The sequence below is a fragment of the Heteronotia binoei genome, chromosome 8 (assembly GCF_032191835.1).
Source record: "Heteronotia binoei isolate CCM8104 ecotype False Entrance Well chromosome 8, APGP_CSIRO_Hbin_v1, whole genome shotgun sequence".
In the NCBI taxonomy this organism is placed as follows: domain Eukaryota; kingdom Metazoa; phylum Chordata; class Lepidosauria; order Squamata; family Gekkonidae; genus Heteronotia; species Heteronotia binoei.
In genome coordinates this window covers 18,113,582-18,185,670 of record NC_083230.1, presented here as the reverse complement: position 1 = coordinate 18,185,670, position 72,089 = coordinate 18,113,582, and positions in this window count along the sequence as shown.

The window sequence follows — 72,089 nt, the reverse complement described above, 5'->3', positions numbered from 1 at the left end:
TTGGACAGACATTAAACATCTGGAGTACTATACCAGGATTGCATAGAATGAGATGGGACGTTTTACCATAGGATGAAAAGAAAGACTCTTGGTGCTCTTGCTTCCTTTTCTATTAAGGACTAAAAGTTATGGTTGTTTTGTAATTTATGACCGTGAAATTTGTATATGAGTGTGTTTATTTTTATCGACCTTGTATAATTTAATAATAGAAGCTGATTTTCACGGTGGGTTACGTACCTTTGATTTTTTTGTCCTTTTGCCGTGTTACTCTCTGTGTGTTGTATAATCCTCAGTTGGGGGCAGGGGATCCCTCAGTTTGGAGACCCTCCCCCTGCTTCAGGGTCATCAGAAAACAGTGTGGGGGGGAAGGGAAATGTCTGCTGGACACTCCATTATTCCCTATCAAGATGAATTCCCATAAGGTATAATGGTGAATTGATCTGTGGGTATCTGGAGCTCTGGAGGGGCTGGTTTTTGAGGTAGAGGCACCAAATTTTCAGCATAGCATCTTGTGCCTCTCTTCAAAACACCACCCAAGTTTCAAAAACATTTGAACCAGGGGATCCAATTCTATGAGCACACGATATGTATATTTGCAGATCTTAAAGTGACTATTCTAAAAGTGAATTTCAAAACCAGGACATAGCAAGAGACCTCTGAGATACCACTATAACCACTGGCCGACTCCCACCTTTTCCTGGGTTTTGCCCGGTCCATGGGCATTGTTGGGGGGGAGGTGCTCCCTAAATTTATGGGGAGGGAGCTTCTCCATAAATTCATAGGTAGTGATAATGGAGGCCCTTCCCTGTGATGTCACTGGCTCCTCCCTATGATGTCACTGTATCAAATGCCTCTGGCTGGGCCCCAGTTCCACCTCCCCCCCAGGAAATTGAAAAGTCTATGCTTCTGGCATAGAGTAGAGATTATACTGAACAGAGAATTCATTTTCCTAGTGAAGTTCAATTTTTGTTAATGAATATTTGTTGGCAAATAAGAATATGAAGGAGGACTGTAAGTGGCTTAAAATTGTCTTGTATTTTATTTCAGCATCTTTTGCATAAAGACAATAACATAACGTAAGGACAAGTTTGGACTTGGAAAAAAGTCTTGGGGTGCAAGAAAGCTAAAGGATAGGGAACTTAGAGACAAGGATGAAAAAGGAAGGTACACAGTTAAGAAGGAGCAGACTGAGAAACAAGGATCGATAGGAATGATAATTTGCTTGAAGAACAGGGTAGAAAAAATAGTGAATTGGGGCAAGAACAGACTAATCAGAGAACATGAAGGAACTTCACTGTGTTAGATCAGGAGGGCCTTTGCTAGGGAAGGTGATGAATGGATACAGGAATACTTGGGAAGTTGGTAAGGAGATAGGGTAGCTAAAGAAGTGGTTGCTATTCTAGTTCCTAGTAGAGAATTTTTCCAGTTATGGCTTCAGCCATCGATATTTGCAAATCTAAGGGGCTAATGAAGATTAAAAAGCAGTGGGGACAGGATATGGAGTTTCTGTCTGTCACCTGTCTGCTGCCTGCCTATCCATTTCCCCCTCTTTCCCCGAAGTTTTTTTTCTCAAACGAACAGAAATCTCATCCTCTTTGTTTCCCAATATAGGATCCCCCATCACTGAGTGAATGCTTTAGCCCTTCCCTCAAATATGAGATATATATTTTTTAATGTCCTCAGATCCAGTCAGGGAGAATACAGGTGCTGCTCTGCTGTAGATGTTGGAATGGCAGCTGCTTGGATAATGCGTACTTTGGATGAATCAATCAATTCTTTGGTTCCAGGATTCTAGTTATTATATATATATATAATTTCAATAATGTACAATGTCTAATTTTAATTGTTTCATGCCATTCTTTGACTCCCATAAACTCTTTCAACTTTCTCATCAACATAATTTCCCAAATCATTTTACTGTGGCGGTAGTGGCGGGGGGAACAATATCCAAGGACTGACCCTTTGTTATATAGCACAACCTCTTTGGCCACGGTTCGCCTCTTTTTAGCTTTCAATCAAGATGGAAAGGGGTTTTTTTTGGACATCTTTATCTTCTTTCCTGCAAAACCTGGAATGGGTAGCCACGAACACCCCTTTTTGGGCAGCTCCTGGGACATTTTAAAGAATGCACAGAACATTATATTTGTCTCTGAGTCCAATTAATATTAAAAGTACTTAATGGCCTGAAACCTAAAGATTTGAGGTGCCTCCTCTCTTGGTATGAGCCATCTCTGGTAAGCTTCCAGAAAAAAAAAATGCCTTTGAACATGCTTTTGTTTTGATTGCTTACATTTTTTTTTATTTTTAATGTTTATAGTTTTATTTGTATATTTGGTAGGAAAGTGCTATATGAACATTTTGACTAAAACCAAAGAATTGTTTATTTATTTTGCACTACCTTTTGCGCTGGACAGAGTCTACCTAGAGTTGTAGGCAGGTAGGGTTCTGTGCTCTAGGCTTCCCAACATTGCTTTGCCAAATGCCAGGAAATTTGGGAGTCAGAACTGGGGAAGGATGTGGTCACACATTTCCTGCCCCCCTTGCAGGACATCACCTTCCACTATTGCATTGTCAGGCTATGGAGACTCAAGGCCGTATTCATTGAAAACAATGTATACTTTATTGGAAACTCATGGCAAGAGACAAAAGTTGAGACTAATACCTGAGGCTAGGAGTCTCTGGGTCTTATGGAATTCTACATCAAAGCATTTCTAAACAAAGTCTTTATTCTCATAACAAAGGGGCCGAAGGTGCAAACTTTCACATGAGAGCTCCCCCTTATCTCTCTGCCTTGGGGAGGATGCTGGCCGGACGTAGTGTCTATTAACGGCCGCATTCCTTCTCTCTTTTCACACTGTAGACAAGGTTAACACTTCAAACAGTCCCCCCTTTGATATGCATGTTAGTTGCAGTAGAACAAAAGGATTGGGGTTAGTATGGAGAGTCCATTTGGTTAGCATTTTATAATTTTTAGCATATAAGAGTCACAGAGCCTGACATGCATACCATCTGCGTTGGGACACTACAAAGGCCTCAGAACAGGAGGGAAGGGGAGGGGGTTTGGCTCACCGAAGTCCTCCTTGCCCTAAATGGGGTGTCCTTTGCCACAGCCTTGGATCCGACTCACAGTTTCCTCCCCAGCGTCTTCCTTGAAGCCTTTTCTTATGGTTCCATCTGTCTGGAGCCCTGCTCCCTCCTTCTCCCCAAGAAAGTCAGCCCTTGCCTGTCAGGGATGCCCAGGCTCAACTCTGCAAATTGGGGGGTCCCACCCTCCTTTGCCTCTCCCTCCATGTAGGGTGTGCTTGCCCTGCATCCAGCCGCCTCTCAACTGGGGTGGGGCAGTGTCTTACCACATCTGCTTCTGAGGGGTTGCAGTGTGGCAGGGCGGCCTTCTCCCCTTGAGCTTCCTTGCGTTGGCTCTAGCTCCACCCTGCAGGAGCTGGCTAGGCTATGGGTGATTGTGTCTCAGCTGGCTGCCTCTTCACCCTGTTGCCCAGTGAGCCTCCTAGGCTGGCCAGAAGTGCCAGGGATCTTACTGCTGGCTCCGTCCTCCTCACCTCCTGATGGGTTACTTGCATCTTCTCTTTCTCTCACTCCTTGTCCTGAACCATCATCTGTATTGCCAGCTGTATCATCTCCTGCAGCTGTCTGACTTTGCTTTCTGTTTTGGCTCCCCCCTGGATAAGTTGGCTCAATCTTGGGTCAAGGATGTATGGCTGTAGCAGTGGTTGGTGCTGCCATAGTCCAGACATTGGGGAGGGGGGTCTTCAGCTGTGGCCCTGCCTCCAAACCTGGACACATGTGATTATACTTTCTGGGTGATGTGATATCACATCAAGGAATGGAAGATGTGATATAACTTATAGGATCTGATGTCACTTCCTGCCTCCCCCAGTCTCTATGGTCTTTGCAATAGAAACTAGAGGAAATCCCTAGAGCATACTATCTGGTTTCGTTTTTTTCTCCTGCTCCTTGGAGCTTGGGGTGTGGAATTCCTTACCCCAGGTGGGTAAATTGGAGGCCTACTAAGGATACTATTAGCTGAACTTGTGGAGGCTGAGTGTCTGATGATCTCCCTCCCTGCTTTGCCAGGCTGGTCTTCTCATCCCTATATGGCTGGTTGGGCCAAGGAGGAAGGGTCAGGAAAAGTGGCCCTCCAAGACTTTGGTCCATTGGGACTTTTCTCAGTGGCCATAAGATCCATTCTGCCTCTGGTAAGTGAAAGTCTGCTATCTCCATGGTCCATTAAATGTGTGAAAAGGGGCTGTAGTCTCTTGCAGATCTCATTAATTTTTTGACAAGCATCTAACATGTAGTAAGGGCATTTAAAATCACTGAAATGAAAGAGCTACATCTAACGTTGTGTTAGATGATGGAATTGTTTTTATTTGGATGAAAAGAAATGAACACTCCCTCTCTGCTCTCTTCACTGCCCACATCTGCTGTTTGCTGGAGACCTATATTGGCAGATGGCGTCACAGTGAGGGGTGTCTATGAGGGCCTTAGCCTACAAAACATTATGAATAGACTTTTTCCTGTTGGTTTTCTTAATGTTTTCTATTTACTTTATTGAAAGTCTGTGCACAGTCTTTGTTAGTTGAAAAGTATTTATACTTCCACCATCCAACTCATTAAGGTGCTGATAAAAAATGGATTTTTCTGCTAAATTAACTTTTCTCACTGTTAACCATGGGAGCTTAATGTAACTTTCATGTTCAGAATCCTCAGAGCACTGGAGGCTGAGAACAAAACTTGTCTTGAGTTTACTTGTAAGATAATGTTGGGCTCAGGCTATTGCATAGCTGAGAACTTGAGGTGGGGTTACAGCCATATTATTGCCTTGTAACTTGATAATATTGATGTCTCATCCTCCTTACAAAGAGCTCAGACTGATGCAAATGAAACCTTATCATTTTGTCTCAACACCTTGCTAGTAATATAGATTAGGCTGAACTGCAGCGATGGGCCAAAAGATACCTAGTAATACCTAGCAATGTGGATCCTGTGAATTTTTTTTGGGGGGGGGCATTTGTGAATTTCCTGCATTGTTCAGGGGGTTGGACTAGATGATCCCGGAGGTCCCTTCCAACTCTATGATTTTAAGTAGTGTAGTTGAAGATTTTGCCCCAATCAATATTCACCATTTTATATGGGATTTGATCAGTTCTGTCATGCATGTATAGCAACTTGCACAGCTGTGAAGGCAAGCTGTTTCTCCACTCTTGAAGATTATGGATTGTATTCTGCCATTTTGTTCTGGTAGTGCTTGAACATTCTTCTACAGTGCAGGCACTGTTCTACTGATGCAAGACACACTATTTTGTGCCAGAGGAACACGTTCCTGTGTCAGAGGAACATGTGGACACAAGCAGAATGAAATGGTAGGAACTAACCCTATCTTGTATAGGTGTTCCATGCAGATGTCTGATCAGGCCCACATAATAAGCCAGTTCAGATATATGGAGACAGCACTGCAGTTTTATTTATTGATCTGTATGTTCTCCTCAAAATAACTTACCACATCATTTCCCCTACTTTGTTTTATCCTCATAACACCAGTCCTATGAAGTATGCTAGGCTGAGTTTTGTAATTGGCTCAAGGTCACTGAGCAATATTCCATGGCAGAGTGGGGATTCCAATTTGGGGCTCCCAAATACAAGTAAGACATTCTAACAACTACATCATGATGGCTCTCTCATGGTTGATACATCCCATCTTCCATTAATGGAATGTTAGACATGGATGCTCCAGGCAAAATCCCATACCCAAAATAACTGGATTCATGTAATCATTCCCTTTAAAAAGGGAAATGGATCATCTGAGTTAGACCACATACACACCAGCATATATTGGAGTGGCTATAATATATGTTCAGTCATGTGTACAAAGAAGGGGTTAGGTGTCCACTATTTGAGTGACTGTATTGGCTCCGGCTCAGACTAGATGCTTCATGTATCATCACTGATCATCATGGAAACTTGGAGCCAGATCACCGCTGCAACTTCCCCATGGGATCTCAGTTCCAAAGTGCCTCAGGGGCCTGACTTGTATTGGGACTGTAGCAGGAGAAGGAGTGGCTTCGCCTTCTCCCCTCCATCATTTTCCCAACCTGAAATAGTCCTAGCTGGCATTATTTGCCCTGTCAAGCTACACCCCATGCACTGAATACTTCCGTGCAGAAGCTAATCCCCCCCCCCCCCAAAAAAAAACTTCCAATCCATTTTGGTCTAGGAAAATGTCATAGGGAGAAGGCTGATGCCCCTCCTTTCCTCAAGCTGTGGTCCTGATCTGATATCTGGGAGAACCGGGTTTGATTCCCCACTCCTCCACTTGCACCTGCTAGCATGGCCTTGGGTCAGCCATAGCCCTGGCAGAGGTTGTCCTTGAAAGGGCAGCTGCTGTGAGAGCCCTCTCCAGCCCCACCCACCTCACAGGGTGTCTGTTGTGGCGGAGGAAGGTAAAGGAGATTGTGAGCCGCTCTGAGACTCTTCGGAGTGGAGGGTGGGATATAAATCCAATATCTTCTTCTTCTTATCTTCTTCAATTCGGGTCTTGGTGAATATTTTAATTAGGCCACAGTCTCTTTTAGGGATAGGCACGAACCGAAGCAGGAAGCAAAATCTGTAATGAATTTTGTCCGGTTTGGGAACTGAAATCTATGATGGGTCTACCACCATGAATTTTCCATGAACAGTTCATTTGGTTCATGCTGGTTCTTGGCCAGAGCAGAAAGCATGGATTGAAAGTTCAGAGTATAGTTCCACCAGCAGAAAACCACAAAAACTACTGAACAGTTGGGGCTCCCCACAACTCAACAGTTTTGGGCCTTCTGGTGCAGTCCTTTTAAAGTTTAAACTGCTCCGTGCTGCTCAAATATTTAAAGGGGCTTTCTTCAACAGCAAACCCCTGGGGCTTGCTGCCTAAGAAATCCCCCTTAAACAGTGGAAAGGTATGGAGCAAATTGCTCCATGCCTCTCAGTTGTTTAAATAGGGTTTCTTTGGCACTCAACCCTTGGGCTCTTTACTCAAGAAAGCCCCTTTAAACACAAAGCAAACTGCGCACAGCTATTTAAACTCCTGGTGGAATAGCTCAGGACTTTTTAAACCTCTGCTTTTTGCTCCCTGTGGAAAGCAGGGATTTGGTTCACTAACCAGTCTTCCAGTTCATATCGGTCCCAGTTTTGATTCATGGTTCCAGCACAAGCCATGAACCAAGCTGCAAAATTTGGTTTGTGCCTTTCCGTAGTCTTTTTACTTTATAGAGCCTTACACAGATAGCAGTGAACTGGGACAGAGAATTCCCCCAGAGATTGCCTAGAGCATCAAATAAATCACCTATTTATTTGCCAAGTGTCTAAAGACAGAGATATATGAGAAGCTATAAAGGCCTAATTACTAATAGGTAGTCACTCTTATTAATGTCTATACCTCAGGAAGAAAAAGGGGAAAGAACCCAGTTTGAATCCAAGGTAAATGTAAAGGTGCTTTCACTAGCTTTAAATTCATTTCGTAGGGCTGCTTTTGTTAAAGATAGTACATTTGAGTAGGAAAATATTTCTCAGACTATTTATCTCTGTATATTTTATTCCCTATTAGTTGTGTAGGAATTATGGACAGATAGCTAAGTCTGGAACATGTGCAGAGAATATTAACATTTCAAAAGATTTCCCTCTCATCATTATGGGAAGCAGATACCTGCTTTTCAGAGTCCTTACGATTCAAACTCTGAAGCTTAGAATTCAGCTGGAAGCTTTTAGCTTTCCTCACAAGCTATGTTTATGATGTGCCATTGAAGAAGGTTAAATGCTTGCAACAGATTCTGCTAAGAAATAATATAATTGGTATAGCACAGTCATTTTCTTACTTCATTTCCCATAGAGTAACTGTTGGATGTTTTGTTGACTTCAAGATTAAATAACTTCTCTGACAGCTGCCCATACTTGGATTGTATTGCCATAACTGAAGCAGCTATTTTCATTTCCAGCAGTATCTAAGGCTTTATATAGTATAGTGTGCAGAGATCCTGATGAACTGGAGAACCAAGAGATTCCTCTTGACTGATAATGGGAAGAAGTCCCAATTCTGAGAACTAAAGTAATTAATTTGCTTACTTACTAGACTAATCCTAATTGAACATTGTTTGGAATAAATATAGAGTTCCGGGTTTAGGACAAATATGGAGTTTAGGTTAATTAAAGATTCCAGGGTTTAGAGAGTTGTGTGTTTTCACCTTTTTTTTATATCTTTCCTCAGCCTAATACTTGAAGATCATGTGTATTATTTTTATTTGTTGATTAAGCTGTCTTATATTTCAAATGCTTGGAACCTGTTCTCTGTAAACACACTATACCTATTCAGTTCCACTTTAAAAACAGTAGTAAAGGGAAGACAGTGGTTGAGCTCACCATCTCTAAAGTTAAAAAGGTGTTAAAATCAAATTGACTGTCACCGCTCTACCTAGTAGGAGTGAATCATGAGATGTAGGAACTAGGCAGAACCTTTAAAATATAGAGTGCAAGATGTACAAATCCATCTAGCAGGAGATATTGGCTGATTCTACATTCATGTTTGGGTCTGATTTTCTGAGCACTTAAATCGCCTTCTAGAAATCCAGAGTATATTTTTTCATCTACACGCAAAATTTTGCTTCTGGACTTCCCCACCACACTTGCTTGCTTTACTGCGTTTCTTGTCGTTAATTTATATAAGTTTCTGCAGAATATGCATGCCAATCTTAAAAGCTGCTTGAAACCATGGAGGGGGGGGGAGGGGGCAGGTTTAAGAGTTCCTTTGTTCTTTCTTGAGAAGGTCCGGCCCCTCCCCAGCCAAGCCGGCTTGCCGGCGCTTAGGCTGGGGGCCGTCTTTGCCTCCTTGGAAGGAGGAAGGGGCGACATCACCCAACATACGGGTGCTTGTTTCGGCGCGGAGCCGGGGCTATATAAGCCCTGGCTCCCGCCCCTCTCCACGCAGTTTGTTTTGGCTCTCTGCCCGCCCACCCTCCCTTTTGGCAGTACAGGCATATGCCAGTCGCCTTATTAGGGGCCAGGTAGGAATTTTTTCACTTCCACACAATTGGCGCATGTGGGGGTGTTTTTCGCCTACCTTGTACTGCCTAGTAGGTTAGGTTTTGTTAGTGGTATTTGCTATGGTCGCAGGCTGGAGGAGGTTTGGCCACAGGGTTTTCCAGGGGAGCACCTATGGCCTAGCACCGTTGGTGCGGTGGTCTGCAGGAACCGTAGATGGGCTAAACGGCTCAGTGCGGGGAATGCAGATCACAGGGAGCCTCACCTGGGTGGATCTTTCCATGGGGATTGATGCCAGCCCAGATGGTGATGGCTGAAGGCCTGGCCGCTCAGCTACAACCCGAATACGGTGGGCTTGTGCTGGGGGCAGGGTGGCTCGCCCTTTGGACAAGGCGGGGTCCAGGTGTTGACCCCAGGGCTTGTCTGGTTCAGGTTTTCACCCCCCTGCCAGTTACAGTTGCTAATAGTTTAATAAAGCGGCCCGGTTTAAAACCCAACACTTGTGTCTGCCTCTTCATTCCAACTAGGGGGGCAAATTAGTTTATTGCCCTGTTTCCCAGGAAAGATATCATCTTTATGGTCCTGTGAAATGCGCTTGCAATTTCTCTAGCCAGGGTGAGAGTAAAAACAAATGCTTTCCTTTAAAAGAAACTACTTTGCCTAAGCATTCTATCCTATATTATCTTCTACTTTAGCCATATGCACTACTATTTATAACTACTTATAACAATTTTATTAATACAAATCAATTGTCATAGCTGATCTGTAGGTCTGAGAAACATCATAGGTACCAACAGCCAGTAGCAAGCGATGTTCAAAAGGACATCTGCTGTTGTTAACCAAACAATGTGCCAACAGAAGTATAACATTTACACTTATCCAAAGCTTCCTGGGAAACCCTCATTCAAAAGTAGTCTTGGAAAGTCAGCAGCAACTCAGTGGTGGAAACGTTTTCAGAGCCAATTCGGGGTTTTAAATGTAGATGAACACCGGAGTGAAACAGAAGTGAAGGCTTATTGTAATGTAGATGGTCATTTTCAGAAGCGCAGCATTACTGGATCTTTTGCCCAGTGTAAAATCAGCCACTCTTTCAGATATGTTGGTGGCAGTGGTTACTACCTAGAAATGTGCTAATAACCCCTGAGAGTAATGGGAAAAGTTGCTTTGCCGGACAAAGACCTGGGACTGAATCAGGGGCTTTTTTGAGCTCCCAAAACCCAAGCGGATGAGGCTTGTAAAACCCTTCACGACCCCCTCACCCCCCAAATACTGATAAAAATGTTGAACTTAGTGTGCACTGTAATGTACAGTACATTTCCGTCTAACCATAGTGTCATGTTTTCTGTTTGGCAAAGTATGCAAGTATCTCAGGCAATATTAGAACAGTCAATAAAAGCAGCAGTTGTTCTTGCTTTTGGAATGACGTTTTAAGAACTTACCTAGCAATCTGAGATTTATCTGGAATGGGCAACACTTGGCTACAATTGCCGGCGATGTAACCGGCCTGCTAAGATTGGCATTTAAGTTGTTTGAAGAAGCTAAACTTAAAATAAAGAATTAATATAAAGATTGGCTGTTAAAAAATCTGATAATCTGTGCCAAATCTAGTCACATCCTCAATTAACATACATTGACAAAGGGATTCGCTTAGCTGCACAGTTACTATGGTTAACAGTCACGTTGTTGCAAATAAACCCTAATATGTTGGTTTAGTGGTGAACTGTAGGCAAAGTAATTAAGTGGAATTAAAACATTTGTGTTCTCTATCACAATACCTCTCTTCAGATCTGAAACAAGTATTCCTTTGACACGTTTAGAAATCTGAATTAGCTATCACCGGCTACTATTAATTTCAAGGTTTTTTTCAGTTGAATGGTATTTGCATGTCACATATTTAGTAGTGTTTCAAACATTCTTGGGACAAGATTATTTTACACAGAGTACAGGTTTTTTTTTTTTATATGTTGCAATGCTGCTTTGTTCATATCAAGAAGAATTACATTGTACAAAACCTCACAAGAAACATGCAATAATATTCATTGGTGTGATAAACGGCAGAAGCATTTCTTTATTAAAAAGAAATGGGGAAGAATTCAGTGGCAGAGCACCAATTTTGCCTGTAGGAAGCCTTGAATTCAAAGGATCTCAGCATCTAGGTACCTGACTGGACCTTTGACTGTGTGGCTGAACAACAACAAATGTGTTTTGGGACACTAAATGCAGCCGAGGCAGTGGGGCGCTATTGCATACACATGGTACTTCTCAGTTAAAAATGGTACCTCTGGCTGTTTTTCTCCTTTATAGGAAGAAGAAACTGTTATAATATGGGGCTGCATACCGTTGCCAAGTCTGTGTTGGAAAATACCTGGAGACTTTGAGGGCAGATCCAGGAGGGCAGGGTTTGGGGAGGGGAAGGTCCTCAGCATGGTGCAATGTCATCGTGTCCAAAGTAGCCATTTTCTTCAGGGGAGCTGAAGAATCCTTTTCCCCCAATGCCCCCCCTCCCCCAATCCTTATTGCTTTCACTGTGGCTGCATTTTAAGGCAAATCTTCCTCTTTGTGAGTTCCATTCATGGAACTTCAAGATAGCTTGTCGTCTGAAGCAGGTTTAATTAAATTAAATTAAATTTTTGGATTTATATCTCGCCTTATCCCGCAAGCGGGGCTCAGGGCAGCTTACAACAATAAAACAACCGAGTTAAAATAATACAATAAAAGCAGACATTACAAGACAGGAGCAGCACAGCAAACAATCTTACAAACGTAGGCGGTAAACAGCATGTGGCTGATGGCTAACAGCATAACATAACGCCGTAATGGTGAAATGCCGCGGGAAGCGATGACTTTTTAAAGCTATGTTCTCAGACACTTTCTTAAAAACTCACTGTTGTTCTTTGAATAAGGTAATTAATTTTAAGTAGTAAAACTCTGTATCGTTCCACAGCATACAGCAGGTTGCATTTTTAACATTCCCTCCCCACAACACTCTCCCTGATGTGTTGGTTTACCAAACACAGCCAGAACTTTTATATGGGGAATAGCGTTCACGATGCTGCCTCAGTAAATACTGGAAGATTTGTGGGGTGGTGCCCGGAAAGGGTGTCGTTTGGGGAGGATGTAATGTCACTTCTGAGTGACGCTCTAGTCTTCCTCCCCTAGTCCGCATGGTCTTTACGGCAGAGACTACCGAAATTTCTAGTGCCACTACATGGAGGCCAGTTTTCCCTCCCACTCCTCAGTTTCTTGGGGACAGGGCTGGTAGTTCCTGTGCCAGGCGGGTAAAAGGGAAGCATTCAGAACAATGATGTCTCCACCCACAGTCTGAAGTGGTACAGTTCCTAATGTTACCATCTCAGTAGACCGCATATCAGCACAAATTTAATGTTACAGGAAATAGTTTCTGCACGTTCAGCGATGTTTTTTTTAAAAATGTCCTTTTCCTCCTGCTGTGTACCAGGAACGATTCATACAAGAAATATAGCATGCAAAATTATCTTTACCCAAGACCTCAGCTCATAAACGGCTTTAGTTTCTTTGATGCAGTTTAAAGAAACAAGGATGTATTGTGCTGGGGAAAGATATGCCACAATTAGTAATCATTCTGCTATTATGTTATTGTAAATGGTAAGCTTGCTCTAACTGTACTATTAGCGTTCCATTCCAATCAGCATCCTAAAGGCGTCTCGTCATTTTGACGAGTGTTTGTGCATAGATTTGTGGCTGAGGAGAAACTGTTGGAATAATAGTTGTCACCAAAAAGGGGGGAAGGGACAGGGGGGAGAACACTACTGCTTGAACTGTTCTTAGGAGGCCTTTCCAAGGCTCCAAAAAGCAGCCTGATACAGGAATGTTTCCTCCAAGGTGGTTGTTGTTGTTGTTGGTGGTGATTACTTAAGCAAAGGAAAACATTCTCAGTCAATCATCGACATAATTAAGTTTCCACAAAGAGGTTCTAAGCTAGTTAACTAGAAGTCACTCAGTGCAGGCCCCTTGAGATCATTGACCAATGTGGTGTAGTGCTTAGAGTGTCAGACCAGGATATGGGAAACTCAAGTTTGAGCCCCTGCTCTGACATGGAAGCTAGCTGGATAACTGTGATGGATAGGCAGAAGTCCTGCCCCGTTCTGTCAATCACCAACCCCTTGTATGCCTGCATGATGTGTGTGTGCAGATCAGCCAACCACCAGTCAAAGCCCATGGATGACTGGGGAAACTATATGAGAGGGGGAAGTGAGAGGAAAAAAAAGACTTATGCTGTCAGTTCAGGGCAGGAAGGGTCTGAACCTTCAGAGAAAAAGACTGGAAGGATCCTGTCTCAGTGTTTGACATGTGTGTCAGCAGGCTAAACCAGTTTGTGTGCGGCGATATGTTTGTGTCTCCAGAGTTTTATGCAAGAGAGAACCTGTCTATATATGTCTCAGCATCTGACTTCTGTAGAAAACCAGGCTAGTATAGTGAATGCTTTGGCAACAAACCGAAGTTGTTTCAGAACCAAGTTTCTGAAGGAAACTGCTCAATGATTTGTTGTTTCTGATTTACCCTATCAGAATCCCAGAAGTGAGGGAAGGCCGTTCTTTACCTCAAGAATAAAACTTGGATGTTAACTATTCTGTGCATCCAATAGTTAATATCTGAAACATTGCAAGTTAATGTGTCCCCCAAAAGCAGTGTGCTATCTCCCCCCAGTAATTTTCCAGACTGGCCACGCTTCACCTACTCTCCCATTAGCAGAGCTGCCTGTTGCTCAATCTCAATGGAGAGCAGCCCCCACCCTCCAGTCCTAGGACAAACAAGGATTGAGACACTGCTCCACAGAGGACAGAAATAAAACCTTCCCTCAATTGGCTGAGGGAGGAAGGAGGAGGGAAAGAGTCAGAGAAAGCCTTTCCTTGATAGGCTGAGGGCTCCTCCATCTCCTCTGAAAGGGAAACAGACAGAAACTGGGGGGGGGGGGGATGGTGTCCCATGGCAGCAGACCAGATACAGAGGGGAGAGGGAGGGAGTGGGAGGGAGGGAAAGCAAGAGAGAAAGAGAGAGAATGAAGTTCTGTATTTAAGACCAACAAATTTATCAGACAGGCAGTGTTGGTCTGAAAGGTATCACTAAAGGCCTTTGAGGGAGAATTCATTGGGGCTGGTCCTGATTAAGGATGCCAGTTCCAGGTTGGTGGGAAATTCCTGGAGATTTTGTGGTGGAGTTTGAGGAGGGCAGGGCTTGGGGAGGGGAGAGGTCTCAGCTGAATATAATGCCATAGAGTCCATACTCCAAGCAGTTATTTTCTCCAGGGAGAGAGAGATTTGCTGTCTGGAGTTCAGTTGTGATACCATACTTCATACTCCGAAGCAGTTATTTTATCCAGGGGGAGAGAGATCTGCTGTCTGGAGTTCAGTCGTGATACCAGATCTTCAGGCTCCAGGTTGGCTACCCTATGCCTGGCTGCTTGCTCCTGTTCAGCAGCAGCCCTCCCCCCTAAGACAGCCAGTGTGATGTTGCAGTTAGTGCTTCATAGCAGGGTCTGCCAGACCCAGGCTCTTGCTGTGGAAACTGTGATTTTGGACAAGTCACAAACTTTCAACCTAACCTCCCTCACAGGGTTGTTGTGTAGGTCAAATGGGGGAGAGGGGAATGATATAAGCTGCTTTGGTCCTTGCTGCGGAGAAAGACTACTTTTCCTAGGTTGAGACCTGAGGGAGGGGGAGGAGATGGAAAGCTGAAGTCAGAGGGGCAGATAAAGGTAGGTTGATGGTTGGCTGGGAAGGGAAGAGGGTTGCCAACTCAAGATTGGGAAATTCCTGAAGATTTGAGGGGTGGAGCCTGGAGAGGGTGGGGTTTGAGGAGGGTTAGAAGACAGGTACAATGTCATAGACTCCACCCTTCAAACCATCCATTTCCTCCTTGGTAACCACTGTTGCCAATCTCCAGGTGAGGGCTGGAGATCACTCAGAATTACAGCTGCTGTCTAGATAGCAAGAATCACTTCCCCTGGAGAAAATGGCTATTTTGCATAGTGGACTCTGTGTCATTATACCTTGCTGAGGTTGCTTCCCTCCTGCTTTGGCTCATTCTGTGATTTCAGACCAGTCACAGACTTTCATCCTAACCCACCTCACAGGGTTGTTCTGCAGATCAAAAGGGAGAGAGGAGAATGATGTAAGCTGTTTTGGTACACACTGTGGAGAAAGACTATATTTTTCCTAGGGAGAGGCTGCAGGGAGAGGGGAGGAGATGCAAAGCTGAAGTCAGTTCAGTTCTCCTACAGAAAATGGGTGCCTTGGGTGGGTGGGAAGACCGCAAGGGGGGCGCTCACCCAGAGCCTCTTTCTAGAGTCCATTGTGTTTTTTCCACAGTGGGCCTTATTCCTAGTCTGTAAATATTTTGAATCCCCATTACCATGCCTCTTTATTTCTCCTGTTCTGTGTTAACCTGTGTTATTTCCAGGCAAAACTTGTGTTGTGAGAGGGATCTTTTAAATCTTACTTTGGAATAACACCCCATCACTGCTTTTGTGGCCCTGTGGCTCAGGGAAAGCTGGTAAGGTAGCCATATGGCTGGGGATTGGTGGGTTTCATGGCCAGTCAGGGGGCTTGGGTTTCTAGTGGTGAGAGCTGGCATCCCTGGTAAGATCATGTCAGGTGGGTTGAGGAGGGGGTAGGCATCCTGGGAGTTTTACCTGTCCATCCATCCCCTAATTATTGAAGTTCTGTTTGATGCTTCACCCACAGATCACTGCAGCATTCATTTGGACAGCCTGTAGCACTCAGAGCTCCCCTATCCTCCATGCAGTGAGGAAAGCAGGTAGGGTCTGAGTTGAAGCCTTCCCCAGTCAACAAGGCTGTGTTCTGATTACCTCTGGCCATCACTAAAATTAGCTTCCAAAATAACTAAAACAAACTCAGGAACAGCTGGTGGCGGTGGGAAGCAGTGCTGACAGCTCCGGGCAGAGCGGACAGATCATGGCAGCAATTGTCAGGCACAGAGCAGCAGAAACAAGGTACTGGATAGGAGGGTTTTGACAGGGGGCTCTATACAAGATGGTTTGCCGGTCAGTGGCCTTTGGGGACTTGAGATCACCCCCCCTTTTCCTTTTGGAGTGATAGAAGTTGACTCCTTGAAGAAATCCCTTGAAATCCCTTGGTACCTGTTGCATTAACCATCACCAGTGGTCTGACCTAGCCTCAGATCGCAAAGCATGGAGGCACACCATCCACCAGGGTGTCTCTTCCTTTGAGAACGCACACATAGCTCGTCTTGAGGACAAAAGGAGGTTGAGGAAGAATCGCACTGCTACAGCACCAACCCCAAATCAGACTTTTCCCTGCAGCCACTGTGGCCGGACCTGCCTGTCCCGCATTGGTCTTGTCAGCCACCAGCGAGCCTGCAGCAGACGTGGACTACTGCACCTTTCTTAAATCTTCGTTCGCGAAGTCAAGCTGAGAGAGAGAGATAGAAGTCATGGCTTAGTTTCCAGCTCTTTCCCCCTCGCTTCTCATGGGCTTATTGGGTTTAAAGGGCCACTCCAGCTGGTTAGCGGGTCACATGGTTGCATGGCTCAGCTGTTTAGCAGCTAGCAGGCTAACACTGTGGAGAGGTCCCCACTCTCTTTTGTCAGCGGCCATGGGCAGGAGGGCTTTGGCATGAGCTCTATATGAGATGATTTCTCAGCCAGGGGGGCCTTGGGAACCTAAGACCCCCCCTTTTTTTCTCTTCCAGAGTGAAGGAAGTTGGGGCATGGTTTCCAGCCCTTTCCCCCTCCCTTGTCTCATGAGCTCATGGGGTTTAAGAGGTTGCTCCTACTGGTCGGCAGGCCATATACTTTCCCAGATCAGCTGTTGAGTGGCTAGCCAGCTAACTCTGAGGGAAGTTTCCCCCTTTTTTGTCAGCAGCCATGGGCAGTAAGACTTGGGTTCACTCCAGCTGATCTGGGCCACGCGCTTGCCTAGTTCAGCTGTTTAGTGGTGGTCCTGCAAACCTGGTGGAGAGATTTCCCCTTCATAGGTATGCAGTCATGACCAGTTTGTCTATGGATTGTCCATAGAACATTAGACTTTAGGATCAGATGGGTGTGTGTGAAGGGGTCTCTTTTCAGCATGGGGCCAGAATTCCATCTGCCCCCTGTTTGAACCCATGTGGCTGCTTTCAAAGAAAGCCATGCTGCACTCAACTCTTCTGGTTTCTTGTCATCTTGGAGTCTTTGAGTTTCATGGTTTATGTGCAAAACATGTTATATGGTTTGTGGGAAGGATGCCATTATGCCTGGGCACCGTTTGATAAGGGGAAGGGCACTTGGATAGGTAGACCTTGCTTTGGTTGGCTCCTTTGAGAGTTGTGACTGCCGCATCAGGCCATGCTGGCTTGGAGCAGCCAAAGGTCTGATTCAGTATAAGACAGCTTTGGGTTGTCATTACACACCATGGGTAAACTTTATCCTGGGCATATGGTGGTGGTGGTGGTGGGTCTCCTGCATCTCCATTATGGGAGGTTGGAGGAGGAGGCTCCTTGTGCCTCCAAGCTAGATAGGTTTATTAATTATCTATGGTGTTGCTTTGTAAGAAAGTGGGTATCAATGTTCCATGCCCTCCAAGAAGTCTGCATTGGAAAAAAAGCAGGCATCTAAGGCTGGCCCCTTGTGTGTTCTGGGTGCTGCATTTGCAGTAAGGCTGCCCCCATGCAACCCATTGGGCAACCAGTCTGGGGCCCTGCCCATAGTGCATCATATGAAATCCAGAGCCATTCTAGCTAGGGTCAGGCGGCGAGTGACACAACCCTCACCTCAGCACCATGCAGTGGGTGCCTCCACTGCCGCTGGCCCCAGTCGTGGGATCCCCCCACCACACAGGCCCGGGATTACACAGTAGTTCTACAGGGGATTGCTCAGGCCATCACCTTCTCTCAGGACGTTTCAACCAACATGGCGCCACCCCACCACCTATAGAGGTGCCAGCTGAATTCTGTCCTTGAGGTAAGAGAAGGCAGCATTTATCAGCAGGGTCTGACAAGTCCAGTGCTTCAAGGGGCAGCACTCTAGAGAGGCCACCTCCCCCCCAAGAAAGCCTGTCCAAATGTAAAATGTCACACAGAGCTCTGGGGGTGCAGGACACTTCCAGCAGTGACATCACTTTGAATGAGTTATCCCCAGAGGAGGATTCAGCACATGCAGCTTGTAATGAATGACCGGCCTGCTGACATAGATCCTTAGACAGTTTGGGGGGGGGGGGGGGAGTGGAACAACCTGGGCCTGGAGCCATATGGGGAACTGACTGGACCATCAGGATGCAAATCCCACCAAGGTATGTAAATAGCAAACACCCATTGGGCATCCACTTGGTATCATATCATATCAGTTTTATTTATATCCCGCCCTCTCCGCCGAAGCAGGCTCAGGGCGGCTAACAACACAAATCAATACATTAATTTTAGAAAATATTTAAACAAAAACTAATTAACAATTTAATTAAAATTCTACTAAAACTCTAAAATCAATAAAATTAATATGGTGGTGCTATTATACAGATGGTGAATTTCATTAGCAGTTTCCCCCTTAGTCGGTGAAGGCCAATCGAAAAAGGATGGTCTTGCAGGCCCTGCGGAACTGTTCAAATTCCCGCAGGGCCCGTATTTCCTCCGGAAGCTGGTTCCATAGGCGTGGGGCCATAACAGAGAAAGCCCGATCACGGGTGCTCTGAAGCTTTACCTCTTTCGGCCCGGGGATAGTCAGCAAGTTCTTCCCAGCTGACCTCAGTGCTCTCTGGGGTTCGTATGGGGAAAGACAGTCCCTAAGGTAGGCAGGTCCTCGGCCATATAGGGCTTTAAAGGTAATAACCAGCACTTTGTAACGAATCCGATATATAACTGGCAGCCAGTGCAGTTCACGCAGCCCCGGCTGTATGTGTTCCCACTTTGGGAGCCCCAACAGAAAGTCCACAAACAAATTTTGGAAGGCTACTACATGGACAAGAACATACTCTTGAAACTGGAGGGAGAAACTAGCAAGGTGGGACCATGTCCCAACACAAAAGGTTCTGGAAAAGGGGCTGTGGACTGCTCTTTCCCTAACTGACTGTCTGGGTCAATATTCCTGTAGAGTCTTGTGAACAAAAATTCTACTTGGTGAGCTACTAGCAACATAGTTGTGAGTGAGCCTACCTTTGACTGTCATGTAAATTAGTCATGATTCACGAGTAGGTGATGTGAAGGACCTTTGCCTGAGACTCTGGAGAACCACTGCCGGTCAGAGTAGACACAGCTGACTTAAGCAGACCAAGTGCTTGCCGCCCCCCCCCCAAGTGACCCTTGTGCAATTGCATGAAATATATTGAATCAACCTTCAGGGTGCAGGGGAGAAGAGGGGTTAAATCAGAGTCCCAAAGCTAAAGATGGGACTAAAAGCCACCTCCCCTCAACCAGAAATATTCAGTCTGTATTAGTGCATTGAGGCGCTTTAGGAGAATTGCAAGTGCAGCAGACCTCTACACTGTGGTTGAACCGATGCTTCAGTGGGAGAGATCCACCTTGGGGTTTTGGTGCATGTTTCTCTCTTTATTTTCTCCCATACCTCACTTAGCAATTTACGTATCAAGTGGTTTTTAAAAATATTTATATCCCTGGGTCTTATACCACATATTGGATGGCCACCCAGATGTTGGCCTGCACAGTTTGGCCATGGGTTGGGTAGTTATAACAGAGTAGACTGAAGTTGAATACAGGTTCTGTGATGGAGGCTTTGTGGCTGGAGGGGGACTTTGGGACTGGGGCATAGATTGCCAGCTCTTGATGGAGCACCACTGACACAGCACAATCTGTCAAAACTATGGGAGTGATCCTGGACCCCTCCCTGACTATAGAAGAAGAAGAAGATTGGATTTATATCCCGCCCTCCACTCTGAAGAGACTCAGAGCGGCTCACAATCTCCTTTACCTTCTTCCCCCACAACAGACACCCTGTGAGGTAGATGAAGATATTGGATTTATATCCTGCCCTCCACTCTGAAGAGACTCAGAGCGGCTCACAATCTCCTTTACCTTCTTCCCCCACAACAGACACCCTGTGAGGTAGATGAAGATATTGGATTAATATCCCACCCTCCACTCCGAAGAGTCTCAGAGCGGCTCACAATCTCCTTTACCTTCCTCCCCCACAACAGACACCCTGTGAGGTGGGTGGGGCTGGAGAGGGCTCTCACAGCAGCTGCCCTTTTAAGGACAGAGTCTCAGAGCGGCTCACAATCTTCCTTTCCCTTCCTCCCTCACAACAGACTCCCTGTGATGTGGGTGGGGCTGGAGAGGGCTCTCCCAGCAGCTGCCCTTTCAAGGACAACCTCTGCCAGAGCTATGGCTGACCCAAGGCCATTCCAGCAGGTGCAAGTGGAGGAGTGGGGAATCAAACCCGGTTCTCCCAGATAAGAGTCCGCACACTTAGCCACTACACCAAACTGGCTCCCCGCAGAGCTCACACATATTGCTGAGCGGACATTCTTTCATCTACACCAAGCTCAGCAATTTGCTCCTTACCTCTTGCACCCCAACCTGGCCATGATAATCTATGCAACAGTCACCTCTAGGTTAGACTACTGTATCTTGCACTGTGTTGGCCTGCCCTTAAGTCTGACCTGGAAGCTTCAACTGGTCCAGAATGTGGTGGTGTGTGTCCTGATAGGAACATCAAGGATGGCACATATACATTCTGTGCTGCGCCAGCTACACTGGCTCCCAGTGGAATACCGAGTCAAGTTCAAGGTTTTGGTATTGACCTATAAGGTCTTGAGTGGTCAGGGACCAATATACACATGGGACTGTCTCCTCCATTAGGTCCCTCGGAGAGTGTTGTGCTCCTTAGACAACAACTTGCTAGTGGTCCCTGATCCTAAAGACATCTGGCTGTCCTCAACCAGGGCTAGGGCCTTTTCAGTCTTGGCCCCAACTTGGTGGAACTCTGCCAATTCGGGCCTTGTGGGATCTGATGCAATTCTGCAGGGCCTGCAAAGCAGAGATGTTCTGCCAGACTTGAGGACAGCAACAGTTTCCATCTGGCTGGCACCCTCCTCTACTAATTAAATCTATTTTGCCCTCCTGCCCCCTGCCAGTGAATGTAGCCTGGCAGTGGGACTATTTATCACCGTTGGATTGTTAAAATGTTCTGTAAATTGATTCTAATCGGTTCTATTCTGTTGTGGTTTTGTATATGTTGTACATTGCCCAGAGCCCTGCAATACCAGGGATTGGACAATTTATAAATACAATTAACAACAACAACAACAACTTAATCCCACCCCCAACCCCAAGCCTTCGGAGCTCTACCAGTCACGAAATGTATAAAATGGAGGATGGACCCTGTCACAAAATGGGGGCTTGTACAACAATTACTGTGTTTCAGACCAGATCTGCTGGGCTTTGGTGGGGAAAACTTTCCTCTGCTGTTTTCCCAAAGCAACCCCCCCCCCCCCTCTCAAATAGTGACATATCCTGCTGGGGAACAATATACAGTTAACTCTGTGTTTCCCTAGAAGAGGCAAATGGCAACTTTGATGCAGGGGGAAAAAGTCAAAAGTACAATTCTATCCTGTCAAGAATAAATGTATGTCAGGAGGAGGAGAGGCAGATAGGAAAGGGTGCTGGTGCTATTATTTTTCCATGCAGAGGAAAGGAGTGCATGTACTTCCTTCATTGCACAAAAAATAAAGAAAAGAGAAGCTTCTGTAGCAGTTTTAAAGAGAAGGACCGATTTTGCACTCACCCTTACACCTCTGTCACGTCCGTCCTTTTAGTGCGGTGTCCTCCCGATTTCCCACTATTTGCGCTGTGGCTGCAGCAAACATTGCGGTTTTCACACAGAAAACTGAAACCACTAAAAAACGGTTTCCATTTGCTGCACGAAAACCATGATGTTTGCTGCAGCCCCAATGCAAATAGTGGGAAATCGGGAGGACACCGCGCTGCATGAGAGTGGTGTAAGGTGAGTGCAAAAGTGGCCAAGGATAAGGAAATGATTCCAGAAGCACTGGTTGAAGGATGGAGAGCTGTATTTAATGCTATTAGGGTAACTGGTCACTCTTGAAAGACTTTCTGCCCACCTATGAAATACTGTACAACAGAGGCAAAATGCTCCTGTAATCAGACAACATTAGTAACCCTTAGAGAAATACATCTGGCTCCCTTGAGGAGTGAAGACACTTTTCACTTTGACTTTTCTCATTCTCTGCCCCATTCATCAAGTCTTCAGGTGAGCAACACAGGTTGATGTCACATGTAAAATGGAATTGCTTCTTGACTTCTCTGCTGGGGTGATGTTACAACACAACAGAAGGGGAATCAGCTGCCTCATCATCTGCTGAAGTTGCTAAGGCAACCAATATGTTGCTAGAAGTATCATGACACGAAGGAATCCTGTGAGGACTTGGGTATTCATGGCATGAGAGAAGGGTGGGGAGCAGACAAGGAGGTTATATTCCAACTCTTTCTTGAAAGATGAGGGAAAGAGCTGTGTGGAGAGGAGAGAAAGGGTATGAGGGACTTGAGTTGCATTGAGTAATGCATTGAGTTGCATTGAGCCCTCTATGGTCAGGGACCTGCCTATCTACGGGACCGCCTTTCCCCATATATCCCCCAGAGAGCACAGCGATCAGGGACAAAAAATCTGTTGTCTGCCCCTGGCCCAAAAGAAGCCAGGCTGTGTATGACGAGATCCAGGGCTTTTTCAGTGGCAGCACCAGAACTTTGGAACACCCTCCCAGAAGCCATACGGGCCCTGCGGGATTTGTCTGCGTTCCGCAGGGCCTGTAAGACCCAATTGTTTAAACAGGCTTTTGCGGTTTGATTGAAAAAGGGCTGCCACCGGACATCCTACAGAATGCTGGCGATCACAGTCGAGAAGTCAATACCGCCTATACTGGACTGAAATATCGCTATAGAATGGTTTTAAAGTTGATAGATGTAAATTATGGTTTTATATGTTTTATTGGATTGTTTTTATGATGTTGTAAGCCGCCCTGAGTCTGCTTGCGGAGAGGGCGGGATATATAAATAAATGAACTATGCAGTAATTTCTACAACTCACAGTGTGCTGTTCAGGAACTGAGAGAGGTGAGGTGCAAAACTACTTATCACTTGGGGTAGCATACGTTCTTGAAATGAACCAGTCCTTGGCCCCTTTCTAAAGAAGTTCTTCTTTTCTTTTCACTGCCTGTATTTCCCTGAACCGGGAGATAAGATGGGATGATCTCTGTATCACAGATTTTGGGTCATACCACTTCTTTTTGGTCATAACAAGTATGGGACAAGGAAAACCCCAAAGTGAACTGTTTTACTTCATGTGGAATGGGACCCATAAGGTTTACAAGCCTCTTTGTGACTGGAACACGAAAGACTCACAAATGTTCTGACTCCATTTCCCATAATGTCTGTGTGGGAACTTCACAGTGCATTCCTAAACCGATTCCACATTAGTCTTTGTCCCTGTCTCATTCTCGCCTCTTGAGTTTGTCCGGGTCAGGGAGCAAGCAGGGAATATGCAGCCCCATTCCAGAGATGCTAGTGCAGAATCCAAGAAAAAGGGCCACTGTGAGGAGCTCCCACACAGAAGAGAGGCAAGAGCTAAATGTAGAATTGGTTACACGTTTCTATTCCCATTTTAACTCAATGAGATCAGAAGGGTGTAACTGTTTAGGATTATGCTGTTAGTGTATGAAGTGCCCCTATAAATCTAAATGTTAAAAAGACTGGGCGGGGGGGGGGGGGAGGGAATGGCCATTTGGATATCAAGGAAAAGCTTCCAATGTGCAGTGAAAATCAGGAACTGGAAATATTTTGTGCTTTTCCTCAAGCACATTATCTCCACTCTTCCCGTTTTTGTAGAATACTTAATTATCATTATCAAACAGGCAGAAGGAACTACTGAGTAATAAAAGGCCAAACTGAGTAATAAAAGCAACTGGTTGGAATTTATGACACTTATTACTTAACAAGTACAAATATTTTTAGAATCTCATTTTACAATAAAACATGTGAATGTGTTAAGACACTCCCATGTGTGAATTATGCTGTATTATTTTATACCTCATTGAACTAGCGGCATTCATGCCAGGCATGAAGTAATATACTGTAATGCATATTCTGTAGTATCTTATTGCTTAAACCAGTCTTTTAAAATCGTATATTTTCCTGCATTCGCAGAGCTTTATGGATCACTGTGAACCCACCAAATGATCTGAATACATGGAAGATGAAGTATGAATTATTGATATTTCAGAACATTTCTGGGTAAATGTATAATTTTAAATACTATTAATACATGAAACACCAAATAGAGATTATTGTTGATTAAATGACTAAAAGTGAGCCCAATGTTGGCTAAATCTTTCTTCCATTGTTCAGTACTGTCCTTTTTGTCAGTGGTTGTACTCCATCACAGACTGCATTCATCTGGTACTGAGTACCAGAGGTACAAGGTTACAACAGAGTCCTGCTTCCTCAAAGGAGGACAGTGCAGTGCTAGTGTAAGGAAGGTGTACAATCCAAGGCAGTTAGTTTCATGACAGAAATCATTTGTGGCAGACTTAATTTAAGTAGCTTTCTTTTCTTCAAGGGCGATACTTAGGGTTGCCAAGTCCAATTTAAGAAATAGCTGGGGACTTTGGGGGTGGAGCCAGGAGACTTTGGGGGTGGAGCCAGGAGACATTAGGGGTGGAGCCAAGGTTAAGGGTGTGACAAGCATCATTGAACTCCAAAGGGAGTTCTGGCCATCGCATTGAAAGGGACGGCACACCTTTTCAATGCCTTCCTTCCATAGGAAATAATGAAGGATAGGGGCACCTTCTTTTGGGATTCATAGAATTGGACCCCCTGGTCCAATCGTTTTGAAACTTGGGGGATATTCTGGGGAGAGGCACTAGATGCTGTACTGAAAATGTGGTGCCTCTACCTCAAAATGCAGCCCCCCAGAGCCCCAAATACCCGCGGATCAATTCTCCATGATTTTCTATGGGAATAAATCTCCATAGGGAACAATAGAGTTCCCAGCAGACATTTCCCTCCCCTTCCCCCCGCTTTCTGATGACCCTGAAGCGGGGGGAGGGCCTCCAAACCGGGGGATCCCCTGCCCCCGCCTGGGGATTGGCAACCCTAGCTATACTTTCCATTAAAACCTGAGTTGCACACAATATTAAACGTGCAGATCTCAAAAAATAGCAGTAAGATATAGAAAGATAGAAAAGGCTGTGGGCACCATTGTGCCCGCCAACACCTTTCCTGGTGCCCACCAAGTGTTGCTAAAAAGTGGGTGGGGCAAGGTGGTGTTTTTGCCCAGCAGGTTTTCTGAGTGGCTATCGGAGCTCTGAGTGACTGTTCAGATTTTTTTTTTAAAAAAAAAAACCCAAACAAATTGCTTTTGTAGAAAAAGAGGTGCTGGAGCTCATTAGCGCAACTCATTTACATAACTCCTTTGCATATGCCACAACCCCCTGACGTCACCGGAAGGTGGACTAAATTATATCAGCTCGGCATCTACCTTAAAATGCTTCTTGAACAATAATTGTCATAATAAAACCTTACTCCCATCATACTTTTAAAATGACTTTCGCCTATGTGGCCGCAGTGACGTGATGATGATTTCCATCTGTCTGCTTTATATGTTTTTGGTTATTTCCCCCTTTCTTTGTGGGGGGAAATATTAGAAAGTTTATCAAAACTTAGAGTTCAACAAAATTCTCTCAGGGGGTTTGAACAGTGGAGTTCAGAAGCAAGTACTTTGTGGGGGGGGGGGGGCGGTGAAAGAAAGAACACAATAAAATGTATAGGTTCCAGAGCTCTGCTCCTGTGAGCTCCTTATGAACATATGAAGCTGCCTTATACTGAATCAGACCTTTGGTCCATCAAAGTCAGTATTGTCTTCTCAGACTGGCAGCGGCTCTCCAGGGTCTCAAGCTGAGGTTTTTCACACCTATTTGCCTGGGCCCTTTTTTGGAGATGCCAGGGATTGAACCTGGGACCTTCTGCTTCCCAAGCAGATGGTCTACCACCGAGGCACCGTCCCTCCTTCCCAAAATGAGGCCTGGCTTTGGTGCTAGCTGCCGCCACAGCACAGGGATATTCACTGGATGACAGAAGGTAATGCAAGAAAATATTTTAAAACAATATGTTCATTTAAAAGGCTGTCCACTTAAGCACAGCTTCTGCCTGAAATGTTGGAAGAGTTACTACTGAGGTTATGCATAACCTTACTCCCTGACATTTTGTGGCTGGCTCCTTCTCCCATTTTGTAACTGGCTCTGCCTCTGGTGGTATCCATTTTGCGGTTGGTTCAACCCTCCTGAAGAAGTCATTTTGAGTGTCTTGACATCATGGCGTTGTGTTGGTTGCTCCTGGCAGGAAAGGAGGGTAAATTTAGGAGAATTCAATTTTCGGCAGCACCAGAGCATTGAATGTGAGGAATATTTCCAGCTTTACTATCTTGGCTAATTTAGGAGGAACTTTTCATTCACTGTATGGGGTACCCAAGGGTTTGTTTCATTCCCAGTGGTTTTCAATCCATATGCAAGACATCAGAGGTTTTGGCAGAGATCAGCAAGAGCTTCAGCGTGGGTTTACCTCAGTATGAGGATGACACCTAGCTTTATATTTTGCTATCTGAACCTTTGACACAGCTGTAAATGAGGCTCTGTCGCAATGTCTGAGAGTAACTGAAGCTTAATCCAGACAAAACAGAGGTTGGGAAGGCAGAGTGTTTAGTAGGTATTGATTTACCAAACCTAGATGCTCCTTTGTTCATCGAGTTAAAAGCTTGGGGGTGCTTTTGGACCCATACACGTTGATGGATAAACGGGCAGGCACCATTGCTAGGACTATAGTAATTCAATTACATCTGACTTGTAAACTGCCTCTTTTAAGCTCTGCCAGCCTCGTTATACTGATATACTGTATTCTTGAACCTTCAGATTGTATGATTGTAATGTGCTCTGTATAGGGCTGCCTTTTAAAAAAGGGCGAAAGCTTCAATTGTTACAAAATACAGTTAGGACACTCCTGGGTGGGGTCATCTCCTAGGAGTGTGGAAGTCTAGTGTTCTGTCAGCAGCACTGCTTATAGGGTTGTCAACCTCCAGGTGGGGCCTGGAGTCCTCCCAGAATTACAACTGTCTTCATAGACAACCACCTGAAGCCTTAGGAGAGGTGAGAATGAAATGCTCTTTGCTATCTATACAATGGCTTTGCTTTTACCAAATGTAATATACTAGGGAACCTTAGTATAGGGAAGGCTGTAGCCATGTAACCATGTAACCTTGGGATCATATATTATCCCTAACCTTTTAAATTCATGTATTGACTAAGACTTAAATAAATTCTTCATATATTTCAGAGCTTGAAGTTTGGTGTCCTCCTTTCTGAAAGGTGTTCTTCCCAGAGTATTTGAATAAAGATCCCCTTTTGTCATATAGGGGTAAGCCCTGTATATTTTCCTTGTTAACATGACAGTTGCTTCTTGACCTTTATACAGGTTTCTCAGGCGACATGTGAGGTGGTCTGGTATTCCCATCTCCTTAAGGACTTCTTATTGGGTTTTACCAAGAGTAAATTACCAGAAAACTCAAGAGTAAGCATATTATTATTCATAACAACACATAATAATTATAGATCAACACCCAAAATTAAGACAGAAATTAGAATTATAATTAACAAACACAGTAATAAAAAAGGAATCTGTTCACCTTAAGGCACTATCCACAAGAAGATAAAAACATCACAACCAATTTATGTACTTGGGGCCAATCTGAAGCAAGGAATGGTTTTAGCAAGAAATTCTGAAATAGAAAACCACTTGCCTTCAAAATTGGATCTCATTGGAATGCACAGAGCTATTTATTTCATCTGTAACAGCATTCATGAGGAAGTGATCCCATAATTTATGGAACCAGAGAGTTATGGTAGGAGGCTCTTTGTTCTTCCAACAGGTGGCTATAGCAGTTTTAGCAGAAACCAGTAAAGTGTCTAAAACAAGGGTGTCGAACTGAGTCCACTTGCGGAGAGGGCAGGATAGAAATTTCAAGTAATAATAATAATAATTTGTTATGAGGGCCAGATCGGATATAAAAGAGACCCTGTTGGGCCAGACCATGTCTGGTTGGGCCAAGCCAGGTCAGGCTGGGCCATGTGTGTACCTATTTAAGATTAGGTAGCAGAGAAATATATTTTATAAAGAACACAGACAAACACAAATATATTATTTCAAAAACTTAAAACATGCTTAAAACATTAGCACTCATTGGTCTTAAGGGTGCTTTCTTTGTATTTCTCCCATGGGATCCAGGGAACTGGGCAAAGGAAGCTCTGGCTCTTTCCTTCCTTCCCCAGGGACTTGGGGGGAAGGGAGGAGCCTCAGTCAATAGAAGGAAGAGAGGCTTGGCTCAATAACTCTGCTGTGTGATTGAGAGAGCCTGGCAAAGCAAGCTATTCTTCCCCAAGGGAGGAGCCTCTGCCAATGGAGAAAATAGAGGTTTTGTTCTGTAGCTCCTGTGCAATTGAGCAAGCCTTGCAAAGCAAGCTGTTATGCAGAAGGAAGCAAGATACAGAGGACAGCCAGTTGCAGAGGTCAGCCAGTTGCTTGGGGGCCTGATAGGAGCCCTTTGGGGGCCTGATTCAACCCCAGAACAGCATGTTTGACACCCCTGGTCTAAAAGATCAGAGTGCCTCTGCGGTAAAAGATGAGTAGGCCAAAAAATGAGAAAAAGTGTCTCTGGAAGGAAAGGAACCTCAGCATTGGTGGTAGATTTAATATAGGAAAAAACCTCCAAAATGTATGAATTTTGTCACACTCCCACCACCGAGCCCGCCTCGGTGGGGTAGGGCGGGATATAAATCGAATAAAATAAAAATAAATAATAAAATAACAGTATGCAAATATTTCTTTTTGTTTACAACCTTCCCAACAAAATGGTGATTGTAAGAAGATATGTGATAAAAATTTTTAAGGAGTGGCATACCAATGTGTCATAATGTCCAGAGTTTGAAGTCTAACAGAAATGGTAGAGGAGGTAAACAAAGCAAAATTCCAGAAATTGGTCCATACTTCATCAGTAAGGTGAGCGTTATGATCCTTCTGCCAGGTTAACTGATAGGGTAATGGTTTAGTAAGGATCACTCAAAAGAAGATTGTAAAGAGATGAAATTAAGCCATAATTTGGGGTATTATATGTAGAAATAATATGCTCCAATTCAGTCAGTGGTTTGGTAAAGAGTTGTGAAAGTTTGAGTTGACTAAACAAATGGTTCAGTTGCATATAAAGGAACCATGGGACAGGATGGTCCAATTTACATTCTAATGCAGATTTCTCCAAGAACCTTTGCCTACAAGATTTGTAAATAATACTAGTTCATTATGTTTTCTCCACAAGCTGAATGATGAGGCATCACAGCCTGGAGAGAACCAACTTTGGTTCAAAAACATAGACTAACAAGAATTTTTTTGGAGGAGATATTTACCTTTTACTTTTTTGGAGGAGATATTTACCTTTTACTTTACTTTCATTGTATATAAGGTCTTTGGGCAAGGTACTCTGATTAGACCATATTATGTTCTCCAATGTACAAGGATATAGTAAGTAATTGTAAAACTGGATCCAATCCAGTGGAGAGGAAGTACAACGCATTTTGACCACATTGGATAGAAGAATAGCTTCATGATACCTAAAAAGGTCAGGGAAGTTAAAGCCTCCTTGGGAGTCATGTTTGCACAAAATGTTGAAGCTTATTCCAGCTTTCTTCCCTTCCCACAAAAAAAATCAAGGTTTTGTGTCAGCATTTCATAACTGACATAGGAATTTTTATTGGAATATTCATGGAAAAAAACTTAGGGAGGATAAATGATTTAATAAGATTGAACCTTTCAGTCTACTTCAAATTAAGTTTATGCCATTTGTGTAAAGTTAAGGTTAAATCCTTGGGCATGCATTGATGGTTGAGTTTTAATAAATCTGAAAGATCCAACAGAATCTTAATCCTTGAGTAAGGCATGACGAGGTAACCCATTGAAAATTGTAATAGAGATTGATAGTTTCAATGCTGGTATGTGGAACAAGAACTGGTAACAGTTGAGATTTAGAATCATTTGTATGTAGACCAGAAAATAATCCAAAAGAATTCAGTGTATTATGAAGTGCTGATGATTTTGCTGAATTTGTCAAAAATAGTAATGTATCATAAACAAAGAGTGATATTTTGAATTCTGAACTGTGAATTTTGTTTCCTGAAATGGAGGGATTGGATTGAATTGCAGCAGCCAGAGGTTCCAGCGCCAATGCAAACAGCAATGGAGACAGTGAATACTCCTTCCCCTCCACTCTCACCTTGAAGGCCCAAGCTTAAACACAGGATGCCATATTCTCTCTCTTTCTCTCTCTCCCCCACCCCTTTATTTAGAATAAAACATCATTGTTCTGCTGGGAAGGGATGATCTTTTTTTGTCTATGTCTCGTTGGCTGTTTGGTTTCCCAGAGGAGAAAGGGGAGGAGCCCTCAGCCAATTGTGGGAAGACATTATTATTATTATTTCCAGAAAATATGTAACTTTATTGAGATACCGTACACATACATAGTAATTACGACTGATGTAACAACAAAAAAGTACAGGTGCTGGGATGGTCCCAATAGTTGAGTCGCAGACTATATAAAATAACTAGTACATACAATTTAAACATCAAATAATATTAAAAATTAACTTTATCAGAGAGAAAATTTGTGAAACAGTAGGATTTAACACTATCCAGAATAATTTTAGAGAAAGGAGAGTTCAAAGTAGTAGAATGTCTTTATATATTTTGTTTTTCGAAATGGAATTAATGTAGACTGGGTCAGTATCCAATTTGTCTATTATTGGAAGCCAAATAACTAAATAATCAGAATACTTTTGGTATGGATTGACCTGATCTAGACCAGCTTGGAGCTTATCCATCACAATGTGTTCCCAAACCTTAAGAAGCCAAATGTCAAGGGATAAGCTGTTCAAGGTTTTCCAGGACTGTGCTATGACTGTCTTTGCAGCTGTTAAAAGCTTGGTTAAAAGAGACTTCTTTAAGGAAGCTATTTGCATGCTCAACCAATTGTTAAGCAAAATAATGTCTGGGTTATCTGGGATTATAATGTCAGTTAGATTTGTAAAGGGTTAACGGATAAGAGTCCAAAAGGGTCTGATTTTGGGGCATTCCCACCAGCAGTGGATATAAGAAGCTTTGATGCCACAATTTTGCCAACAGGATGGAGGAACTGATGGAGATATATGGGAAAGACGTAGAGGTGTGTAATAATAACGAGCCATTAGGGACTTCCTGTTTGGACTGAAAGACAGTGCTGCTGCCCTCTAGTAGGGGGATTTTTTTTCTCTGTTCAGGGTATGAAAGACCCCTCTGGGGGGGTCTATGCCTATCAATCTTAGTAAAAGATTTATCCAAGATGACATCAAGCACCTTTAGCTGTTGATTTCGGTTTTAGGAAGGCGGGGAGCTGCCTTCTTTAAGCCTTGAAATCCGGCCATAGAGGGAAGCGTCTGCTACACATCTGCAGAGGATTAAAAGTCATTAATTTGACTTAAGCGTGTCGGAATCCAAACACTTAAAGACTGATTTATAATTGCAAAATAACGGAAGCTGGAGTGCCAAAGAATATCTGTTTAAGGTACTTTGATCTATGTTTATTTCTACTCCGAGAGTTTTTGAACCTTATCTAAACGTTGTGGGGAATTATAATCAGACTGAGTTGAACCGTAATTGAATGAAGATGATTGCCTGCCAAGTCTGAACTTTGTAAATATAAAGGCTTCAGCAGAATCTGGAAAAAGAGGGAGATATTTTGACTGTCGGCGGTTTGAGGTGGGTGACGCAGGATTCTTTTTGCTGATGTCCTGCACTCCTACAAGTTTTAAAAATTGCTGGAATTTATAAATAGACTTAACTAAGGCATAATTGAATGAAGATACAGCCGGCCAAAACTGAACTTTGCTAATTTAATAGCTTCAAAAGAACTCAGAGAAAAGAGAAAGATGTTTTGAATATTTGTGGCTTGTGGTTTGTGGCTGGTGACGAAGACTATTTCTATACATTCCCACAAGTCTCAAAGGCTGCGATACTAGACACGAGAATGGAGCAACCTGAACCAGGAAGTAAAAGTGACTGACCAATCAAATAAAGTCTATAAGGATTACAAAAGCTGTGACATCTGAACTAGGAAGGAATTAAGACCAAGATCAACAAGGACCTCTCTAGGAACTGTTTAATCATAGAGAAAGAATGATTGCCATTTTAAAAGGAAGAAAAACTGTCAAATTTGTTAAAAATCAATATCTCAGCCTAGGAAGCTAGGAGAAAAACGAAATTAGTCTTGTTTGTAACAGCATGTTCTAAGCTATTGGACTTGGTGTTGAATTTAAGTTGGAAAACCTTTTAAGTTTTGGTGATTGTTTTGCATGTCAGAAGGGAGGGTAACCCGTGCAAGGGCCCATTCATTTGACAAAATGGAATTTCAATTTGATGCTCTGGAATCGAGAATGCTAAAAGCAATGGACAAAATGCAACTGGCAATGAAAAAAGAATTTAAAAAGGAAGTTGGAGATCTTAGAAAAGATATTGAGGGTTTTAAAGATGAGGTCAAAGATAGAGTTAAAGAGGTAGAGGAAAAAGTGGATACACTTGTTTCCATTTTGTTAAAACTTCAAGAGAAGGTTACAATACATGACTGCAAGCTGATGGAAACACAAGTTCATTTGAGAGGAATACCTGAAAGGGAGGAGGCGGATTTAATGGACTATATGGTGAATATTATCACTGAATACTTAGAAGAAGATCCTGAAAAATTTAGAAGCATGTTGGATGGTGCATATAGAGTCAACTCAGCATACGCAAAGGACAAAGACCTGCCAAGAGACATTGTTATAAGACTAAGTTCTAAAGATCTAGCAGGAAAAATCTTAAACAAAGGTTTTCAAAAAGCTTGGATTATAAAAGGGAGCAAAGTCAAAATAATGAAAGAGTTACCAAGACAAGTGATCAATGACAGGAAGAAATACAAGAAGTTAACAGACAAGTTGCGTGCAGAGGGCACAAGATATAGATGGATATTACCTGAAGGTCTTGGCTTTGAACAACATGGAAAAAGGATTATAATAAAGAGTGAGCAAGAGATGCATAGCTTTTTTGAAGAGAATAAAGCGTCTGCATCATAATGGAGAACAAGTTACTATCTTGGAATGTAAATGGGCTAAATTCACCACAAAAAAGAAGAACAACATTTCATTGGATTAAAAAACAAAAATGTAACATAATTTGTCTACAGGAAGTTCATATACAACAAAAAGATCGTAAATTTTTGTGGAATAGAAATTTGGGGCTGGAATTTTTTTCACTAGCAGAACAAAAGAAAAGAGGGGTAGTCTTTTATATCAAAGAACAACTAGAACCTAAACTAATATTTAAAGATAAAGAAGGAAAATATATTGCAGTAGAAGTGAAAATTGAGGTGAAAAAAATGTTGTTACTAGGATTATATGCACCCAATGGAGCGAAAGATAAGTTTTTTAAAGATATCAATCGGCAATTAGATGAGGAGACATATGATCAGATTTTGATGATGGGTGATTTCAGTGGGACAGTACAAAATAATATTGACAGATCAAGCCAAAAGAAGAATGACAAAGAAGGGAAACTACCAAATTCTTTCTTTGAGTTGATCAAACAAGAAAATTTGGAAGATATCTGGAGGAAATTCAACCCTGAAGTAAGAGACTATACCTTCTTTTTTATTTTTTATTTATTTATTCGAGATTTATATCCCGCCCTTCCCACGAATGGCTCAGGGCAGCTTCCAACAATTAATCAAACATAAAATTTAAACAATTATAAGTATAAAAACAATTAAATATTTAAACAGTTAAAACCTTAAAAAACCAGTAACATTTCAATTTCCTATAGACAGATGGCTGGCCAGCTTCATCAAGTTGTCATCCTAGCTAGGTATAGGCTAGCCGGAAGAGGGTCGTCTTACAGGCCCTGCGGAACTGAGCCAAGTCCCGCAGGGCCCTCACCTCTTCCGGCAGCTGATTCCATATTCTCAGCAAGACATAATTCTTTCTCTAGAACAGACATGTTATGGGGTTCCAAGAGTTTGGGCCTCATAACTAAAAAAATAGAGATTTTACCAAAGGTTTGTGCAGACCATAATCCAATATGCTGGTCTACAAAATTGCAAAAGAAAACAAGAAAATGGAGAATTAATGAAGACTTGTTACAAGATAAAGACATTGTGACTTTTTTAGAAAAGGAGACTGCAGCTTTTTTCCAAATAAATGAAACTGAGGATATGGAATTTCAAACAGTATGGGACACCTACAAAGCAGTAATGAGAGGACTGTTAATTACATTGAACAATAAAGATAAGAGGGCCAAAGAAGAATGGTTGTTAGTACTACAAAATGAAATAAATAAAAAAGATTTTAAAAAAGGCCAGGAAAAAAGAAGTTAATAAAAGAAATTACAATATTACAATCTCAAGTCAAACATTTGCTGACATTTGCTCAAGTCAAACTAGAATGGAATTTAAAAAGTTTGAAACAGAAATCGTTCGAAAGTGCGAATAAACCTGGAAAATATTTGGCTTGGCAATTGAAGAAAAAGAAAGAAAATAAAACTATTAATAAAATTATGGCAAATGGAAAAGTAATAGAAGATCAAGAAGGCATCAAAAGAGAATTTTTCAAATATTATGCAAATTTATTTAAAAGTGTGAAAATTAAGAAAGAAAAAATGGAAGAGTATTTACGGAATATCCAGGTGGCACCTTTGACTGAGTATATGAAAAAGATTTTAAATGACCCAATAGAGAAAATTGAAATTGAAGCGGCAATAAAAGCAATGAAAGTAGGTAAGGCTCCTAGGCCAGATGGATTTCCATCTAAATTTTACAAAACCCTTAAAGGGAATTTTATTACCTTTTATGGCTATCCAGACCAAATTGCCAAGCCACACTGTTTTATGTGACCATGTGATCTGTTAGTTGCCCTCTTAATCAACAAACTGCATGTATTTCAGCTCGCGATACCTGATCCCCTTGTCTGATGAAGTGTGCTTAGAGAGCACCCGAAAGCTTAAGTTCTGAATAAAAATCGGTTGGTCTTAAAGGTACACTTGACTCCTGCTTTGTTCTTCTACAGTTAAGAGAAATTAATTTTAAATCAGACATAAAAACACCTTAACTGGATTGTAATAAGTGGGGGGAAGCCCCAAAGTGTACACATGGAGGGGTGATCCGTTAAAGCCGAACGTACCTTGACCACAGGTAAACAATGGTGACTAGAGACATAGGCATAACTCAAAGAAATTATCTGGGCATTGGAATCACTGGGAAAATCCCTCGGGTAAAAGTTTAAGTTTTTTATCATTCCAGAAAGAAATGCATTGATGCATAAAGTGTTCAAAAAACGGCAGGAAAGCCATATACTGGACCATAATTGGTCTTGAGCCTCAAAGATAAGAGACTTTACTAGAGGCTTTAAGGATAGATTGCAAATATCTCCTCTCAAAACATTTAACAACAAAAATCAGTGAACTAACACAAATATATCTAAACAATTCATTTCCTCTTAATGGAGAACAATAAATTCCTAATTGCAATTTCTTCAAACTGGGTAAATACTACTTATGGAGAGCAAAGGAAAAGGGGGTCCCGACAGTCCCTTAGTTATACAGATAATGATCTAAACATTCCCTCTCCCTATAAGAGGACAAAATTACAATGGAAACTTAAGCAAAATGTTAACATTAATGTAGAATATTCCAAGCAATAGGCAAAAAGGTTGTGTTAGCGTCACCTTTTTGACTTCTGGAAGGATGATTGCCCAGGTGGACGGGTTGTATCACCAGAGTTCGGTTCATTCAGTTTAGGAGGGTCAATTTGTAGTTTTTGCAAGAGAGCACAGCCAGTTGCAAAGTCAAAAGCGGACAGGCGTTGACCTTGGTGCACCACAGAGATCTGAGTTGGGAAGGACCACCGAAAATGAACCTTTTGCTCTGAGTTTGTTCAATAGCACTTTCATTTCTTTTCTGTGTAGCAGGGTTTCTGGTGAGAGGTCAGCTAAAGTCAGTATTTTTTCCCCTGATATAATAGCCCTTCTTCAGATCAGGCTTTCTGTAGGATCGAAGATCTGGTCCTGGAGACTGGGATGGTGGCTAAAATATCACGTGTGAAATCCTTAGAGTTAGTTTGTAAAGTTCCTAAGTGATAAGCTGGGTCAATGAGTGGGGCGACTCCATCTTGAAGCTTGAGGGCTGAGGCAAGCCATGTTGCAATAAAAGTTCTGATTTCCTGGTTTTCATCAGCTTGCTCTGACAGCCCGCGAAATTTTAAGTTTGATGCCCTTAATTTATTGTCCAAATATAGTACCTTGTCCTATAGCCAAATGTCCAATTCTTGAAGATGTTCCACTGCTTCCTGAGCTATAGTCACCATTTCAAATGCTGAATCTGCTGTTTGAATTAGAGCTATTGAAGTGGAAATCTTGTCAGCAATAGTCTCTTCAAGATGAGCTATGGCATCAAAGAAAGCTTGAGAGGTGAGGAGGGATCCTTCCTCTAGTCCAACGGATTTATCTGATGCCGTTTTGCCGGATGCCATTTCCTCTGTCGTGTCAGACCAGGGAGAGTTTTCCTTGTGCTTCTGGTGCCTCGAGAAGTATTTGGTCACCTTTTGTGGTTTGGAGGCTGCTCTCAGAAGTGTTTTTGTCCATGCCCGTTGTAGAATTGTAGCGATAGGAGGGAGGGGAAGAGATAAAAAGAGGTGGCTAGTCGGGAGCTCTCTTCTTAGGCATCCGCCATTTTCCACAGCGCCCCGCCCTTCCCTTATTATTATTATTATTTATTGGATTTATATCCTGCCCTCCCCGCTGAAGCAGGCTCCGTGGTAGTTTCCCTCCTCCCTCCATCAGCCAATCTAGGAAAGGCTTTCTTTCTCTCCTCTGCAAAGCAGTGCCTCACTCTTCAGCCAATGGAATGAAATAGACCTTGAGTGGCAGTTGATGGGCTAATGGTTGATGCACATCCCTCAGCCGATGGGAGATCTGCATTTGGCCACCCCACAGTGTTTTTATTATAGAGAGGATTGTGCATATCCCAAAACAGAGTAATAGGAAGTAGTAGTGTTTAAAATAAAAGCAAGACTATATCAGTAAGATGAGAATTCCTGTACTCTATATGTCAATGAAAGAAAATAACCTGCAGAACTGAAAAATGAAGGGCAGGTGGCAGCATGATTAATGAAAGCTGTATAAGCAGTATTGTAAATAAACTAAAAGAGTGGAGGTTTAATAAAAAGGAAAAGTATAAGAGCAGAAGCTGACTGAAATTGCAGATAATGGTCTAAGTTTTCCAAATACTGCCCAAGGAGAACAGACAAAAAAGAAAGTAAATTAATTTTACATAATAATAAATGCCCCCCACAACCCTTGGTGTTGACCTACTTAAAAAGTCACAGCAACTTTAATGAATTGTATTATATGAATTGATTTAGATATATTTAGATTATAATCAATCTCAACTAGAAAGGATTCATTAAATTGATTGCTAACAAGGTACCTATAGAAGTTTAAATCACCAAACCAAATAAGTAGTGAACAACTGATTTCAGAACAATAATATTGATTATAGTTAAAAGTCGAACCTTAGTAAAGTCGTTCTCGGGACTTCCACAAGCAACCTTGACCTACACGAGACTGGGAAATCTTAATCCAGTAACCAACTGCAGAAACTGTAAAAATAAGCAAGTGCAATAAGAAGCGAAGTGTTCTGTCATTCCTACCTTCCCCAAGACCCCAACAACAGAGCTGATATAGATTACAAAGTTAATGTGCACAAATGGAGATTGGAACAGCATGAACATGGGATAGCAGGATAAGAAGATGATGGAGAAGAAGATATTGGATTTATATCCCGCCCTCCACTCCGAAGAGTCTCAGAGCGGCTCACAATCTCCTTTACCTTCCTTCCCCATGACAAACACCCTGTGAGGTGGGCGGGGCTGGAGAGGGCTCTCACAGCAGCTGCCCTTTCAAGGACAACCTCTGCCAGAGCTATGGCTGACCCAAGGCCATGCTAACAGGTGCAAGTGGAGGAGTGGGGAATCAAACCTGGTTCTCCCAGATAAGAGTCCGCACACTTCACCACTACACCAAACAAAAAGTAATAACAGCAGGTCTAAGACTTAGCAGGATACAGGATGGCTATCTGGTAGACAGTTTGTGTTCCAAAGGTGGTGGCGAGGGAGAAGCAAATTTTCTCTTTTGTGATTTCTTAGCTATCACTATTGGAATCTCTTGATCTAGAATACGAAGCAAAGAAAAGCTTTCGTCTAAAGAGGTAACTCTGTATGTCTTGCCAAGATGAGATACTTGCATGGTGACAGGCATAATCCATTTGTAAAATCAATCTGCTTTCATAAGGCAGGCAAGAATCGGTTTAAATTCCCACCTTTTTTCAGTTGCCTCAGGAGGAAGATCAGACTATACTTCAACTTTCCCCCTCTGGTAGCTGAGGTGGCGGCCCCTTTGCTGTGCCATTTCGAAGAGTTTTTTTTAAAAAAATAAAATAAAAATCTGGGGTCTAAAAAAGTAAAAATAATGTCACGAGATGATTGATTTCATTTTGGCAAGAAAACCGATCCAAAAAGCTTTTGTAATAACTGATACTAAGTCACCCTCAGTATCCATTTCTTCTGCCAGCCATTAGGACAGAAAAACCAGAAGATCCATATTGCCCTCCACTTTTTCAGCCAGAGATCTTATTTTGAGATTATTTTGTCTGAGGGAGAAATCCATCTTGGAAAGTCTATCTGTCAGCAAATCTCCCCCCCCCCCTTCTGTAATTTCTGAATTTCATTTTGGTGGGCCAACCCCATATTCATGACACTATCTGCGATAGAATGCATAACTTGAAGAGTTCTTTGCATACAATCCAACTGTTCATAAAGGGGTTTGAACAGTCTAGAGATGGTATCCAACATCCTTTTCTCAAATTCAGATAGAGTCACATCAAGAACCTCAGAACTGAATGAGGCCTTAGCTTTATCTGTCTCTGAGGAGCCATTTTGTGGACCAGCAGTGAGTTGACAGGAAGGAGAGAAATCATGGATTGTGTTTTGGAAAAAGCTCATACCTTTGTTATTTTGACAGATGTTTGATGAGGGGCCAAGAAGCTGTCTTCCCCATCAATTGAGAGTAAGATCAGTTCAGCAGATCATTACAGGGAACAGGAAAGAAGGAAGGGATCACAGAGCAAAATAGGGTTGCCAGGTCCAATTCAAGAAATATCTGGGGACTTTGTGGGTGGAGCCAGGAGACTTTGGGGGTGGAGCTGGGAGCAAGGCTATGAAAAGCATGACTGAACTCCGAAGGGAGTTCTGGCCATCACATTTAAAGGGACCATGCTCCTTTTAAATGCTTTCATTATTTCCCTCCATTGGAAATAATGAAGGATAGAGGCACATATGAACATAAGAGAAATCATGTTGGATCAGGCCAATGGCCCATCCAGTCCAACACTGTCACACAGTGGCCAAAAACCCCAAGTGCCATCAAGAAGTCCACCAGTGGGGCTAGAAGCCCTTCCACTGTGCCCCCCCCAAGCACAAGAATACAGAGCATCACTGCCCCAGACAGAGAGTTCCAACAATAAGCTGTGGCTAATAAGCACTGATGGACCTCTGCTCCATATGCTTATCCATTCCCCTCTTGAAGCTGCCTATGCTTGTAGCCACCATCATCTCCTGTGGCAGTGAATTCCACATGTTAATCACCCTTTGGGTGAAGAAGTACTTCCTTTTATCAGTTCTAACCCGACTGCTCAGCAATTTCATTGAATGCCCACGATTTCTTGTATTGTGAGAAAGGGCACCTTCTTTTGGGGCTCATACAATTGAACCCCCAGCCCAATCCTTTTGAAACTTGGAGGGTGCTTTGAGGAGAAGTACTGGATGCTATGCTGCAAATTTGGTGTCTCTATCTCAAAAAACAGCTCCTCCGGAGCCCCAGATACCCACAGATCAATTCTCCATTATACCCTAAGGGAATCGATCTCCATAGGGAATAATGGAGTGCCCAGCAGACATTTCCTCCCCCCCCTCCACTTTCTGATGACCCTGAAGTAAAGGGAGGGCCTCCAAGCCGGGGGATCCCCTGCTCCCACCTAGGGATTGGCAACCCTAAAAGAAAAGATTCAGGTAGCCATGCTCTTCCAGCATTGCACACCTTGCAGCATCTTTCAGAAGGCTTTTAATAGAGGTTAAACTGATGACAGAGTGTGTGCTGTAGTTTTAATCTGCATGCTTGTTTTTCACATTCTCTGTGTTTAATACTTGGCTTTAATTTAATTTTTTTTTTCACCTTGCACGTTCACTTTTACCTTGCTAATTAGTGTGTGTTTTCTGTGCTTCCGCAGCTTGTTGCTACATAGTTACCCAGCTTGAATCTAATGAGAGAAGGTGAGAAAGAAATGTTTGAAGTAAATAAATAAATGCTTGGCTAGATGATGTCTGGTTTACGAGCTACACAATCCTTCTGTGATAGCTGATTTTTTTCTGATAAGCTGACAACCAATCCCATGAACTGTTGGGCAAATTGTCAATGGAGTTTTGTCCAGCAGAACATACGATTCATCCATCTGCAGAAGCAAATTCTTGTCCGTCTGTGTACATTTTTCCCCCCCTCTGTTGACAATGCCACTGAGATCTATATAAACATAGGGTCAGATGGAATTCTTTAATTAAAATGAAATTTAAATAAAATCATAAAACTATTGGCATGCATCTGTATAGCAGCATGTGGTTTCAGCTCTTAAAAAGTGAGATATGTGTAGTTAATGTTTTGGAAGAATGGTGAACAAGCCAAAACATTCATTGTGCTTCAATACAGCATTGTGGTTTGACAGGAGAATAACATTTAGTTTGTTCTTAGATTAAATCCAATGCTTCTTGAAAAGGTCTGACTTGTTGAGCAAATGGCACTCAGCATTATCATAGAACTAAGAAATGCAAGCATTGTGGTATTTTTTCAGCCTCAAAGGTTGCTATGATCTAAAAGTTGCAAAATAAATCTAAAAGCACTAAGCTGACTTTCTATTGCCTATAAATACGTTTTGTAGTGCCTTCTTCACATGATTTTTTTAAAAACAATTTTTTATTAATTTGCAATATATCGTTAGAGTATTCTTTAAAAAAATAGAAAAAAATAATACAAATTGAAAACAATACATCACACTTCCCCCCCCTTCTCCTCACCTCCCCTTTTCTTGACCCCCGCCGGTGTTTACTTAAAATTGCAAAAAAAACCCAAGGTAATTTAACAAATCAAGAATTTAACAAATCAAGAATCTCCATTTTAAAACTTTATAACAATAAGGAATAAATAAAAAACAAAAAATAAGAAAAGTTAACTCTATAAGTTCATCTTCATTTTTCTCCTTAAACTCAAAGAAAGAAGAAATTTTCCTTTCATTAACTTTGTCCATTGTTCCACCACACTTCAGCTATTATAAAAAATCACTCAATGTCCCTTTACTTCCCATTGTTTTTCAACGTAATTTTGAAATTTCTCCCATTCCTTTCTGAATTTCTCCAAATCATAGTCTTTTCAGATTCTTGTAAGTTTGTCCATTTCACTCCATGACATAACTTTTAAAATCCAATCCCATTTTTCTGGTATTTTATTTTGCTTCCATAACTGCGCATGTAATGTCCTTGCAGCTGAAAGCAGATACCACACCATCGTTCTATCTTGTTTCAGAAAGCTTTCCATTTGTAATCCCAACAAAAAAAAGTCTGGGGACCTCTTGATGTCATAACCTAAAATTTTTGATATTTCTTTCTGAATCATTTGCCAAAATTTCACAAGTCCACCACATATGGTAGAAAGATCCTTCATATTTTTTACATTTCCAGCATCTATCTGACACCTGATTGTTCATTTTTGCCAGATTCTTAGGTGTCATATACCATCTATACAGCATTTTAAAATAATTTTCTTTAATATTGTAACATGTTGATATCTTCATAGAATTTTTCCATAAATACTCCCAAGATTCCATTTGTATTTCTTTGTTAAAATTGATTGCCCATTTTATCATTTCAGATTTAACTACTTCATCTTCTGTAGACCACTTGAATAATAATTTATAAATCCTTGAAATCAACTTTTCATTATCACCCAACAGCATTCTTTCCAATTCTGTTTGCTTCTGTCTTATACCTTCATTTTTAATGTCCTGTTCCACCAAGATCTTAATTTGCTGTAGTTGAAACCAATTATATTTGTGTTGTAATTCTTCAGCTGATTTTAGTTCCACCTTTTTCCCCATGTATTCTTAATAGTTGATTATACGTTAACCACATCCCTTCATCTGTTTCTGAGGATAATTTTATTACTTCAGTTGGCACAATCCATAGCGACTTTCTCTCATCACCATATTTTTTATATTTTAACCAAGTACTTAGCAGATTTCTTCTTATATAATGGTGTGAGAAAAAACCATCCATCTTATTTTCCCCATAAAACATATAAGCATGCCAACCAAAAATATTTCCATGGCTTTCTAAAACCAACAGTTTCTTATTTAATAACGTCATCCATTCTTTAATCCATACCAAACACACTGCATCATGATACAATTTTAAATTTGGTAACGGGAAACCTCCCCTTTCTTTTGCATTGGTTCAGATTTTCATTTTAATCCTTGGTTTTCTCCCAGCTGAAACTTTTCTCTGCCATTTACTAAATTGTTTATTGTCCTTCACAATTGGAATTGTTTGAAATAAAAACATAATTCTTGGTAGAACATTCATTTTAATTGCAGCCATTCTGCCCAGCATAGACAAGTTCAATTTGTTCCATTTTATCAAATCTTCATCAATTTTCCGCCAAAGCTTTTCATAATTATTTTTATACAAATCTATATTTTTCATGGTAACTTCTACACCTAAATATTTTACTTTTGAAGTGACCTCACACCCTGTTACACTTTGCAGTTCTTCCTGTTGGCTCTTTGTCATATTTTTACACAAAATTTTCGATTTTTCTTTATTTATATAAAAGTCTGCCAATTCTCCATAGTCCTGTATTTTATGAAGCAGCAATGGTGTCACATATAAAGGATTTTCATTGATAAACATTACATCATCAGCAAACGCTCTGTATTTATAAGAAAAACCTTTCAATTTCAACCCCTCTATTTCCTTATCGTCTTTTATTTGCCTAAGCAAAATCTCTAATGTCATTATAAATATCAATGGAGATAGAGGGCAGCCTTGCCTTGTTCCTTTACTAATTATCATTTTCTCCATCAAATCTGCATTTATATAGAGTCTTGCTTGTTGCTCAGTATATATCGCCTTAACCATTATAAAATCTTCTCCTAATCCCAATTTCTCCATCACTGCAAACATAAAATCCCAATTCAGATTGTCAAAGGCCTTCTCTGCATCTGCAAAAAATAGTGCCACTTCTTTTTCAGGATGCTTCTCATAATATTCAAAAATATCTATAACAGTTCTGATATTATCTCTAATTTGTCTCATGGGAAGAAATCCTGCTTGTTCCTCTTTGATAAAATTATTCAAATGCTGTTTGAGTTGTACTGCTAGTATCCTAGCATACATTTTGTAGTCATTGTTAAGTAATGAAATTGGTCTGTAATTTTTTACATTTGTTGTATCTCTATCTTCTTTTGGTATCAATGAAATTGTTGCTTCCTTCCATGTATTTGGTATTATCCCTTCAATCCTTATAATATCCATCAACTTCTGAAGTTTCAGTACTAACATCTCTACAAGGACTTTGTAGAATTTTGCTGTAAAACCATCTGGACCCGGTGCCTTTCCCACTTTCATTGAATTTATAGCTGCTTCAACTTCAGTTTTTTCAATTGGTTCATTTAATACCTTTTCCATATTTTCTGTTAAGGGATTTTCTTTAATTTTCTGTAAATATGCATCTATTTTTCTTTTCTCCACCTTTTGCGCTTGAAATAACTTAGCATAATATTTATAAAATTCCCTTTTAATTCCTGCTTGGTCAACAATTTCTTTACCTCCCGATGCAATTTTGTTCAAAAATTTATTTCCCCCCTTTTTTTTCATTTGCCAAGCCAGGTATTTTCCAGGCTTATTTGCTTCTTCAAAAGATTTCTGTTGCAGTCTCTTAAGGTTCCATTCTACCTCTTTATTTAACAAATGTCTCAATTGAGTCTGCAATATTGTAATTTCCCTTATTATTTTCTTTTTCCCCGGTCTTTTTTAAAGTTCCTTTTTCCCCTCCAATCTCTTTTTGAATGTCCAACATTTGTTTCTCTTTGGCTCTCTTGTCTTTATTATTCATTGTAATTAAAATACCTCTCATTACTGCTTTATACGCATCCCACACAGTTTGGAATTGAATGTCCTCCTTTTCATTTATTTGGAAGAAAGCTTTAGTTTCCTTTTCTAGAGACAGCACTATCTCAGTTTTCTGTAGCAAATCTTCATTTATTCTCCATCTCCTAGTCTTTTGCACACTCTTTGCCGACCACATCAATGGATTGTGATCAGCCCACACTTTAGGAAGAATTTCTATTTTTTTTTATCAAAAGTCCAAGATCTTTTGTAGTCCATAACATATCAATTCTTGAGAAAGAGTTATGCCAAGCTGAAAAATGTGTAATCACACACTTTAGGATTAAATTTCCTCCATATATCTTCCAAGCTTTCTTGTTTCACTAAGTCAAAAAATGACTTTGGTAACTTCCCCTCCTTATTTATTTTCCCTGATCTGTCCAAATCATTAATAATTGTTCCATTGAAGTCTCCTATTACCATTATTTGTTCATAAGTCACTTGGTCTAATTGTTGCACAATGTCTTTAAAGAAGGAGTCTTTCACCCCATTTGGGGCATACATTCCCAACAACAATGTCCTTTTATCATTTATCATCACTTCCACACCCAATTGTTTGTTCCATAAAAATTTGTAATCCAATTGTTTAATATGTACTTCTTGTAAACAGATTATATTACATTTTTGTTTCTTGATCCAATGAAATGTAGCCTTTCTTTTTTTGTGGTGATTTTAGTCCATTTATGTTCCAAGATATTAATTTGTAATCCATAATAATTCTTCCTTTTATTCTGTATCCCCAAATCCCTCATTTTCTTCAAAAAATCTCCTCAATTCCTGTACATTTGTAATTGTAATCCTCTTTCCTCCATGTTCAAAACTTAGACCTTCAGGCAGTATCCATCTGTATCTCACTTTGTTCTCCTGCAGCTTGTTAGTTAATTTTTTGTACAATCTTCTGTCATTTATAACCTTTCTTGGCAGCTCTTTCATGATTCTTACTCTGCTTCTATCAATTTCCAGTGTTTTTTCAAATTGTTTTCTTAAGATCTTTCCCACCATGTCTCTTGAAATAAATTTTATTACCACATCTCTTGGTAATTTGTTTTTCTTGGCAAACGATGAATTGACCCTGTATATGTAATCATAAAGATAGCTAGAGTCATCAGGTTCTATCTCCAAAAAGCAATAGTTCTTATTATGTATGTCCTTAAGTCAGCTCCTTCATTTTCAGGTACTCCTCTCAGATGTAACTGATTTTCCATTAACTTACAGTCTTGCAGAACTACTTTCTCCTGCAATTTATTAATCATGGAATCTTGATCCTTCACCTTATTTTCAACCACATGTACTTTATTTAATGTTGCTTGTGAATCCTTTCTGAGATCCTCAATTTCTTTTTTAATTTCTGTCTTCACCACTTCTGCACTTGTTTCAATATCTTTTTTTAGTTCTTTAATAAATTGCTTCTTATTATCCATTATTAGATCTTTCATCATTTTGACTAATCTTGCCTCCATAGCATCCAGTTGGTCTTGTATTTTAGGCATTATGTCTTCCTCAAGTGAACCAGTCCTTGCATGTGTCTGTTTTGGTGCTGGGTTATGATCAGGCATTGCTGTTTTCCCACTACCAAAATAGGCTCTTAAATTGATCTCACCAAAATCAAATTAAACCATAGGATCTTATAGATTAGGAAATTCCCTTTACAATAAGCCCAAAATCGCCATTCTCAGGGCTTCCTAACTCGAAATATTATTTTTTTAAGTTTTAAAAATGCACAAAATGGCGTCCACGATTTTTCAGACCCTTTTGAAAGTTTTTTTCCTTTTTCACCAAAGGACCACCAAAATTGGTTCCAATTTTATAATCCAATATGTTTCACTCTGTAGTCATGATATCTGTCGGCTCCCCTAATTTTTTAAAGTCTCATTCTTTTTTCTTGAATATTTAAGTTTTTTAACCTTCCTTTAATGGCCATTGCAATTTCTCTATGGTTTTCAAGTTCTAGTGAAGGCCAGGAGGTTTGAAAGTTCCCTTCTTCTAATGGCTCCTTCCTGCTTTTCTTGCCACGAAGTTACATTCTCGATGGTTGAGAGATCTCGTGATATTTGTATGATGCCACTTCCTGTGGCGTCTTCCAGTTCAGCAACTCAGTGACGATGGGTTGTTTTTTCAGAAACCGCAAGTATTCCAAACAATAATTGTTTTTCATCTTTTAACTTTGCTTCTTAAATTCCAAAAGTCCCAAAATTACCCCCTTCTCTTCTTTACAACTTTAGAATATTGTAGTTAAGTCCAAATCTTAATCTTTAACTCAAATATGATTGATTTTAGTCCCGGAATGATAGATAAAGATCTTCTTACCTTGCAGCCCAATATATCCTTCTTAACACCATTCTTTCCAGAGATAAATATTTAGATATTAGAATAGTCCAAAGAAAGCTTGAACCATGATGAATTTAAGTCAATTTAATGACCACGGAGATCCTCTGTAGACGCTGGAATGCAATTCTTCGCTGGGGACTCTTCAAAGCCTAAAAGGAACTCCACTGGGACTCCTCGTCAGCCAAAGTAAATCCCCTCAGAATTCTCCTAAGCATGTCTTAGCCTTTTCCCTCACTGAGAAAAGTAGGCAGCAGGCGTTGGGATCGCCTTCTCTGCCCAGAACAGAGGCTCCGGTCTGCTCCCCTTTTGAGAAGCGTCTCAACTCTCCATGATCAAACTTCGGAAGTCTACCTTCTTCACATGATTTTTAACTGCTTTTGCAGAATAATAAACAGCCTTAACAAAGAAAATAAAAAGACTGTCAAGTTATTTTAATTATGGGAAAGAGTATCTTTTTTTAAGGGGAGTATAGAGATATGGAAGAAATGCACAATTTAGCATGATTTCCTGGGGGAAAAGAAGTATTTTAGCATTTAGGAGCAGATACTGAAATTTTTCTAGGATGTGAATCATTGAGCAACCACCACCTAGAATCTGGTCACTTATATTGGAAACAAATATGTTTGGGAGTTTGTATCAGTGGCCACAACGAAATGTGTTTTAAAGTTAGCATGCTTAGGGCTGAAGCCCAATCTGTTTGGGAAGACAGCCAAAAATTACGGCTGATGGAACAGTGACTAAGATGGCTAGAGAGGCGTTGGCGGCGTACTCGTGATGAAGTGACAAGAACATCTTATAGACTGTTTATGAAGTCTTATGAGATGGCAATCAAAGCTTCAAGAAGGCTTACTTTACAGCCCAGATTGCATCTGCAGATTCTCGCCCAGCTCAATTATTTAGTACTATTCGGTCACTTATAAACTTGCCACAGAGCAAGTCAAATAATAGGGAATTGGATATAGGTTTTGAGGCTTTTGCTGATTATTTTGCAGATAAAGTCTTGACACTCCACCGGGACCTCCCTGCCAATTTAGATACAGTATGTGAACTCGAGACCCCGAGCCCATCACATGTTCCAATGCTGGACCAATTCGCTCCACTTGGTCTGAGGGAAGTCGACAAGGTCCTCTGCTCTGTGCACCCAACTACTTAAGATCTGGACCCATGTCCATTCTGGCTTATAAGAGCGCGCCGGACGGAATTATTGGTGCCACTTCAACAGATCATTAACAGATCCTTGACAGAAGGGACCTTCCCTATGTCCCTCAAGGAAGCAGTGCTTTAAAAAAAACATCCTTAGACCCGGTTGAATTGGCCAACTAGCTCCCAGTCTCAAACTTGCCCTTTTTGGGCAAAGTCACTGAGAGGGCACTGGCAGCACAGTTACAGGGATTTTTGAATGACACTTCCGCATTAGACCCATTTCAGTCTGGCTTTTGCCTGGGGCATGGGATGGAGACGGTAATAATAATAATAATAATAATAATAATAATAATAATAATAATAATAATAATAATAATAATAATAATAGATTTTATTTATATCCCGCCCTCCCCGCCTAGGCGGCTCAGGCCGGCTAACAACATTCCATGCATTAACAGGGTACTGGTCGCCCTCTTGGACGATCTCCTAAGACATTTGGACTAAGGCGGATCGGCAGTGTTGCTGTTATTAGACCTGTTGGCTGCCTTTGATACAGTCGACAACCAGCTGCTATTGCACCACCTTGCCGATGAGGGGATTCAGGGGTCTGCCCTTCAGTGGCTTATCTCCTTTCTCCAAGGTCGGGGACAGAGGATAGCAATGGGGGAGGGGTTGTCTCAAAGACACCCACTAGTGTGTTGGGTGCCTCAGGGGGCGGTTCTCTCCCCAACATTATTTAACATCTACATGCGCCCCTTTGCCCAGATTGTCTGGAGTTATAGACTAGGATGTCACTAATATGCAGATGACACTCAGCTCTATCTCCTGATTTGTGGCCAGGCCGACTGCATCCCAGAAAACCTGGAGTGGGCATTACAAGCCACTATGAAATGGCTCAGACAAAGCTGACTGAAATTGAATCCAGCAAAAATGGAGGTTCTGTGCCTAAGCCGGGGCGGCCTGGGAAGAGAGATCCCTTTACCAACCTTCAATGGGGCACAGTTAGTGTCAGCTTCGAGGGTCAAGAGTTTAGGGGTTCTCCTGGAGCCTTCATTAACTATGGAGGCCCAGATGGCAGCCACTGCCAGATCTTCATTTTATCATCTTAGGCAGATAAGGCAGTTGGCTCCATACCTGGAACACAGCGACTTGGCTACAGTAATCCATGCAATGGTCACCTCGAGAATAGACTACTGTAATGCCCTCTACATGGGGCTGCCCTTGACCTGGACCCGGAAACTGCAATTGGTGCAGAATGCTGCAGCCAGGTTGGTATTGGAGCTGCCTTTATGGGTGCACATCCAACCTGCACTGGAGACGCTGCATTGGTTGCCTGTAGTGTTCTGAGCCCAGTTCAAAGTGCTGGTTATGACCTTTAAAGCCCTTTATGGCTTGGGACCTGTCTACCTTCAGGACCGCCTTTCCCCACATGAGCCCCAGAGAGCACTACGATTAAGCTTGTTAAATCTGCTAAAGATCCCCGAGCTAAAGGATACCCGTCTGACCACTACAAGGCCAAGAGCCTTTTCCGTGGCTGCGCCTGCCCTCTGGAATGCCCTCCCTGAGGAGACTAGGGACCTGTGGGATTTGTCACAATTCTGCAGGGCCTGTTCAGGCAGGCTTTTAAGACGTAAAAAGAGGTACTTTTAACATCTATGGGAGTGTATCATCTGCCCCATAGTATCATGATAAATTAAATTCGACATAGACAGAACGCCATCAGAGTTGAAATTGAGCTGTATTTAAATTGTTTTAATATTTTAATGTTTTAACAATGTTTTATTGCTACAATGTGAATTGTCACCGAATTGTGACTGTTGTTAGCCACCCTGAGCCCGTTGGGGAGGGCAGGATATAAGTGCAATAAATAAAATATTCAACAGTTCCATATTTAAGTCAGAGCCGTTCGTTCAGGTAAAAATAATAGGAATAATCTGCTTCTTACCATAGCAATAGAATCTTGCACCATCCATCAAGGGGAATGAATAGACAAAGACAGTGGAGAAGGAAAAAATTTCCCTTAACACTTACTCACTGAACTCCTTTATCTAGAATTACTAGGGGTTGAACCTAAGACCCTAAAGAAAAGTTATTCAGTCAGTTATTGCTTTGTCTCTAATCTGCCCTTTCTAGACAAAGTAATCGAGAGAGCAGTAGCAGACCAACTCCAGATCTTCTTGCATAACTCCTTCTCTAGACCCTTTACAGTCTGCTTTCAGACCAGTCAATGGGATGGTGATGGCTTTTCTGGCTTTAGTTGATGACCTCAGTCTACATGTAGTCAAAGGTCAAGCTCCCTTGTTGCCCCTGCTGGGTTTATCCTTTGGTACCGAAAGAGTAAACTAACCCTGTTAAGGCACCTGCAGACAAGTAGGCATCAGGGGTTGTGAGCTGGACTTATTCAAATCATTCCTTTTGCACTGGACCCAAACCATTGCCATTGGAGACCACTTATCATCACAGTGGGATCTATTATGTGGGGCCGCACAGGGCACGGTCCTATCCCCATGCCCTTCAACCTTTATGTAAAGCCCTTAGGATAAATAATTCATAGTTTGGGGAGTAGCTGTCATCAATACGTAGACAATACACAGCTATTTATACCCTTATCCAAGTCTTGTGGTGGTATGGTAGATATCCTAAACTGCTGCCTGGCTGCTGTGGTTAAATGGCTAAAGATGAACAAACTGAAACTAGCCCTAGAAAGACAGAGGCAATGTTGGTTGAGAAGGCAGAGGTCATTATGCCCCCCACTTTCTATGGGTTTAAGATGACCCTTGATGACTCAGTTAAGAGCTTCAAAGTTCTACTGGAGCCTACATTATTGCTGGAGAAGCAAGTTAATGCAGTTGCAAATAAAAGGCTTTCATTCAACTCAGCCTAGCTTTAAAAATGGTCCCTTACCTTGGTACAACTGATCTGGTCACCTGGATCCGTGCCATTGTGACATCAAGATTAGATTATTGCAATGCACTGTATAATAGTCTGCACTGTATAATATAATGGTGCACAATACTTGCAGTTCATCTGTTATTGGGAGTTACATGGAACATGCATATTACTTCCATTCAACAGGCATCCCACTGGCTGCCCATTAGTTACCAGGATTAATTTAAAGTATTGGCTATCACATACAAAGCTGGGGATGGGCCACAAACTGGGAAAATGTTGTTTGATTCTTGGTTTGTGGCATGCCTGGTTCATGAACTTTTGGGTGCCAAATGAACTGCTTCGGTTTGTGATGTGTATGACATGGTAGAACAGCACCCTGGCATCCTAGAGACACCAAACTCACAGGGGATTTCCTGCTGAACCCTCCATCTGCCCTCCAAGTTTGCTGCCAATTGGATATGTGTGTAGGGATGGGGTCAAACTGACGTACAAGCTAAAGATTGTGATGAACCGGGCCGGTTCATTGGTTCACGATTTGGGCAATCACGTTGTTGGGGAATTGTTCACGAACTGCCCTGTTTTTGTGGTGGTTTGTTCAGTTTGTAGATCTCTTTAAATGCCTTTCCTTTACTCACTGAGGAGCGCACCCCCACTGGTGGAAGCCCCCCCCCCCCAACTCATGAACCAACAAACCACAAACTGGTTTGGGAAACTGAAAAATTCATGGTGGTTTGTGCTTTCTCATGAATCATGAACCCACGAACCTTCATTTCCCCAGTTACCCTTCCCTATTTATAGGGTCCAAAATCAGTTCTTTCCCTCCAAAGAAGGTGCCCCCAGGGAAGTGCCTTCTGGGGAAGATAGGTACAACTTCAGGAGGCTCAGAAATGTATAGGATGGATTCAGTGCAAGCTAGAGACACCAGATTCACAGCGGACTTCTGGCTGACTCCTTTACATGCATTCCAAGTTATTACCAAAGAAGGTGCCCCCATAATCCATTGTTTCCAATGGAGAAAAACAGCAAAAAAAAAAGCAAGGGCAATAGAAACCCAGCAGAGCAGAATCACAGTCCCTGAGAATCTCTGCAGTAGAAACTGAAGGTATGGGGGAAGGTATTTTTGCAAGCTTTTCTTGGAGGAGCCTCATAGTTCCCCTCTGCTTCTCTCTGCAGCGAGGGAGTGGGTCTCTTCTTCCTCCCACTGGCCACCACTCTTTCCTCCAGCAGCAACATAGTGAGGAGCACCCTTTGTGGGTGCCTGCAGAGGACAAAGGATAAGTGTTGGGGATTTGTGCCCCTCCTGATGTAGGCATGGCACACCTGGCACCCTGCCAGAAAGAAGTTGTTCCTCCTCCCACTTTCTCCAATAACGGGGCCCCATTTTCAGCCCACACTTTGGAAACATTTCCATACCCTCCCCCGTGATCACTGTGTGGCAAATAGCCAGATGTGCCATGCCTGAATCAAGTTCAAGGTCTTGGTTCTCACATTTAAAGCGCTATGTGGACTTGGACTTGCGTATTTGCAGGACTGTCTCTCTCTCTGTACAGCCCCTGAAGGACTCTATGCTCTTCTGCTCAATTTCTACTGGTGGTCTCTGTCCCCAAATATGTCTGCCTAGCCTCTACCAGAGCCAGAGCCTCTTCAGCTCTGGTGCTGGCCTGTGGAATGCCCTCCCTAGTGAGGTCTGGGTCCTGCAGGATTTAATGCAGTTCCACAGAGCCTGAAAAACAGAGATGTTCCGCCAAACTGTACATATGTGCACATGTTGAGGTGGCGGCAATACAGTCACACTAGTTTCCTCTGTCCTGCCCTGCTTGTCAGGTCGGCAGATTCAATAACGAGTCCTTGTTGATAACAAAGTAGCTAGTTTATTGATATCATGGTTCTCGACTACAGCGAAATTGAAAGACTAAAGATCATACAGTAGAATGCAATCATATAAGGTATACTTCAAAGGGATTCTTGAGGGAGGGGTACTATGCAGGGCACATTCACACATTGATGTTACAATTTCTTTCTCAGGCCTGCTTTGGCCTTGAGCGTCTCTTGGCTCCAACCTCCCCTGATGCCCAGCCTGAGAAGGCCCGATAATCTCTTTCACATATTCCCATTTCAAAGCAAACCTACATAACAAAGGAAAGGAGGGGGGTGAGGAGAGTTCAAGCTAGCAGCATTGGAATACAGTATGGCTTTACCCAGGATGCTTTTCTCCTGAACCAAAGATTGAGTGCAGGCCTGACCAAAGTTAAGAGCAGACTTGACACTGCTCTGCTTAGCTTAGCTCTGCCTAGCAGCACTACAGCCTATCTTAGCTGCTTACTCACCCACAAATATCTCCTGCATTGGTTAGATCTGTAGCTACATCGGAACTGGAGCCTCATCCTGTTCAGTAAATCATTTAGCTGGTGCCTCTTTAAGGTTTTTATGTGCATAAATTGTTTATAACTGTGTTATGATTGTTAAAAACCCCAGTAAAGGTAGTCCCCTGTGCAAGCACCAGTCGTTTCTGACTCTGGGGTGACATTGCACCACAATGTTTTCATGGCAGATTTTTTAAGGGGTGGTTTGCCATTGCTTCCCCAGTCATCTACACTTTACCCCCAGGAAGCTGGGTACTCATTTTACCAACCTCAGAAGGATGGAAGGCTGAGTCAACTTTTTTTTTTCCTTTTCAAAGTTTTTATTAAGTTTCCATAGGAACAAGAATAAAGGGGAAAGTGGAAGATGGGTACAGAAACAGTGTGTAGATAAACAAAAAAGAAAAAGCAGTACATTCTGCACATCAATAAACCGTTCATAATTTAAAAAAAAAAGGCCATAAGATATTTCAATAAATTCAACATAACATCTCCATAATCACTATTAGCTAAATGTCATGGATTCTCCCCAAAAGATATCTAAATTCAATCACATTCTCAGTAAGAACTACACTAGTACATAACAGGTGACAAATGATTTCACATCACATCAATTAATCACAATCAGAAGATTCACTAATAGTATCCAACCAGGCATATAACGGCTCCCAATGTTTTCTTGCTTCTTCCTTAGATTTGCCACCCAATAATGATGATAAATAGTCCATCTCAGCTGTCTCCACTATCTTTCCAATCAATTATTGCTTTGTAGGTACTTGTTGAAGTTTCCATTTCTGCGCAAACAGTATCCTGGCTGCTATGTAAAAGTGTGCCATTAAATGTCTTATCTCTTTTGTAAGTTCACTGGAGTATATGTACAATAAATACAGTTCTGGTTTAAATTGGATCTGTCTTTTCAATATTTCCTGTAATAATTGGTGCACCATCTTTCAATAGCTTTTCGCTATCTTACAAGTCCACCACATATGATAAAACAATCCTATATGTCATACATTTCCAACATTTATGTGTTTTAACAATTTATTAATAACATATGGTTACAGTAATTAATTGTCTCTTTTCTATACTAACCCATATGATATTTCAACCCCCCCCTCCAATATTTGACTTCCCCGAAGTTGTAAATTTAAATTCAATTATAAAGGTACCACTAACCAATCAAAGTTCAATATTTTTCTTCTCTCATTACTACTAAAAAATTGTCCAGTGACTTTTTAGATTTCATTCTTTCTCCATATATCTTTTAAATTTCTTCCACTCCTTTTTGAATATATCTAGATCATAGTCTTTTAAAGTTTTAGTTAATTTGTCCATCTCACTCCACGACAAAACTTTCACAATCCAGTCCCATTTCTCTGGTATTTTTCCCTGTTTCCACAGCTGCGCACATTTCCAACATTTATTTGACATTCGAACATACATTTTCGAAAGCTTTTGGGGAGTGACATACCACTTGTAAAACATTTTATTTACATTTTCTTTCACGGCTGTCGCCTTAGTCAATGTAATGTTAAATTTCGATACTGCCTCCCACTCATCTAAAGTAATATTGTGACCTATGTTCTTGGCCCAATGTATCATGCATTTTCATCTGCAGTAAATATGAGTATAACTTCGCAATCAGTTTTTCCTGTGGCCTCGCAAAAAATTTGTCAAATGGATATTGTTCAATACTAAAGCCTACTATGTTGTCTTTAACATATCTAGATTCTAATTGAGTTCTTAGCCACCAACTCAAATTTAGGCTCTTGGCCTGTGACTCTTAGCCTGGGGGTTCTGTAGAAAGGTGGGTAGTTACTCACAAGTAGTTTCACATGGCAGTAGGTAGTGGGATTTAAAGAGAAGTCAAGATAAAGAAAAATCTGAAATGGATCGCAGCAGTATGGTTGGTGAGGGAGCAGCGGCAGTGACGTGTAAAGAGTGTGGGATGTTTGTATTTCTACCTGAGAGTAGCACAAATTACACTTGCAGCAAGTGTAAGTTAGTGGCCCTGCTGGAGGAGAAGATACAGGGACTGGAGGCACGATTGTCCACACTGCAGTGTATAAAGGAAGGTGAGGATTTTCTTGACAAAATGCATGAAGCGCTCTTGAAAGGACAACAGGAGGGAGAGGAAATGGTATCTCAGCAATTAGATGAGAACCCAACACAGGAGGAGGGTTCCTGGAAAAATGTAACCTGAAGGAGATGTTCTCAGCCTCTTCTGCACAGCAATAGTTTCCAGGATCTCCCCACAGTAACTAATTCTGAACCATTGGAACAAGGACTACTTTCCCAGCCTCCACAAACCTTGAACAAAGTTTCTCAGAATCCTGTACATAAGCAGCCTGGAGCGTCTGCTCCCCAATATAGGAAGAGGAAGGTGGTGGTGATTGGAGACTCTTTGCTCAGAGGGGTGGAGCCCAATGTATTCCAACCAGACTTGTCATCTTGAGAGGTCTGCTGTCTGCTGGGTGTACGCATCCAGCATGTGACAGAAAGGATTGGAAGATTTATCAAGCCCACAGATTACTATCCTTTCTTGCTGATTCGTGTGGGAACAAATGATACTGCAGGTCATGCCGTGAACATATTAGAAAAGACTATTGGTCAGAAGGTAAAGGAGCTGGGCGCACAGGTTGTGTTCTCATCAGTGCTTCCTGTTGAAGGCCAAGGCTTAGGATGAGAAAGAAGAATACTTAAAATAAATGACTGGCTACGTCGATGGTGTTGTCAGGAAAGATTCAGATTTCTGGACCATGGCTTACACTTTCGAAATGGTGGTCTTCTATCAGGAGATGGCTTGCACCTTACAGCGGTAGGAAAAAGGGTGTTTGGTAACAGCATTGCTAACCTAATAAGGAGGGCTTTAAATTAAATTGTATGGGGGAGTGAGACAATAATTCAAAGCCTCGTATGATGGGGATAAGAACATTAAAGATTTGCAGAGAATGGCGCATACACTAGGTAATATTAACTTGCAGGCTTGTACGGAAACTAAACCCTCAGGATGCATAAAAGGTGGATTCCGATGTCTCTACACTAATGCACAGAGTATGGGAAACAAACAGGAGGAACTGGAAGTCCTAATACAGGAAGGAGACTATGACATAATAGGCCTTACTGAAACTTGGCAGGATGACACTCACAACTGGAATATTAGGATGCAGGGTTACAACTTATTTAAAAGGGACAGGCAAATGAGAAAGGGTGGAGGCATAGAAGTATATGTGAAGGAGGTATATGTCAAGAGTCATTTCCTCTGTATTCCTTTTGCCATGGGTTTTGTACTGTGACCATTTTGCCTGGGTGCATTCCTGCCTTAGCTCATCTTTCTGCATGCTTATATTGGGGATGTATTAGTCAAGCTATTTCCACCGGCCTCTCTAAGGTCAGATGCTAAAGAAGCATAGATTAGACACCTGGACTCTTAAACTTGGGGTGGGAAGGGGTCCCGCCAAAACCCTGGGTTCCTGCCCTGCTTTTGCCATGCTTGCACTTGAAGATGTAACGGTTGGGGCAAGGGGTTAAAAGGAGAGTTCCTGGGTTAAAAGGAGAGTTCCTGCAACATGAGATGCTGCCAATGAATGAGTTTTTGGGGCAGGAGATGTGAGGCCTCTCCCGTCAACTACAAGACATAGCTGCTCAGGTCGCTGCAGTACCTCCTGCGTGAGAACCCCTGGTGGCTCCAGGCAGAAGAGCACCAGGGGGGAGGGGTGCCAGCGGGCAGCAATTCCCCTCCCCCTGCACCAGCTGTGCCAGAGGAACCAGTCAAAGTGCCCGGAGGGCCGAGGGTCCATGAAGCAAAATTTGATGGGGATCCAGCAAAGCTGGGATATTTCATGGTGCTGAAGAGGGGCCACCTCAACATGTGGGCACGCAATTTTCTGATGGAGGAGTCAAAAGTGATCTACATCGGGGGCTGCTTAGAGGGAGCAGCGGCAGACTGGTTTGTGACTCTATTTGAAGCCCACTCCCCTGCCCTGAATTCTGCGAGACAGATGCTCAGAGCTCCATGACACCACTTTGAGGACCCCCTGCAAAAGACTAATGTGATATTGGCCCTGCAAGATCTACAGCAGGGCTCGAAGTCAGTGAGAGAATTTACTAGCGAGTTCCGCCTCTTAAATGTAAAAGTGCACCACTGGGACGATGGGGCCAGAATTGAGCAATTCAAGAGAGGTCTCAACTACAGTGTCTTTGGAGAAGCTCTCAAAACAGGGGACCTCCAGTGGACTGGATCCACACTAGTGGACTGGATCTAGCTAGCCTGCGAGGTTGAAGATTGCCACAAGATCACAGCCCTCCACTGCAAGCAGCAGGGGGGAGGAGGGCCCCGAGATTCAAAGGAGAAGGTCCAGAAACCCACCTTGAGTAGATGGCCCCAGAAGCCCTTGCTCACCCTGGGGAAGAGAGAGCGCCGGGCGAGAGCCACTGTGTTTCAAGTGTGGCGGAGAAAATCACATAGCCAGCAAATGCCCCAGCAAATGCCCCAGCAAACTGAAAGAAACCAGACTGGCCGCTCCAGCAAAGGGGGAGGCCAAGAAGAAATCAGGCCCCGTTGGGACCCTATTCAGCAAGGGGAAGGCTGCCATGCTGCATTTCTGGGACCCAACTCCCGAGGCTTCGGGGGAAGAAGACAACAAGGAGCAGCTGTCAGGAAATTACAACGACCTGCTGTGAAGAGCACGCAGCAGCAGATCAACATGACGGCTATGCCACTACCGGTGAGAATCTCAGGAAATTTGTATTTTGTGCCCAACACCCTAGTGAACCTAGTGACTAAGACGTTCTTATGCATCTGGACCCTTTTGGATTCGGGGAGGTCCAAAGACCTACTGTCCCCAAGTTTAGTGGAGGCGTTGGAGCTTAAGAAGAAACCCCTTCCCAACCCCTTACTCTTTGAGCAGATGGATGGGGAGCTAATGAGGGGGGAGCCATGTACTGAGGGAACAGAGATTTGCACTCTGAATGTGGGGGAACACTGGGAGCCACGGACTTTTGTGATAGCACCTTTTGCCAAATTCCAGGCAGTCCTTAGTCTGGAGTGGTTTGCGGACCATGACCCCTTTGTGCAATGGAGCAGGAATGCCATCTATTTCCAGAACAAGGGGTGTGATAAACACCAGTGGAATGCGGATTGGGGACCCCCCCCCCCCAGTTGAGGAACTGTGTTTAACAGTTCTGGAAGTCTCCTCCATTCCCCCCGAGTACCGAGACTTACAAGGAGTGTTTGACATGCAGGGGGACGAACTTCCCCCTCACAGACCCACAGACTGTGCCATAGAGTTGGTGCAGGGGGAGCCCCTGACTAAATCCTAGCTATATTCGATGAGTAAGGCAGAGAGGGAAGACTTAAAGAAGTTCCTGGATGTGAATCTACAACGGGGATTTATCCGGCCGGCCAAATCCCCCCCCACAGTCCTGGTCCTCTTTCTCAAGAAAAAGGATGGCAGTTTGAGGCTGTGTACTGATTTTAGAGGTTTGAACGCCATCTCCATGAGTAATGCATACCCCCTCCCCCTCATAAGAGACCTGCTAAGCGACATCTCGCAGGTGAAGATTTTTACAAAGTTGGATCTTAGAGATGCGTACTTCTGGGTTCGCATCCAGGAGGGGGACGAATGGAAAAGTGCTTTCAGCACCCCCCTAGGTCAGTTCAAGTATCTGGTGATGCTCTTTGGGCTGAAAGGGGCTCCAGGTATTTTCATGAATTTGATCAATGAAGTGCTACAAAAATTCCTCTATAAGGGCATGGTCCGTTACCTGGATGACATTTTAATTTATTCACAAGACCTCCCCCCACCACATCCAGTTAGTGCACCAAGTCGTGCAGACCTTCTATGATAATAAACCATTTGCCAAACTTTCAAAATGCGAATTTCACATGACAGGGCATGACTTTTTGGGGTACTGGGTCTTGGCAGAAGGATTGGGGATGAACCCCGCTAAGGTGCAAGCTGAGGTTGAGTGGGAAGCTCCCAGGACACACAAACAACCTCAAAGTTTCCTTGGGTTCGCAAATTTTTATAGAGGATTTATAAACAATTTTGCAGAGGTCACCCTGCCCATAACTGACTTGTTAAAAACTAAGGGCAAAGACACCCACGCTTCAAAAGCGAATGCCATCCTGAATTGGTCCCTGGAGTGTCAGCAGGTGTTTGAGGAACTGAAAAACAAATTCATCTCAGAACCCTGTCTCATCCATCCTGATGAGAATAAAAAGTTTGTTGTGCAATGTGACACAAGCGATGTGACTTGAGCAGCCATATTGCTCCAGGAAGGGAAAAATAGGAAACTCCACCCGTGTGCTTACTTGTCGCAAAAATTCACCCCCACGGAGTGGAATTGGTCAGTATGGGACAAAGAAGCCTCCACCATTAAATTGGCTTTAGAAAAAATGGTGGCACTATCTTGAAGGGGATACCATTTGAACTATGGACAGATCATAAAAACCTTGCGTCACTAATCGCCACCCAAAAGCTTACTACCAAGCAAGTGAGGTGGGCGGGGTTTTTCCACAGATTCAATTTCACATTGGGGCACATCCCAGGAAGGTTGAACTTTCTGGCCAACACATTATCCCACCTACCTCAACAAGAAAGCAAAAGAGACGCGGTGATGGACTCACAGTTCACCCCTGCTCAATTCAGGGCTTTGGTTACCACCTGCTTGCAAGAACGTTAAGGGGTGGAGCAACCTGATTCCTTTTTGGTGTCTCTTAAGGAGGCTTTGGCGGCCGAACCACCTGATAGTGGACTACAACTCAACCACTCTCTGGAGAGGCTATGGTACAAAGACAATCAAAGACTGAGCCACCTAGTGGGAAGGGCGGGATATAAATCCTAGATAAATAAATAAAATAAACTATTCGTCCCAGGACCGCTATGACCGTAATGAAATGAGCACACGATTCCAAACTGGGGGGGCATTTTGGGTTTGTAAAAACCATCCACCTAATACAAAGACAGTTTTGGTGGCTGGAGCTCCGAAAAGACATAGCATTATGCGGTTTGCTAGCAGAGTTAATACAGGACAAGGTGGAAATATTTATTTTAAAACACAGTGAAATTGAAAATCTACATGAGTGGAGTGAAGAAGGGATCCCAGTGATGTCTACAGAGATGCGAGAGGTGGATAAAGATCCAGTGGGAAAGGAGTCAGAAAAAATTAAAATGGAGACATTGTGCATAGTTACAAAAAGGAAGAGGAAATCAAGCTTGATTATAGTTTTTGCAGGAGGAAGTGACGGCGTGGAGACTTCACCGCTTTTAATACAATGGATACATATTCTAAAGAGAGAAAAGGCTGACTACTTTAAGAAGATCAAGTCCTTGAAAACTTTTTAAAAGAAGGGATTATAAACTGACGCTCTTTCTTGTAACTGATTATCATGGAATTAATAAAATGGAACTGGCATGTGGCCGTGAAACACACTGAAAATGGCAAACGAGATTTCTAGAGACACGTAGCTTTGGAATGGCAAATGAAACTTTTAATCTGATTGTTTCTTTGCTGTCTGTTACTTTCAATTATGGATCATATAGGTCGTTTTTCTTTTCCTTAGAAATTCTACTCCCGTTTTATAAAGTTAAATGGAGCAATTTAACAGGAAGCGGGTTATAGATAATGTATGGTTTTAACAGATGTAGTTTCCCAAAAAGTTTAATGAAGTTAAATATTTAAGTATTTAATCTAGATAAATGATTAATTTGGGTCAATTTATAATAAGGTAGACAACACAAGTATCTGAAAATTTGAAAGTTCTGCTCCTGGCTATTCTTTTAGAAATAGACTCTGTTGATACTGAAACAGATAAAGTATTTGCTAGGTTTTATTTTGATATTGTGTTATTTTTATTACCATTTGTTTTTTGCTTGGAAATAATTAAGATAGTACCAAGGATAAGAGATTATATTTATCTTCTCTGCTTATGATTATTGTTAGTAATGTTAAAGTTAGTATTTATCTTCAATATGGTTAAAACCAGCTAGTGGATTTTATTTTGTGGTTGGCTTCTGGGCTTTCCTTCGCTATGGGTATTAAAGATGAATAGTTTAGTGTCATATCATAAGTAATAATCAGTCAAAATGTTTAATAAGATAATAAGACTGTAAGATATATTGGTTGGATTGGATTAAAATTTAAGACTTGCAGGTAGAAAGAATTTAACATTAGGTTTGAAAGGTAGAACTGTAACAGCTATATTTAGTGCTTCTCTTTTCTCTTTTGTATTTTCACCAAGTTTTCCCATCGTTTTGCTTCTGTATCCCTGCACCATCCCTTTTCCTTTCTATTGCAACTTAATAAAAATTTAAAACCAAGAGGACATTTCTGTGCAGGCAATCGGGTAGCACCATATAAAAGACTGAAATTATTGGGGTCTGTGGATTGTACTACGGTGTCTAGTTTGCTGTGGGTTGGGACCTATTGGGCAATTTTGCGTCGTTTATGTGTCAGCTGCCATGTATGCTTCGTTTCAGTACTGCTTTTCAGACTTTTGGTTGTTTCTCTAACCTAAATCCTATTTCTTTGTTTATTAAATGTCCAGTCTTGTTGATTGTATTGACTCTGTGCAATCTGCCCTGAGTTCCAATCAGAACGACAGACGTTAATAATATAAGCAAGCAAGCAAAGAAATAAAATAGTCCTATCTATGGTACTTAAAGCTCTTCTTTAAAAAAACCAACAAACCCAACAATGAATGAGTTGAATCCAATGTTATGTGAATAAGGCAAAGCTTACCTTAATGGGGCTTTTCCTCTCCTCCCTTTCACTGCAGTCCATAAGCATTCATCATTTGTACTGGTCAAAATAATATTTTTATTAGAAAACCAAACACTGAAAGATGATATTACTTTCCACTATAAACGCTTGTTTGAACAACATATTCAAACAGGAAGGCAGGCAGGCAGGAAGCAAGGAACTAGGGAACTATAATGAGCCTGGATACATGTGACATGAGGAGTTCTGTGACTGATCTCTTGGTGTGTGAGGGCAAAGTGGGGTATTGAATAAACGTTTGTAAAGGTAGAAGTAGCTATAATGGTAGAAGAAGCTCTGAGATATTTAACCCATTTGCTTTTAATAATATCAGTATACAGGGCTTTTTTTTTTTAGCAGGAATGCACAGGAATGCAGTTCTGGCTGGCTTGGTGCCAGGGTTTGGGGCCTAATATGCAAATGAGTTCCTGCTGTTTTTTCCCAACAAAAAGCCCTGTCAGTATCATGTTTCCAAATTGCATTACACTAGCAGGAACAAACTGGAGAACCCTTAGAGTAAAAATCTATTTAAAAGGTAGCAACAACATACTACCCTACCCATATTCTCACTAAAATTGGATTTAAAGCTTTGTATTTGCCAAAAATGTAAATCAGAAGTCTGACTTTTAATGTATTCAAGGTCAATCATGTGCGTTCAATAGGAAAACAATGCAAAAGCAAACTGGATTTCAATCTGCTTTCCAAAGAAAGGCAAGAATCCTCATTTTCCATGTAAATGGAATTTATTTGCAATTTATTTGGAACAAGTTAGTCTATTAGTAGTGCTCTGTAGATACTTTTCATTATTGTTAAAAGGCAAATCCTAATTCGTCGAGTTTGCAAAGCAAGTATGCTTCTCGCTGAAGGTTTGCCATGCAAAACGTTTGTAGCATGGCAGAGATCAGCGTTCCCTCTGGCGCACTAGACTGTAACCCACAAAACTGTCAAGCTAGATGTGCCATAGCTCTGGATTATTAAACCGAAGGACTTCTTTCTCCTCGGGAAGGAAAGGGGAAGCTGCCAAGTTTGCTGCAGTAATATTTCAGCAAGGACTAGTAGCTATCATTTAATGGGAGAGCACCATCTGTGTGTAGGCTAATTTATATTAGAAAGACTGCCACGAGTTTAACTATGGCAGTGAGAAAACCAGTGTTGTAATGAAATACGGAGGAAGCAGCTAGCATAGAAGAGCACTGAGATAGGAGCATAATGACCTTATTTGTAAAAATTCTGTATGGGGGAAGGGTTGTTTTTTTGTCGCAGAAATAGTAAATGAAAAGTCTGGGTCATTAGAATGTAACGTTAAAGTTGCATTACTTTGTGGGTCTACTTTACATCATTTCATGGGCAGAAAGTGACTTTTTGTTTCTCTTGACAGGAAGCGTGCAAAGACAACTAGAGGAAAGGACCTGTCTGAGAACTCTTGTAGCTCTTGGTGTGCATGCCTAGGTAATGTCCAAAGTACTTTACATACACTGGCAGTCATTCTTGCAACAATCCTGCATAGTGGGCCATGACTTCCATATCACAGATTGTCTACACCTACTGTCATGGGTGTAGACAACCCGTCATCTGGCAAATAATTTGTGTCTATGCCTGTGCCTTCTTCGGGGCTCTCTGGGTATCTATAATAAGAACACATGGAGAGGAATTTAAGGATGCAGTGTAGAACTATTCCCTTCCTCTTAGACCAGGGGTTCCCAACCTTTTAAAGACTGTGGGCACCTTTGGAATGTCAACACTGTGTGGTGAATGCAACCACAAAATGGCTGCCACAGGAGGCAGCATGGCCATAAAATGGTTGCTACATCGTATACACTTGCACACACAGAGGAAGCCCAAGTGCAGGGGTAAAAGGAGTAAAGTTCAAAAAATACACTTGGAAAGAAGAGAGTAAAAAACCAATACGGCACTGGCTGCTGAAACAATGTTATTTAATCTACACAGCAAACCAAATCCCCAGTGGCCAATCAGAAGCCCCACTGAGTGTCAAGCATGCGGGTTCAATGACGAGGCGAAGTTGATACAAAGACTACATTTATTGATAGACCGATACTTTAGCCAAAGCCATTTCTTGAGAGTAATGAAACTGATACATTGATACAATACTTTTAAGGCATACTTCAAAAGGATTCCAAGGGAGGGGGCTGCGGGGAAGCGTTCATACCTAACCTAGCAGACTGTCTACTTTCCGAGGACGCTTATCAGGACTTTGTCCTTGCTTTCGCCAGATGTCTCATCCTCCCTCCGGAGGATATATGGGAAGGTGCTGATTACTTTGTTCCCTTCACACTACTCTTAACTAACAGCCATAAAGCGGGGCAAGGAAAGGGGAAAGAATAACAAACAAATAGACTTGGGTCCTCCATGACAATTCACAGATCAGGTTTAGGTAGGATCCTAAATCAATCAATTGACAATAATATTCAACCATGCTTAACACTGAGCAGTAGCTCCACATGGCCCCACTTATTTTCCAACAACACTTGGAAGGTGCCAGAAAAGGTGTCAGTGGGTTCTGAGGGCAATCTCAAAGTGGGTTGAAGCATCCAACTGGGGGTCATCCGAGAACATCAAGAAGGGCTTTGTCAGGGCTGGCTCCAGGCTTTTTGGCACCCTAGGTGAGGGGAGAGGAGGAGGAGCAGAAGCCTGGCAGCAGGAATTCAGTGTAATGCAGTTTAAAGTATTCACCAGCAGAAGGCAAGCTGGCGCTTGCAGTACCTGGGCAAGGAGGAGGAAAGCAACACCTGCCTGGGCTGGTCCCTGGCAGGCCATCTGCAGCCCACAGCTGGAGCTGGGGGGGAGGGTTTCAACAGGGTATTGGGAGGATTCCCACCTGGGGGGGTCTCTTCCTGGTGGCTCCCCCTCCTCAGAGGTCTGGCAAATGGTGGCCAAAGTCCGACCAGCCCTCCACTCAGCTGCAGACTCACTCACCAGACGCGGGGCGGGTGGCCAGCAAGATGTCAGAGGGGTGGAAGAGGAAGGTGCTGGTGGCATGCAGGGACTCCATGTGTGGAGGTGATTGGGCAGTCAGAGCCCCACAAAGCTCTCTGTCTCCTCCAGCTGGGCCATGTGAGACAGCTGGGCCGCTGTGAGACAGCCATCCAGCCAGCTGGGTCCTCCCCCTTCTTGGACAAGGTGGCTGCAGCACCCGGAGAGGGGGGAGAATGCCAGCCCACCTGCCCCCCCTCCAGCCAGCCAGGGAGCACAAGTGTAGAGATGGCATACCAGGTGGGCTTGCCCAATGGCAGCCTGGAGGCTCAGCCAGCAGTGGCAGCGGTAGCAGCCATGCCGGGGTGAGGGGAGCCACATGGCACCAGCAGGAGAGTCAAGTGGCAGACAGCAGCAGTGGCACAGCCAAGCATGGACTGGCCGCAGCCCCACTGAGTAGCACAGCACCCTCACTTCCCTGCTGCATTCTTAGTGTTGGAAGGGAGATGGAGAAAAGAACAAGGGCCTCCCCCAACCAGGGCTGGTGCCAGCTTTGGGTCCTGAGCCAAGGGTGCCCCTCCCCACCTCTGCCCTCAGGCGATGTGCGCAGGGAGGGAAAGGGGGTGCCTGCTGTCCCTATCGCCAGATGGCACCCTGCTTGGTAGCACCAGCCCTGGGCTTCATGTAGCCCAGGAGGGAACATTTCAGAAGCATTCGTTTCTGAATTGGATCTGTCAGTGATCGATTAATAATTTCTGCTGGACTGTGTCTAATATGAATAAATATAGGTAGTTTAAAATTGATTGCGGCATGCTGCCTTCTCTGCAGGCTAGCAAATCAAGTCGTCTATAGCTCTCTAGGCATAGCAGCATTACTGCACAGCTGTGTCCTTGTCCTACCAAGTTTAGAGTGTGCACCACCAATCACATCTGGCTTCACCAGGATTAGCAAATCAGACTAGGTTATGGGAATAGGGAAGTTTAGAATAGGGACGTTCACTGGGTGGCCTTGGTTTAATCACACGTTGCCAGTCTAACATACCTCACAGAGCTCCTGTAAGAATAAAATGGAGGACAAGAGAAAGATGTACGCCCTTTAGGTCCCCATTGGGATATAAACAAAGAAATTGTGTCATCTGCTAGAGGCAAGGTGACCCTGCCCAGCAAGCTGCGATCACTGGATTTCCCACATTCACATTGGAACGTACTACCTATTACTGTAGTAGTTCTCTCTCTATGGAGAGCCAGTTTGATGTAGTGGTTAAGTGTGTGGACTCTTATCTGGGAGAACCGGGTTTGATTCCCCACTCCTCCACTTGCACCTGCTGGAATGGCCTTGGGTCAGCCATAGCTCTGGCAGAGGTTGTCCTTGAAAGGGCAGCTGCTGTGAGAGCCCTCTCCAGCCCCACCCACCTCACAGGGTGTCTGTTGTGGGGGAGGAAGGTAAAGGAGATTGTGAGCCGCTCTGAGACTCTTCGGAGTGAAGGGCGGGATATAAATCCAATATCATCATCATCATCATCATCATCATCATCATCATCATCATCATCATCATCATCATCATCATCATCATCATCATCATCTTCTTCTTCTTCTTCTTCTTCTTCTTCTTCTTCTTCTTCTTCTTCTTCTTCTTCTTCTTCTTCGTTTCTAAATTCTGCATCCTAACCGCACACCAAACTTCAAAGCCATTCCTCATTGGGGGTAGCCAATTCAGTAGGTATGAATTTTCCTTTAAGGAATGACACAGTTTAGTTTAGTCTAGTTTATTTATGATTTATATCCCGCCCTTCCCACCAAGGTGGCTCAGGGCGGCTCACAGCACATAAAATCTAACATAAAAATGTTAAGTTTAAGCATTTTACACAGTTAAAAACATTAAAACATAGCAGAAATCTAATAGAACTACACTCAGTTTCCTATGCCGGTTAGTTATAAGCCAGCCGGAAGAGAGTTGTCTTACAGGCCCTGCTGAACTGAGCAAGGTCCCACAGGGCCCTCACCTCTTCTGGCAGCTGGTTCCACCAGGAAGGGGCCATTATAGAGAAAGCCCTGTCCCTGGTAGATTTCAGGCGGGCTTCCTTTGGCCCGGGGACAACAAGAAGATTTTGGGTTCCCGATCTCAGTACTCTCTGGGTAACATGTGGGGAGAGACAGTCCCTCAGGTAGGCAGGTCCTAGGCCACACACCAAATTTTTTTGGCTTTGTAGCCATAATAAACAGAAATTTTCCTGAATTACCAATAGTTTAAGAAGTCACCTTGAGTCCTTATATAGCCCTTTTTTTCAAACTGGGAAGATCAACAGAAGTTGGGGTCTGCTTGACACCATACAATCATTTCAAACCAAGAGCAGCAGAGTTCTACACATAAACATTGTGGTCTGTTTCTAGAAATAAGAGACGGTTGATCATGAATGAGTTTGCATAATAATCTGACCAGCTGCTCAGCAGTAATGTAAACAAATATATTTGGCTCTATCCAGAGACCAGGCACGTGTGGGACATTGTGTGCTGTCTGGCACACAGAATACAAAAGAATGCAGAAGTTGGCTGTCCCTGCCTTACATAATAAAACACTACTTCGTTCCTGCGTTGACTTTCTTCAAGGCAGCCAGTTTCACCCATTGCAAGGATTAGATGATTTTATTTAAACCGTTTGTAGAGTTTACAAATCACAGACAAGCAAAAAAGCAAGTAAGAACCACAGTTTGAAATTATTAGCAAACAATGGGAAACTGCGTAGTACAATAGTACTATGTCAGTAAGGAACAATTGTGACAACGATTTCTGTATCCAATCTCTGGTATATTATAATAAAGGAAATAAATGTAGCTGGCAAATAGGCACTGTCCGTAACATTAAACCAATAATGTCCATAAACAGTATCAATGCACAGTCCAAGTAATATTCCAAAATAATCCCGGAGTGAACCACAAATTTGAAGAATAACAAAGGTAGGATGCCGCAGCCAAATCAAAAAGCTCTGGACCGATTTTGGTGAAGACACCTTCTTCAACTTTTAGGCTGTTCAACTTCTTCAACTTTTGAGGCTTTAAGGAGCCTAAAAGTTAAAGAAGGTGTCATCATCAAAATCGGTCCTCAGCTTTTTAATTTGGCTGCACCATTTGCCACAATGGTTTCTTACTGACATAGTAATAATAATAATAATAAATTTATTTTTATATCCCGCCCTCCCCCGCCAAAGGCAGGCTCAGGGCGGCTAACACAACATGGTATGCACCATGATTACGGTAAAATACAATCATTACAATCATTACAACAAAACAATTAAACAATTAAAATAGATAAAATTACATTCATAAATTAAGTTAAAATTAGAAAGACAGTTAAACCATTATAAATTATAGATTTCGGTGCTACAGTTCAAACTATATATAGGATGGCTGGGTGTCGTTTCCCGGGTTTCGTCTTAATGCGAGCTGAAAGAGGACAGTTTTGCAAGCCCTGCGAAACTGATTTAGGTTTCGCAGGGCTCGCACCTCTTCTGGTAGTTGATTCCACCATTGGGGAGCCATTGTTGAGAAGGCTTGCTCCCTCGTTGTCTTCAATCTAACCTCCCTTGGTCCAGGGACTTTTAAAAGATTTTGAGAACTAGATCTCAGTGCTCTCTGAGGAACATATGGGGAGAGGCAGTCCCTAAGGTAGGCAGGGCCTTAGCCATATAGGGCTTATAGTATTATTGTGCTACACAGTTTTCCATTGTTTACAAATCACAAAGATCATGAACTATAATAAAAACTATGCAGGACCCCATTTATTAAAGACAACTATAAAAACAATGTTCTAGGGCCTTCCCAATTATTAATTTCATTGTGGTCAGAGCATCATTCATAGCTGTATAGATTTTCTTAGAGATAGGATAGAAAAATAATATGTACCAGTCTTGCCCCTTAAGCGCTTATAGATCAGCTCAGCAATCAACTCAAACTAATTACATTAGACATCATTGGGATGGTAGAAAGATGTATAAATTATATCTCTAAAGCAAACCAAATGAATCTTACAGGGTATGAAAATAAATGTTTATAGTGAAGGAACTGTGGTGGGAAAGGAGCTCTGCTACTGATGTTTTATGTTTTAGCTTTTAAAAAGAGGTAGAATCATTCTTGCTTTGCTCATCCTCTCTGCATGCTTATCTTGGGAACTTATTAGTCAAGTTGTTTCCACCGACTTCAAGGTCAGACGCTGGGGAAGTATAGATTAGACACCTGGACTAAGCTAGGGGTGGACTCCAAAGGAGGGTGGGTTGGGGTCCCGCCAAAACCTGGTTCCCGCTTTTGCTTTACTGTGCTTGCATTTGAAAAGGTAATGGTTGGGGTGAGGGGTTCAAAGGAGAGTCCCTGGGCTAAGACGTTAGTCTTAGCAAAGATGATGTACTGCCTTATGATGTTTATGGAATAAATTGCTGAACTATTGTAATGTGTTAATCCTTGACTCGAGGTTCTGACATATTGCTAAATATTGTTCAAAGGAGAGTCCCTGGGCTAAGACGTTAGTCTTAGCAAAGATGATGTACTGCCTTATGATGTTTATGGAATAAATTGCTGAACTATTGTAATGTGTTAATCCTTGACTCGAGGTTCTGACATATTGCTAAGACTCACCTACTACCTTAGCTACCTATCCATTTCTGAAGATGTTGGGAGATGAGAAGGACAAAGCTGAGGAAGAACCAACTAAACCAGTAGAGCAGGAACCGAAACCGGAGGGACCGAAATTAGTTCCTGCCTCTGTTACGGTCAGGAAAAAGGAGCGGGGGCCCAGGGATCTCTAGGAGAGTATTATCGGAGACGCATATGGAGGGCTTCCCTCCAGGTCAAGGCCCTCATAAGAACATAAGAGAAGCCATGTTGGATCAGGCCAATGGCCCATCCAGTCCAACACTCTGTGTCACACAGTGGCCCAAAAAATCATATATATATATATATATATATATATATAATTATACATATATATACACACTGAGGTTAATAGCCACTGATGGACCTCTGCTCCATATTTTTATCTAACCCCCTCTTGAAGCTGGCTATGCTTGTAGCTGCCACCACCTCCTGTGGCAGTGAATTCCACATGTTTATTACCCTTTGGGTGAAGAAGTACTTCCTTTTATCCATTTTAACCCGACTGCTCAGCAATTTCATTGAATGCCCACGAGTTCTTGTATTGTGAGAAAGGGAGAAAAGTACTTCTTTCTCTACTTTCTCCATCCCATGCATAATCCCATGCATAAGCCTCTATCAGGTCTCTACAGAGTCTTCCACTCATGGGGGTTTGATGACAAGGGTGAGGACGTGGAGCACCCCTGTAGGAGCGGGATGAATGAAAGCTCAGGTGAATGGATTCACAAAGTGCTACCATCGCAAAGCCAGCCATTGTAAGATGAGATGCTGGCGATGAATGAGTTCCTGGTGCAGGAGATAAGAGGCCTCGCCCATCAACTACAAGACGTAGCTGCTCAGGTCACTGGGGCGCCTCCTGCACAAGAACCACCAGCTGCTCCAGGTGGAAAAATGCCAGGGGGAGGGGTGCCCGTGGGTGACGATCCCCCTCCCCCTGCTCCAGAAGTGCCAGAGGAACCGGTCCAAGTGCCCGAAGGGCCGAGGGTTCACGAAGTAAAAATTGATGGGGATCCAGCAAAGCTGGGATACTTCATAATGCTAGTGAGGGGCCACCTCAGCATGTGGGCATGCAACTTTCTGACGGAGGAGTCAAAAGTGATCTACGTCGGGGGCTGCTTAGAGGAAGCAGTTGCAGACTGGTATGTGACTCTATTCGAAGCCCGCTCCCCCACACTGAATTCTGCGAGAGAGCTACTCAGAGCTCTACAACGCCACTTTGAGGATCCTCTGCAAGAAACTAATGCGATATTGGCCCTGAAAGATCTACGGCAGGGCTCGAAGTCGGTGAGAGAATATACCAGTGAGTTCCGCCTCTTAAATGCAAAAGTGCACCACTGGGACGTTGGGCCAAAATTGAGCAATTCAAGAGAGGTCTCAATTCCAGTGTATTTGGGGAAGCTCTCAAAACGGGGGAACCCCAGTTGCTAGTGGACTGGATCCAGTTAGCCTGTGAGGTTGAAGACTGCCATAAGATCATAGCCCTCCACCACAAGCAGCAGGGGGGAGGAGGGCCCTGAGATTCAAAGGAGAAGGCCCAGAAACCCACCCCGAGTAGATGGCCGCAAGAGCCTTTGCTCACCTCAGAAAAGAGAGAGTGCCGGGCAAGAGTCAGACTGTGTTTCAAGTGCAGCGGAGAAAATCACATAGCCAGCGAATGCCCCAGCAAACTGAAAGAAACCAGACCGGCCAGCAAAGGGGGAGGCCAAGAAGAAATCAGGCCCCGTTGGGACGCCATCGGTGAGAGAATATACCAGTGAGTTCCGCCTCTTAAATGCAAAAGTGCATCACTGGGACGTTGGGCCAGAATTGAGCAATTCAAGAGAGGTCTCAATTCCAGTGTATTTGGGAAAATCCAGTGTATTTGGGACCCCATCCAGCAAGGGGAAGGCTGCCATATTGCATTGCCGGGACCCAACCCCCGAGGCACCAGGGGAAGAAGACAATGAGGAACAGCTGTCAGGAAACAACAATGACCTGCCATGAAGCGTGCACAGCAGCAGGTCAACATCACGGCCATGCCACTATGGATGAGAATCTCAGGAACTTTGTATTTTGTACCCATCACGCTAGTGAACCCAGTGACTAAAAGGTCCTCATGCATCCGGGCCCTTGGGTTCGCAAATTTTTATAGAGGATTTATAAACAATTTTGCAGAGGTCACCCTGCCCCTAACTGACTTGTTAAAAACCGAGGGCAAAGGTGCCCATGCTTTGAAAGTGAACGCCAACCTGAATTGGTCCCTGGAGTGCCAATGGGCATTCGAGGAACTGAAAAAACAAATTTATCTTAGAACCCTTTCTCATCCACCCTGATGAGAATAAAAAGTTTGTTGTGCAGTGTGACTCAAGTGATGTGACCTAAGCAGCCGTATTGCTCCAGGAGGGGAAAGATGTGAAACTCCACCCATGCACTTACTTGTTGCAAAAATTCACCCCCACGGAGTGGAATTAGTCAGTGTGGGACAAAGAAGCCTCTGCCATTAAATTGGCTTTAGAAAAATGGTGGCATTATCTTGAAGGGGCCAGGGAACCATTTGAACTATGGACAGATCATAAAAACCTTGCGTCACTAATCGCCA